Source organism: Sus scrofa, chromosome 1, assembly GCF_000003025.6.
Source record: "Sus scrofa isolate TJ Tabasco breed Duroc chromosome 1, Sscrofa11.1, whole genome shotgun sequence".
Classification (NCBI taxonomy): Eukaryota; Metazoa; Chordata; class Mammalia; order Artiodactyla; family Suidae; genus Sus; species Sus scrofa.
The window spans coordinates 255,309,975-255,382,063 of record NC_010443.5 but is presented as its reverse complement, the minus strand read 5'-3'; the positions used below and the strand labels follow the sequence as shown (position 1 = coordinate 255,382,063).

Sequence of the window (72,089 nt, the reverse complement as noted above, 5' to 3'; positions counted from 1 at the left end):
CATAGATCAAAATGATTGCACCCTTCTACCTGCCAAAAGAGTTCTATTGTCTATTTCCCAGCCAAAATACAGGCTTCAGGAAATACCCCCATTAGCAACTTGAATGTGATTACAGTAAAGCATTCTACAATGGCCTGACCTTGCCCTTGAAGAAGAAAAAAAATTCTTCCAACAACTGGCTTCGCTTCCCCTCCCCCAAAAGAGGGATGAAAATAATAGTAAATCAGATACCTCTCTAACATCGAAATCTGTCCCATGGGGTGTAGAACTGATTCGTCCATGTGATTGGCTGGTCTATAGCTGAGGTGACAGCCAAAAATAGGGATTTAAACCACAAACCCAAACAGGAAACCACAATTCAAGGAAACCATGCACACACCTCTCTCCAATCCCCTGGCCCTGGAAGAGGAAACAATCTATGAACAGTGTCCAGGGCTGCTTTTCCTCTTCCGCAGCAGTATCAAATTTGGCAAATGGTGACCAAGCTTCTTTTGAAGGGGAGAAAAAGGGAATTTTGCTAACCTCAAAAGCGGATATTGCCAGACCTGGGCAAGGCCTGCTGACTACAGAAGAGCACAAGATCGTCACCCAGTTTTCTAAACATAGAAACTTCAGAGTAAGACCTGTGTGTCACCAGATCTAAAGTCCACCCCTTGCTGGTGCATAATCTCCTCAAAAACTGGGGATCTTGTCTGACTTGTTCACTGGTGGACCCCAAGCACTCAAGATGGTGCCTGGCACACAATGGACACTCAAAAATTTGCCTGGATAAATGAGCAGATGCCTCAAATGTGGTTTCTATTTGGAATTCCTGATGAACTTTAATGAAAGACACATGACATATCATTGATTCGCAGCAACAAACAAGCTTCTGGAGGTGAGATCCGATGTACAGGGTGGTCTATAATGTGTGACTTCCCTTCCACCAGCATTTCAGAAAAGCACTGATTTGGGCGCAGGCAGACCTGGCCTCAAAGCCTGGCCCTACCGCTTTCTCTCTGGGTAAATCTGGGCAAGTTATTCCACTTCCCTGGATTCAGGTTACCATCTGTAAAATGGGAACAGTAACATATATCTCATCTGGCCTTTGTGAGAATTAAACAGAACAGGGCACGTCACATGTGTAATGCAGTACCAGCCCCAGAGCAGATGTTAAATGATATATACCATGGCTGGTGTTCTTATCCCTCCCAGGGTGGAGGAAGGAGAGGCAAACGGTGAGTGGCCTCCTAATGTCTATGACCTCCATTCTTCTCCATTCCTCTCTAGACACCATTAACCCTTCTGCCCAAGTTCCTGCTGGCAGGGAGGAAGACCAAGCTGAGCATTCAGGATTTGAAAAGCCCATTACCACAAACCTCTACCTATTTTAGCCAGTGCCAGGCTAGTAAATGTTTAATAACTGGTTCTCTAAGGGAGAAAAAGGGCCTTGATTTGTAGCTCTTGCCAGTTTCCATGGTGTAAATATTCCTTCCCCGAACCCCACCTGCCCACACCCCCATCTCTGTGGCCAATTTCAAGCTGCCAATGTGACATCACAGAGCATTGGTAAGAGATGAGTAATGCATGTCCTTATATCATATTTTCACCATTCAGCTACAATAGATGTCAATAACCTCAAGAATAAATAATTATACTAATAGTAAAATGTGGCAAAACAATTAAGAAGTGCTATCTTGACTATTCCCTTACCACTGTTTCCATTATAATTCATTTTGTTATAACTTTATATAATTTTCAATAAAGATTGTGTTTCACAACTAGCTTGCAGAATTTCTGAAAATGTTTAACCAATGGACCAGTATGAACTAGTTCTCGCCCAATGCTGATTTTAGCCTACTTCGCCCACAGTGTCAGTATCATCAGAAGGGAGTTTGGGGAGCTCCCCTCGTGGCACAGTGGTTAACGAATCCGACTAGGAACCATGAGGTTGCGGGTTCGATCCCTGCCCTTGCTCAGTGGGTTAAGGATCCAGCACTGCCATGAGCTGTGGCGTAGGTCGCAGATGTGGCTCAGATCCCACGTTGCTGTGGCTCTGGCGTAGGCTGGCGGCTACAGCTCCGATTAGACCCCTAGCCTGGGAACCTCCATATGCTGCGGGAGCGGCCCAAAAAATGGCAAAAAGACCCCCCCCCAAAAAAAGAATGGAGTTTGGACAAATGCAGCAGGCCTGGACAGAGAAAGACTACAATGACCAACGAGATGTCCCCAGAATTCAAAACAACTTTCAGGGAGACAAATTCTCCTTTGACCTTCACGAAAAATTCCTCTCAGAGAAAATGGTCATCCTTAGGGGTCCTTAAATGAGGAGATTATTTGGTTCCTGATGTTCAGGGAAAATCCCCCATGTGTCAGCACACTGGAATACCAGATTTAATCTATAAAGCTGAAGTGACAGAGTGATGTCTGGAGAAAAGCATGTGGGCCATCACCTGCCTCTGCTGCCACATGGCTATGTGTCTTTAAGCAAGTGACTTCATCTCTCTTAGCTTCATTTTCATCACCTACAGGATAGGGATAGCGCCTTCATATAAAGTGTGGTTGGGAGGCTGATGAGATTATTTATCCCTGATGACTTTGTGAACTGCAAAGCATCATAAACACGTAAGGTATTGCTTCCATGTGGGGAATGAGGCAGAAACCTGGAGTGAGAAAGCACTGGGTGTGAAACAAAGGAGGAAGAAGGTAGCCAATTTAGATAGAGGACAACAGAAGAAGTCAGGAAGAAGAGGTTCAGAGTAGGAGGAAGATAGGGAAGTGTGGGGTGAGAGAGGGCAGTAAGCAGCCCACTGCTTTCGGAATCATTGCCTCAATGTTTTCCCAACCCTCTAGTCACACTTGCTATAGCTGGTTCTTCCTTATTTTTTTAACAGTTCCTGTGATCATCCTAGGACAAGGCTTTTAGCCCATTCCTAAAACTAGGAATGGATTCTGGCTTTCTCAGCCTCCACCCTGTGGCCTTTCAGACCCACATGTACTCCTCATCATGGGTATAACCATCTTACTTACAGCTGGCATTAGAATTATCTGACACCCAGAGCTCTATTTTGACAAAGTCCTTCTTGAGCTCAACCATGTTTCTGTCTCTATTTGACAGGAAGCTTGATATACTGTGGTGCCTTAAATTAAAAAAAAAAGAAAGAAAATCAATTTCCATCAAGGCAAAATGGCTTGTTTTTGTAATGCCTTTGTTAATCAAGCATTTTTGTGCAAGGATTCTTAAGATAGTCTCTTTCTAAGACACTCCATTCTCTGGCCAAGGTGGGGCAGAACTGGGACAGACTGGTTGATGTTTAGGGCTGAGACTTTTCAGCAATGGAACAGGTAACTCAGAAGGGGAGTGTCTTCTCATTACAAAAAGGACCAAGAGACTGGATCCTTCCTGTAATGAATGTCTTCAGTGAGCATGTTGTAGAGGTGTTGAGAGCACCCAACAGGATGGCTTCTCAAGGTCCTTCCAAACCTTAGACTCTCTTATAATTTTTCAAATGTACCCAGCCTTAGCGTCCATCCTTCAAGTTTCAGAGCATAGTTTCTTCACCCTTTGGCTGGGCTGTTATGAAAATTGGAGCACTCCCTCCCCCAAATATACCTAGCCAATAAAATTACAGTGAGTTTACAAAATGGTATTCCTCCAGAAGACAATCATTTTCCAGGGTATCTCCAATCTCATCTGTAGTTACACATTATTTTAGTCTTTGAGGCCATCATAGAAACTTGAGTTCAGAAATATTTTATTTGACTGTACAGATAGGGAATCTGCAGCCCCCACCCCATCTCCCTAGCTCCTGTCTTAGTCATCTCTCACCTGGACAAGTAGCACAGGCTTCCCTCCTGCCAGCCTCACTCCAACTCGTCCTCCACACAGCACTGGAATGACGGTTTTGAAAGGCAAATTGACTATGTTCCTCTCCTACCCACAATTTTCCGTAGCTCATCACTGTCCACAGGTACAAAAGTCCCAGGGAGTCTGGTTTTGCTGGATATTTATGATCTGTGCCCTCCCTTCTTCCCTGCTTTCTTCTCCATAGAGCTTAGGCTGGAGGTGTGCCCAGTCACAGCTGATTGCCCTAAGACACCATGCTTCCTCCTTCCTCCACGCTTTGTGCAAGTTATCCTCTCCTTTGGGAACAGAGCCACCTGAACCACCATCATTCCTACTCGACCTGGTAAAGGTCGCTTCCTCTCTTAATGCCTATCTCAAACACCACCTCCTCTCTAATACCTCCCCAGAACCACTGGAGCAGGCTCAAGCCCTCCCCCTTTTGCATTCCCACAGTATCTGGACATCCTCTAGCTCTGCAGCCATCACTCATCTTTGCCCGACCTGTGTGAATCCCCCAGGCCTGGGAGGGCTGAGACTGAGTTACACTCATCTCTATCTCCCAGAAGGCCTGAAACAATACTGAGTTCTTCTAGAAATGGCTTGTCCAAGGTCACTCAACTAGAAGAGATCCAGTGAACCAGCTCTAGATAAACTCATTTCTTCATCTGCATTCTCTCAATCTCTCAGCTCTATTTTTTACCTTTCCTCATTTCTTCTTTCCACCCTTTTGTGAACACAAACCTTACCTGAACGACCCAAAGTTTTGATTTTAAGTTTTACTGAGAAGCTCTCCCAAAACAGTGCAGCAAACACCTGTGCGCTCTCTGCTTTTCCATCTACCTCAATGGTTGCCAGGGCCTAATCAGTGCATAATCTATCAGGGAGGCACACAACACTATTCCCTGTGCAAACCTCTAGAAAACACCCAAGTCTTTACCACTTACACAGAACTTGATCTGGTTATAAGCCACCAGTCATAAACTATCTGGAAATGGCTTCACTGTAAACTCTGATGTAAAGCTGGTTGTCCACAACAGTCCAGAAACAAACATATCTGGAGAATTTCCCATAGAGAAATCATAAAGAAAGGAAAGTGATGAAAGCAAAGTACTTTTCCCAAAAGACTTTCATATCCACTATTGAACTCAATCTTTACATCCATTCATCTCGCCTACTTCATTTTACAGACCAATCAGCAAACCAGAGAGGGTAAGGTGCTTGCCCAAGGTTGCACAGTTGGTTGTAAGCAAAAGTACAGATGTCCTCAGGGTCTCCAGCACCAGTTGGGGTTTTTTTTGTTGTTGTTTTTGATCTTTTGTCTTTTTAGGGCCACACCCATGGCATATGGAGGTTCCCAGGCCAGGGGTCAAATCAGAGCCATAGCTGCCAGCCTACACCACAGACACAGTAATGCAGGATCCGAGCCGTGTCTGCGATCTACACCGCAGCTCACGGCCATGCCGGATCCTTAACCCACTGAGCAAGGCTAGGGATCAAACCCGCGTCCTTCTGGACACTAGTCATGTTGGTTAACCACTGAGCCACAGTGGGAACTCCTCCAGCCAGTCTTTAAGACTCTCCATTCTCAAGGAACAGTGGGTTCATTCATTCATTTCCTTCCTTTCTCACTCCTTCCTTCCCTTCCTTTCCCTACCATACACCAGCTGCTATGCTAGGTATCAGGGACACAGTAGTAACAAAACGTTTCTGCCTTCATGAAGCTTATATTCTAGTTTCTTAATTTTTATGGACCCACATGAACCACAGGAAAGATTTATTTTTTGAAAAAGCCACAAAGAAAGTTTAAAATCAGAAAACCAAAAAGAGAATTTGACTCTATTGCATTGGGCCACACAACATACCTTGACACGTTATAAGGCAACACTCTGATCCCAAGGAGAACGCCTCCAACTAGCATAACTAGCTAGTTTGGTACAACTTGGGGCAAAACATAAAAGAGGCAGAATCTAGCTGTAGAACTCCATGCAGTAAAAGTCAAGGCACACAATGTAAAAATAAACAAGATTCTTTTTCCTTCCAAAGCACACCGTTTGATTTAGGAATGCAATGAATCTCAGCCCAAAAGAACCCCTTTGAGTGTGTGAGGCCCCTTTATCCTCTGGTTGGTTCAGCCCCTGCCAATCACTGAAGGGCAAGAGAATTGGGCTAGATTCAATTCTGACGGGCCACACTGAGTCAGTCTTTGTCAGTGGCTTGAATAGATTTGGCAAAAATGCCATGAGATCAGATCAGAGAAGAGCAACTTATGGTCCACTATGATTTAGCAAACATCTGCTCAGATCAAACTCAGCAGTGCTAACTGCTTTTATAGATGTGGCCGTTTGGATCTTCACAGTTCCACTGTGCTATCCCTACTTCACCAGTAAAAGAAAACTGAGGCACCAAGAGGTTCTGTATAACTTGTTTTAATACCAGAGAGCTAAGAAGTGCTGAACTTCACACCCAGGTCTGTCTTTCTCCATAGTCCTTGCTTGTGTGCCATATGAAGTGTCCTCTTTTATTCCCGAGCACTTCTAATTAGGGCCTAACGGTTGGGGCACCATGTTGAGCTCTTACAGATAAAGAATGAAAAGAAAATTGGCTTCCAGGATCATCATTTGGAGGAAAAAAATGTGACTCTAAGCCTACCCAAATTTTTCACCCTTGCAGGCTTAGGTTTGGAGAGAGGACAAATGAATCAGAGTAAGGCTGTATCTAGTAGAGGAACAGGGGGCTGACAGATTTAAATTTAGAGCACAGAGGAAGCTGTGATTTGCAAGGGACTCCAGGAGGAGAGTGTGTTGGGAGATGAGGCTGGCTGGGTGAGATGGATGCAGACCACGAACAGCTTTAATCAGGTCTCGCTGAAATCAGGCTGAACATTAGTCTATAAAGTCCCTGAGGCCATACTGGGCAGGATGGAAGAGGGATGGAATTAGATGAATCAGAATTAGATGTTCACCAAAGATAAGCAAGAATTGACTCCAGTACCCTCAAGGCTTAATAGAACTCAGATGGTCCTCAAGGAACCAACAGTAAGAGATTTACTAATTAAGATGAACTTTTCATTTACTTTAGTCTCCTAGGATGAAGAGCATGACAAGGGGATGGCATGGAGCATCTGAGATTTTCTAAAGCTCATTTGCGGCTCTGAGAGTTAGTGGGTGAGCACAGCCAAGGGGGCAAGAGTGCCGCTTTGGGGTTGGCCAGGCATGAATACAAAGCTTGACTCTGCCATTTCCTCCCTGTTTGACTCTGCAGTTTCCTTCATGCCTCTTTGCCTCAATTTGCTCAGTGCGGATGGGGGAAATAGTTCTGACCTTCCTCGCATAGCTTCTGCAAATGTATGAAATTACAAATGTCAACTCATTTAGCAGTTTGCCCACACCAAGTTAGCACTTAATAACTCATTACTGACACTAAACTAAAGTGAGCTCAAGAGAAGACTAACCATCTATCAAACACTCAGTGGGTACCAGGTGATGTATAGGCATTATTTTATTTAACTCTCCCAGCAATACTTCTAAGGATATATTATCATCCCAATTTAGCATATTAAAAAAGTGAAGTTCCAGGAAGTTATGTTATCCCTAATTATTATTTTTTAATCTCAGTTTGGCCATTTATACTCTGGAGCCCGAAAGCCCTGGGTTAAACTTCTCACTCCACCACTTCTGACTTTGCTAGTCAATGTAACTTTGTGTCTTAAACTCTCTGAGACACAGTTTTCTTCTCCACAACCTGTGAACCCTTCTTCGCATAGCTGTCATAAGAATTAACAAGATAATGCATGTAAAGTGACCCATGGGTACCATTCAAAAATGGTGTTATCCTTGTGGTAAATTCAGACACCTATAAAGAGGTGTAGCTGGAATCTGAACCAATGTCCAAAGCCCAGGTTCTTTCCTCTAAGTCACACGATGGGAAACAACCCCAGTGTGCAACTCTCTGTAGACAATGGTAGACTGACTACGTGACCGCCAAAGATGGGAATTCTCCAAAAAGAACTGGCTATTCCAAAATTCTTTCTAAACCTAGCCCAGTGCCTCAGAGTCCTACTATGAATTTCATTTCACTGGGTCAAACTCAATTAAAAGCCTTTTGGGAGGTAAAGTAAACACACTATTTCTTGCTAAAGAGTTATAGTTTTATGTTCACCAATCAGAAATCGAGATACAGAAGTGTAAAACCAAAGACATATTAAGATTCAGTGCAATGAAGACTTCAGCCAAGAAGTGAACACAGGGAGGCTTCCAGAGTGAGACAGCACAGAGTGGGAGAAAGAACACCAGACTACCAGACTCTGAACCAAGAAGCCTGCAACTGATAAGAAGTCCTAGAGTTCTACACAGCAACATGCCCACAGCTAACAACACTGTACTGTATACTTAAAATCTGCCAAGAGGGTGGATCTTATGTTAAGTATTCTTACCACAAAAAATTAATAATAATAATAATTAATAATAATAATAATAAACAAGCAGGAAATTTTGGGAGGTGATGAATGGGCCTATGGCCTTGATGAGGGTGATGGTTTCACATACTTGATCCCCAAACCAACAGAGTTACATACATTAAATAAGTACACATTTTCACTTGTCAATCATACCTCAACGAAGCAGTTTAAAAAAAAAAAAATGGAGTCTCCATTGTGACTCAGTAGGTTAAGAACCCAACACAGTCTCTGAGTGAGAGTGTGGGTTCAATTCCTGGCCTCGTTCAGTGGGTGAAGGATCCAGCAGTGCTCCAAGCTGTGGTGGAGCTTGCAGATGTGGCTCAGATCCATTGCTGCTGTGGCTGTGGTGTAAGCCAGATGCTGCAGCTCCAATGTGACTCCTAGCCTGGGAACATAGATATGCTGCAGGTACAGACATGAAAAGAAAAAAATAAAAGGAAAGAAAATGAAATTTAAAAATAAATTAAAAAAAGAAAGAAACCTGGTCAATCAGAGGTCTTCCTCTAACATACTGTGTGACCTCAGCTAAGTCTCTTCCCTCTTCTGAGTCTCAATTTCTCCCTCTCTAACAAAGGCCTCAGACCAAATGTTTCCAAGCACTTTCCAGCTCTGACAGTCTCAGCTGCTGGAGAGGAGAACAGCCAAAAGTGACTGAATTAGCCACTCCATCCTGGGACATCATGAGACGCTCTAAGGGAGGCAGCTGGACTGGCCTGTGGAGACATGCTGTCTTGAGCACGCAGAGGCTTGAATCTTATTGGCTGATTGCAGCTGCCCGACCATAGATCCTCAGTCCTGAGCTCCTCCACCGCCTTCATCAGTCCTAAGACCAAAACTGAACTTGGAAGGAGTCACCATATTCTGGACTTGCATTGCTCCATTACTTCAGATGAGAAGGCGTTTATCTACAGAGGTCAAACTTCCCCAAAGTCAAACATGCTAATATTGAATTCATATTGAACTTATTAAAAAACATCTTCTGGAGTTCCTGTCATGGCTCAGAGGAAACAAATCTGACTAGTATCCATGAGGACGCAGATACGATCCCTGGCCTCACTCAGTGGGTTAAGGATCCAGCATTGCTGGGAGCTGCGGTGTAGGTCACAGATGCCTCTTGGATCTGGCGTTGCTATGGCTATGGTGTAGACTGGCAGCTGTAGCTCTGATTGGACCCCTAGCCTGGGAATCTCCATTTGCCACCTGTGTGGCCTTAAAAAGACCAAAAAAAAAACAACAACAACAAAAAAAACTTCTATAAATGGCAAAGTTGGCAATGAACTTTAAACCCAACTCTCATCCTGTGTTCCCTTGGCTCCATCAGGTGGGCTCTAGTTCTAATTCTTCTGGGGCGTGATTCTCAAGCAGGGCCAATTTTGTCTCCACAGGGAACATCTGGCAATGTCTAGAGACATTTTTGGTTGTCACAATGCCACAAAGCATCACCAGCATGTAGTGAGTAGAAGCCAGGGATGCTGCAAAACATCCTACAATGCCCAGACTATCCCCGCCAACAAAGAATTAGCTGACCCGAAAAGTCAATAATGTTGAGAAATCCTCCTCTAAAGCATAGCAAAAGCTCACCTAGTTTTTCAAATTACATCATCCAAAAGACTCATTCATAAATTCTCTGAGAGCTAAGTTAAAAGTGAATCCTAGGTCATACAGCTCTTAGTTCTCTAACCTTTTCCATCTGACATTCATACCACAAAAAGGAACAGGAGGTCCTTGTCAGATAAGGAGATGGTTTTTTACCTTAATGTCAAAGTTACCTGAGTCACATTTCTGCCAAACAGGATAATCTTCCTGTTGAAATCCTGGAGATTTCAAGATGAAAAGAGGGGTCTCTGAGCCAATTTTAGGACCAGTTCCTACTTGTCGGTTTCTATTAACTCACTGCTTTGGTTTTCTCCTTCTTTCCGACAGCCACTCTCTAACTGATGCAACACTGAGTATCATTCAGTTGTCTTTCAAACAATTTTTATATTTTATTATAGCAAGGCTCATGCTGGGTACTGGGGATTAGAAAAATGGTAGGCTAGTGGGGGAGAGAGAACTGTCCACAGATAATGATGGCACAGTATAGTAACTGCCTTCGTGGGGAAGCTGATGGAGGTTCTTGGTCAAGTTTAGGGACCAGAGAAGGATCCCAAGAGGCCAGGAGATCTAAGCTGAGGCTTGATGGAGTTATCTAAGCCAGAGCAAAAGTAACACGGAAGTGAGGAGAAAATACATGCAGAAAGCTAAAGAGAAGGGAGAGCACAGCCCCTTTGAGAATTGTGTGTGGTTCCATATGGCTGAAACTGAGAAAACAGTGGGGAGAGAGGCCAAAGCTGAAGGTGAAGAGAAGATGGAGCCAGAATGAGAAGGGCTCCAGTGCTGGTTAAGGAAATGGCATTTATCCTGAGAATAATGATGAAGAGACCTGGTCAGGTGCATAGCCGAGAGGATTATTCTGACTGCACTTTCAGGATGCATTGTGAGGAAAAGTGTGGAGGCAATGAGATTGGTTTGAAAGCACTTTCAGCACCCGAATGCAAGGTATGATGACCTGGCCAGGAAAGAAAGGCGAGAGGATGGAAGATGTAGACAAACGCAGGTAGGTCTCAGCAAGTACATCAGATAGAGCCGGTTACTGCTTGGCTACAGGCAGTGAGGAGCTTGGAGACATCAAGAATGACTCCCAGAGTCCTGGCTTAGGTGACCAGGGTCACTGAAAAAGGGGACACAATGGAGAAGTAGACAACAGGCAGCATGACTACTTCAGTTCTGGCTGTATTGAGTACAGACTTTCTGATGACCTCTGTCTATGCTGGTCTGGATGGATATAAGAAAGGCCTAGCCATCCAAGAGAGGATGATCCCAGGAATGAGGTGATACACTATGGAATGATGTTTTCAAACACTCCAGAATTGCTGAAGCCACACCCAGAGCTGCAGGGAAGGAATGAAAGCAATGTCAACAGTGTTCTCCACTGTTGCTAAGCATATTCCTTAGCTGGAGAAGGACCTGGTATGCCAGGTGTGTCTCTGCCTCATTTTATCCTCCAATGACGTACAAGTTGGTATTATCTTCAATTGAGCAATAGAAGAAATAGAGCTCAGTAAGGAGATGATGACCAGCTCATCCACTTGGAAGTGATCTTTTTTTTTTTTTTTTTTTTTTGTCTTTTTGCCATTTCTTGGGCCACTCCCACGGCATATGGAGGTGCCCAGGCTAGGGGTTGAATCGGAGCTGTAGCTGCCAGCCTATGCCAGAGCCACGAGCCGCATCTGCAACCTACACCACAGCTCACAGCAACGCTGGATCTTTAACCCACTGAGCAAGGGCTGGGATCGAACCCACAACCTCATGGTTCCTAGTCAGATTCGTTAGCCACTGCACCACGACGGGAACTCCAGAAGTGATCTTCTAAATGAGGTCTGTCTGCTTCCAAATTCTGTATTCCTACTAAATAAACTATACCGCCATACTTTTCAAAAGACTTCTATATTTCTAAAAATTTTTTAAAATGAAGCAAAACCTTCTTAATAAAATTCAATATCCAACGGCCAATACCAAAAAGTCTACAAACAATAAATGTCAGAGAGAGTGTGGAGAAAAGGGAATCCTATCACCCTGTTGGTGGGAATGTAAATGGGTGCAACCACTGTGGAAAACTAAAAGTAGAATTACCATTTGATCCAGCAATCCCACTCCTGGGCATCTATCCAGAAAAAACCATGACTCAAAAAGACACATGTACTCCAATGTTCATTGCAGCACTATATACAACAGCCAAGACATAGAAACAACCTAAATGCCCATTGACAGAAAAGTGGATAAAGAAGATGTGGTACATACGCACAATGGAATATTGCTCAGCCATTAAAAGGAAAGAAATAATGGCATATGCAGCAACATGGATGGACCTAGAAATTATCATGCTAAGTGAAGTCACTTAGACAGTGAGACACCAACAGCAAATGCTATCACTTACATGTGGAATCTAAAAAAAAAAGGACACAATGAACTTCTTGGCAGAACAGATACTGACTCTCAGACTTTGAAAAACTTATGGTTTCCAAATGGGATGGGAGGATTTGGGATGGAAATGCTATAAAATTTGGTTGTGAGGATCACTGTACAACTACAAATGTAATCGAGTAATTAAAAAAAAATTCAACATCCATTTATGATAAAAATCTCCACAAAGTGGGCATAGAGAAAACATACTTCGACATAATAAAGAAAAAAAAAGCTGGAAGACTCAGGGTCCCTGACTTCAAGCTATACTACAAAGCCACAATAATCAGAATAGTATATACTGAAACAAAAATAGAAATATAGATCAATGGAACAGAACAGAAAGCCCAGAGATAAACCCATGCACCAAAGGTCAATTAATCTATGACAAAGGAGGCAAGAATACACAATGGAAAAAAGACAGTCTCTTCAATAAATGGTTCTGGGAAAACTGGACAGCTACATGTAAAAAACAAAATTAGAACATTCTCTAACACCACAAACAAAAATAAACTCAAATTAAATTAAAGACCTAAATGTAAGACCAGATTCTATAAAATTCCTAGAGCAAAACATAGGCAGAACACTCTTTGATATAAATCACAGCAATATGGAGTTCCCATCGTGGCACAGCGGAAATGAATCCAACTAGGAACCATGAGGTTGCAGGTTCGATCCCTGGCCTCACTCAGGGGGTTGAGGATCTGGCACTGCCGTGAGCTGTGGTGTAGGTCGCAGATGCAGCTTGGATCCCATGTTGCTATGGCTGTGGTGTAGGCCAGCAGCTGTAGCTCCAAATTCGACCCCTAGATTGGGAACCTCCATATGCCACAGGTGTGGCCCTAAAATGCAATAAATAAATAAATCATAGCAATTTCTTTTTGGATCCATCTCCTAAAGTAATAGCAATAAAAACAAAAATAAACAAATTGGACCTAATTAAACTTAAAAGCTCCTGAACAGGGGTTCCCATCGTGGTGCAGTGGTTAACGAATTCGACTAGGAACCATGAGGTTGCGGGTTCGGTCCCTGCCCTTGCTCAGTGGGTTAACGATCCGGCGTTGCCGTGAGCTGTGGTGTAGGTTGCAGACACGGCTCGGATCCCGCATTGCTGTGGCTCTGGCGTAGGCCAGTGGCTATAGCTCCGATTCAACCCCTAGCCTGGGAACCTCCATATGCCGCGGGAGCGGCCCAAGAAATAGCAAAAAAAAAAAAAAAAAAAGCTCCTGAACAGCAAAGGAAACCATAAATAAAATGAAAAGATAACCAACAGAATGGTAGAAAACATTTGCAAATGATGTGACCAACAAGAGATTAATTTCCATAATACACAAATAGATAATACAACTCCAAATGTATACAACTCAGTATCAAAAGAACAAAAACTCAATAAAAAAAGGGCTGAATATCTAAATAGACATTTCACCAAAGAAGACATATTTCACCAAAGAAGACATATTGGGAATATCTAAATAGACATTTCACCAAAGAAGACATATTCAGCCATAAAAAAGAATGAAATAATATCATCTACAGCAACATGGATAACCTAGAGATTATCATACTAAATGAGGTAAACCAGACAAAGACAAATATATAACATCACTTACATGTGGAATCCAAAAACTGATATAAATGAACTTACATACAAAACAGAAACAGACCCACCAACATAGAAAACAAATGTATGGCTATTGGAGTTCCCATTGCTGCTCAGTGGTTAACGAACCCAACTAGTATCTGTGAAGATGCGGGTTCAATCCCTGGCCTTGCTCAGTGGGTTAGGGATCCGGCGTTCCCATGAGCTGTGTTGCAGGTCACAGACACTGCTTGGATCCTGCATTGCTGTGGCTGTGACAAAGGCAACCCTTAGCCCGAGCACCTCCATATGCCATGGGTGCATCCCCAAAAAGACAAAAGACAAAAAAAAAAAAAAAAAAAAAGAAAAGAAAAGAAATTCATGGCTACCACAGGGGAAAGGGGGAGGATAAATTAGGAGTTTGGGGATTAATTTATGAACACTACTACATATAAAATAACCAACAAGGACCTACTGTGTAGCACAGGGAACTACAACTATACTGAGTATTTTGTAATAACCTATAAGAGCAAAGAATCTGAAAAAAATAGATATATATGTATGTATAACCGGATCACTTTGAGGGACACACCTGAAACTAAACACAACATTGTAAATCAACTACACTTCAATTTAAAAACAATTTTAATTTAAAAAAAAGATAAAGTGGTGAAGCACTACAAGCTCTGAAGTTGGGATGGGTTCAAATCCCAGCTTCATCATTTATTCGTAGCTCAACACCTTCATGTGCTACACAGAGGCTATTAATACCTATTCTGCAAGGATATTATGAGGGCTAAATATGATTCCAGCGTGGAAATCTCAACATTGGGGCTGGCATAAAGAAGTACTCAACAAAGGTGGTCAGCATTGTTTAGGTATCCCCAAGTCAATGGTCCTCAACCAAGTCCATTTTGCTCCCCCCACTCCCAGGACATTTGGCAGACTGAAGGTATACTTACTTGGGTTGTTACAACTTGGAAGAGAGACACTACTGACATATGTGGATGGAGGCCAGGGCTGCTGTTAAACATTCTACAATATACAGAACAAGAAAGAACTATCTGCCCGGTAATGTCAACAAGGCCGAGGTTGAGAAATCCTGCTATAATTTAACACAAAATATCTAAAATGGGGTGGGACAAAATACATTAGATTAGAGATGATCTAATTTAACCTATTAATTTCACAGAAGAGAAAATGCAAGTCAGAAAGGGAAAGGGACTCGTGTCCCCAGGAGGGATTCGATGGAGAGGAAGAGAATACTGCAGATTAAGAGCTGGCTATCCAGAAGCTTCCCACGAGGACAGTGGCATACCCTTCCTCACTCCACTTGGGGCGTGCAGCTGGGTGCTTCCTTTCCAGCCTCTTCCACGAAGAGAAAGGAAGGTCCAGGCGCCCTGGGTGAGGGCATCCTGGCTCAGTCCTTCTGGTGGTCACACCCCAATCCAGCAGTGTCCGGTCCAATTAAGGGAGGCAATCAGGAATACACATTGCATGATGTGCCCAGCACTTTATGAGCCATATGTCATTTGCTCTTTAGGACACATGGTTCTATTGTTGTCATCTCACTGTGGCTAATGAAGACACTGAGGCCCAAGGAGGCAGGCAGCATTGTTTATTTAACTGGGGAATGCATCGGGGACTGGAAGCCAGGCAGTAGTGCTCCTAAATTCATGCTGACCCACTTCTCTCACCAAAGAGACCCAGACTTGAGCCTCCAAAGCCAGTATTTCCTCCATGTTTATGAGGAGAAGAGCTAGCTTCTTCTGGATACATGGTTTGGCCGTCACTGAAATTCCTCTCAGCCAAAATCATCACAAAGTACATTTCTCTGGATAAGCCCACTCTTTAGGTACACAGATGAGAACTGTGGATCTAGGTGGGTGGATTCTCAGCCCAGTCGTTTTCCCAGAGATCAGAAACAGCAAGTTTGTGACTGATCTCCTGACTCCCTGACTGATGTGTATTTGGAAACAGAAAAGCAAAAGGAAAAACACGAACTTTGAATGCTGCTTTCTCAGGAGTGGGCAGAGACTTAACCTCCGGACAGTTTCTTTCTGAGACAAAGACATCTGCATGAAGTGATTCCCCAAGAGACTTTGGAGAGAGGGTTTTCTTGCCTCCCTAGGCCAGCTGAAGTAAAAGGGACTCTAGATTGTTAAAACAGCAACTTAAAAGGGGTAAGTAAAACTGCAGAATGAAAAAGAAAAGCTACTTGCAAATCCTAAGCCCAAACAAGTTTCAATTCTGTAAATGTTCAGACCAGGACCCAAAGCTCCACTTTCCTTTTTATAGAAGGAAAGAACACTTACTGTTTCACCAATTTCCCTTTAATAGCAGCCACCTTCCAGCAAGAATGCTTTTGATTCATTTATTTACTCTATAGCTCATCCCTAAAGGTACTTTTGTATTTTGAGGCAACAGACAAAAGTCCATGCAATACTGGGGGAAGGAGGGGAAGATGGAAAAAAAATATCAAAGTCCTAGGCAAAAGAGAGTCAAACAGGAAGATGAACCAGGGAACATCAGTAAACAGCAACGAACAGTTGTTATCATGAGCTTCCTAGTAGCCAAGTCAATAAGCAAAATCAATTACCAGGCTCACTGACAATACTCATAAGAAAAAACATATATATATATATATATATATTACACTAGACAAGTGTTTGTTTGGTGGCAGGCTCGGGGTGGGGGGTTGTTCTGTGCATTGCAGGATGTTCAGCAGCATCCCTGGCCTGTATTTACTAAATGCCAGTAGCACCCCTCCCCTAGTTGTGACAACCAAAAATGCCTCCAGATTAACACAACACTGTAAATTAACTGTACTTCAACTTACAAAAAAAAATGTCTCCAAGCATTGTCAAATGCTGCCCAGTAGAGAATCACTACCCTACCCATGTTATCTAAAGAACAAATTATACATCCCTCTTTCCCATCCATCCCTATCCCCACACCTCACATCCAAAATACAATGGAGGAAGAGGGGCAGGATAACCACATTAACACACCTGCTTGGAAAGAATGGGAAATAGACCAGAGTCAGAGATCTGGAGCAGTTCTGAAACCCTGCTGGGCAGACTTCAGGAAGGGTCCTGCCCTGGGTAAGGGCAACAAATGTCCTCTCAGAGAAGCAAATGCTTGTCCATTGTTCTCACGACCCCAGGTCCAGCTTTTGGGAGCCATGACCTTCCTTGGACACTTAGGAAGTGAGTATTAGGGATTATGCCCTCCTCAGACACTATCTTTCTCTTCATCTACTTTCTGTTCAGAGAAGGTTGTCATCCCAAGAGTTATTTTAAGCCTCAAAGATATTCTAGACTGGGCTCATGGTTTCTCTGGCATTGCATTTCACTCAGTAACAGGTTTCTGATCTATTTCCACTGACCACAGCCAAAGCTCTTTTTAAGACATAATTCTCAGGAGTTCCCATCGTGGTACACCAGAAACGAATCCGACTAGGAACCATGAGGTTGTGGATTCAATCGCTGCCCTTGCTCAGTAGGTTACGGATCCAGCTTTGCCATGAGCTGTGGTATAGGCTACAGATGAGGCTCAGATCTGGCGTTGCTGTGCCTCTGGCATAGGCCAGCAGCTACACCTCTGATTGGACCCCTAGCCTGGGTACCTCCACATGCCATGAGTGCGGCCCTGGAAAGACAAAGCCAAAAAAAAAAAAAAAAAAAAAAAAAGATATAGTTCTCAAATCTGTCCTTTTCCTTGTGTTCTCATTCCCTTGCTTCTCTTAAGCCAATGGCAGCTATCTTGAAACTACATGGAAAAAAAATCAATGAGAAGTCTGCTCTTTTCATATGCCCTGAGTCTTTTTTTTTTTTTTTTTTTTTTGTCTTTTGTCATTTGTTGTTTGTTGTTGTTGCTATTTCTTGGGCCGCTCCCGCGGCATATGGAGGTTCCCACGCCAGGGGTTGAATCGGAGCTGTAGCACCGGCCTACGCCAGAGCCACAGCAACGCGGGATCCGAGCCGCGTCTGCAACCTACACCACAGCTCACGGCAACGCCGGATCGTTAACCCACCGAGCAAGGGCAGGGACCGAACCCGCAACCTCATGGTTCCTAGTCGGATTCGTTAACCACTGTGCCACAACGAGAACTCCCTGAGTCATTTTTTTTCAACTAAGAGGTTTTGCTGGGCCTCTTCCACTTAGATCTTTATTGACTGTCATCTCTTATAGTTTGGTGTCTACAGCAGCATGCTATTCTAACTGCAGGGTCTCACATGACTGGACTCTCTCTCAATTTCGGTTTGCAATCCACCTAAGAACTTCCTGAGCTCATCTCACAAATGCAGCCATGCTACCATAATTCTATTTTCCTACCTCTTCTCAGGAATAGAAGTTCAGTAACCACAAGATCTGCATTTTCAAGTCATCACAAAAAACAACTTTGTAAATACCTTGTCACAAAATACTTCTACCTCCATCTTTCCAGTCTCCAATTCAGCTTCTCATTACCTTTTCCCAATCACTAATATAACATATATTTTACGGTTTTGTTTAAGAGCACTTTACCTCTCATACCAATTTCTGTATTAAAATAATTAACAGGAGCTGTCGAAATAGACAAATCTTAAAATTTTAGGGGGTTAAAACAATAAAGGTATATTTCTCATTCATTCTTAGTCCAGTGAAAATCAGATACCCTTTTCCACCTCGGAGCTACAGAAAAGCCAATTGCTTCTAGACCCTAAGCAATAACAGATACGGTTTTTAAATCACTGAATAATAAGCCCAGTAAAATCTAGGTATAAAGATCAAATTAAAGGTGTGCTTTCTCTCTCTCTTCCATGGTCTTGGTAAACTTGGCGGACCCATACTACATATGCTGTAACTATAACATGGAAGATGATCATTCATGGGTATCATCACCTAGTGCATCACCTGCAAGGTTCTTGTCCAGTGCTGATTCCAAAATATCAAGAGGACCATCAATACACTTGGCAGGGCCTTAAACAAGGGACTAGCTTAGGGAGCTGGAAACTGTAGTGTGGGAGAAGCCACTGCGGTAAACTCTACTGTTGTTTACAAATCTTCACAGCCCCTTCCTGAGCAGAGAATCTTCCTTCCCACCTCAGTGACACAAGGCTCTGGCCAATGCAGTGTGACTGCAGGTGGTATGGGTCACCTCCACTAGAAGGTTTTTCAGGACTAGAATATGGAGACTCAGGGTCTCTTCTTCAACCAACAGAACCGAAAATGTTTTATTTTTTGTTTTGTGTCGTGTTTTTAACTCTTCATGCGTTCATTTTAAAAAAACTGGGGGAGGGGCGCGGCATTTGAGTTTCCCTCTGAAGAAATGAAAACAAGTCTGAGGCGTCCTCTTCCCTCCCCCACCTCCACCGATCAAATAAGTACCTGCTGCGAGGGCATTTCTGCTGCCTCTAAAGTCCTGAAATAAATATGGAAAGAAAAGGCACCGAGTATTGATGGCGACGGATGGCGCAGAGTTGGCCCCAGAAACCTGCAGGGGAATACTGCCAGTCTGAACAGTCTCGCGAGAGGTCATGAGGTGGATGTGAAGGCGGTGGCAGACTGCAGGTCGCGGGCCAGACGCAGGTGCTGCATGATGAGTCTCTCCCCAAGGCTGCAGGAGGCGGCCTACCACCTGCCCAGGAAGTTGTCTGGGGCTGAGATGCCTTTCTTCAGGCCTTCAGGCTTGCGTGTCTCCGCCTAGGCCCCTGGCTGGGCCACCTGGGCCTGTCCAAGGGGTCTGCTGGCAAGGAGGTGCCACAGGAAACACACGCGCTGCAGGAAGGTGCAGACTGCAGGTCAGCGGTGAGGCCAAAGGACTCGTGACCGCCAGCCAGGTCTTCACGACAAACATGGCGCGCGGGGGGGGCGGGGAGCCGGCCCTCTGGGAGTCCTCCAAGACGTAGCCCGCTTACTGTACAGGACCCCGCCAGTGGCACTTTTTGTGCACAAGTAAACGGCTTCCCGGAGGCGGGGCTGGCTGGCATCCAGCACACCGCGTAGAGGCTGCGCGGAGCGTGTGGGTGGGACGATCCCACGGCGTTGGCGTGCTACGTCACATACAGACATCAAAGCGCATGCTCTGCTGGTCTCTTTTCCCAGCACTTCCCCTCTCCCCCACTCCCACTCCCCCGCCCCCGGCCCCTGCCCCTCACCTTGGTGGGAACTGCATTAGGAGGAGGCTGCTTGACCATCCTGGGTCCTGGAATGAATATGAGTTGGAGAAGTTGTTCTGACCTACAGTGAACACTGTGAGTAATTACAAAGATTGACTCCTTGGACCATTCTTTTCAGGGTCCTGTGAGCTCTCGTCTCAAGTAGACTGACTTTTGAGCTTTAGTGTTCTAATTTGCATTAGCCACTTTTAGCAAGAATACTGCCAAGTCAGTTTAGCCAGAATCCTCCATCCTCCATATCTGATGGCTGTCAATATTTGATCAGGTCTTCATCCTCCACCCCACCCCCAAGTGATATGTGATCACCCTGGCCAGCCTTCAGGAGAATCCTGTTAGATTCTGTTAGCCAGAATCCTCCTTACTCCTTACTAGAAATTTTCCATCCACTGATCCCCACTCTGATCCTTGGCGATAAAATTCCTCTTGCCCATGATGTATTTGGAGTGGAGTTCAATTTCTGCAAGGCCTTGTTACAATGGTCCTGATACCCATCAAAATACTCACCTCACTCTCGAATAAAGTCTGCCATAGCATTCTGTAACAAGTGTCATGAACAACTTTTTTTTTTAACAGATTATTATTTTTTTCTTTATACAAGAAGTAAATGTTTGTTTCCGACATCCCCTGAAATCTTAGGATTGTTTCTACAGCATAACTTAGCCTGTCCTGACTGGTCACACTAGTGAAGGAACTGCCCATGATGGTTCTGAAGGAAAGAGACCATATGGGAACATGGTCATAATTATTGATAATCTGAAAGGCCAAGTAGAAAAGCAGCAGCAGATTTGCTTATGTGATGCTCCCAAACTGGAAGTCACAGGGAAATGGCTGAGCCTAAGGAATCCTATTCTGAGAGTCGGGACTAAGTGGTTGGTCTTTGGATGTTCAATGGAGGGGTGCAAGCAGAGGTCTGAGATGGGAGGATGGGAAACAGTGCTAAGGCCTCTTCCAGGGCAGAGATGCTGTGAAAGTCTATACAGTTGATGGCCTTTTACCCTGGGGTTTCCACCTGTTGGCGAGGAAAGCACAGAGACTTAGGACTGTCCAGCACCTCAGGACAGAACCCCACCTCCTGGGGAGGCCCAAAGGGCCAGAATGCCATCCTTCTAAGGAAGTTTTTCTCCATGAAACACAACTATCGACCAGGTGTTTTTGTGTCACTGTCCCTCTCTGTCGCTGTCCCTATGTCTCTGCCTCTCTGATTCTCTTACTGCTCTGCTTTCTATATGCATCTGGATCTCCAGAGTGTTATCTCTGTATCTCTGTGTTTTCCTTTTATCTATCTCTGCCTCTATCTCAGTCTGTCTCTCTGTCCCTATCTTCTCTCCCCTCTCCCAGTCTTCACTCTCTCCCCCACACACATTGCATCCAGCAATATACCACTCAGATGTTTCTGGATGACCCCCCTGAAACCAGAACTTGGGCTCCTCTCTCAACAGAAATGGGACTAAAACCATGTACTTGTTCAGCCACATCTTCTGGCTCTGATTCTTTTTTTGTCACTTCCTTTTCATCCTAGAGTGGAGCTCCTCCCCTAAACCAGACATTACTCATCTCCAGCCCCAAAGGCCAAAAACTTGTGCTCAACCTCTCCCTTCTAAATTCCAAAATCATCTCTGGCCTTGATTCCAGGGCAGTGGCTTGCCCTCCTTCCCTACCTGAGCTCTCTGTCCAGTTCCAGAAACATTCCCCAGAAAGCCCATGACAAGGGTGTGGCCACTGTGGACTTTCTTGTATATGAAGGGTGGAGGTTTGAAGACTCTAAATAGAATGTCCCTGACCACGGACACGCACCCGCCTAAGGAGCTGCTAGCCTTCCGCTGCAGCCTCCTTCTTGCTCCTCCCACGCACAGTCCTCTGGATGTGTCTAATGGCTCCCACCTTGGGCCCCCCCCCTTGACCTCCACTGGCCACACCCTCTACACGTGGGAGTATGACAAGAGGGCAGAGGGAACAGAGCACAGGCCTAGGACCTTGGAGGTCTGGGTTCAATTTCAGCACCAGCTCTACTACTCACTTCTTGGGTAATTCTGAGGAAGTTGCATTACCCTCCAAGTAGTCTCTTTCCTATTCTTAAAAATCGAAGTCAGGGTTGTGTGAGGTTCAAGTAAGATCATGTACAGAAAATCCTGGCGCAGGGCTGAAATAAAGAGGGGGACAGACATTTATTTCCATTCTGCCTCTTTACCGCCCAAACCCCATCCCCTCTTTGTCCTCCTGGCTGACCTGCTGCTTGTAGACACTGGGACTGCAATACTGACTATCATCAGTCTACCCTGGTGGGTCAGCAGGCATGCAGTTCCAGTTGCTATTTCCTTTGAATATCCTCACCCCACCATCACAACCAAACCTTCCACATTCTGCCCCCTCCATCTCCTTCCATGAAAACCACTTCAAAGGCCAAACCAAATCACCCCTTTCTCTCCAAGCTTCCCTGGATCCTTCTAAACAACGATAATCTCTCCCCACTTTGAGGTCCCACGCTCCTGGGCACTGATGACAAGGTGAAATGCATCATGCTCCCTCAATTACGTAGCAGCCACACTCTGCTCTGAACTTTGGAGACTTGACATAGGCTCTACTGGTGAAATGTTCAGAGGCTAGTGGGTGGGAGAGCTATGTAACTGAGGTGTGGGCTGGACATACTGAGAGGAGGGAGCTCTAACTTTGCTGGAGGCTTCTGTCACTATGAATGCAATTCTATAGCTGAACCCTCTGCTTTTTTATTGCAAAATCCACTTGACACGTTTCTGCATTAAGAGCCAATACTGTGCGTGTTTAGCGAGAATAAGCCGTAGACAAGATAATTACGATCTTCCACCTCAGATCTGGGTCATGTCTGTGCATCCAGTTACTGGTTGAGTCTGGGCAACAGAGTAGGTGTCTGAGGAATCAGGGAATACCCACACCTACAGCTAGGCCTCACAACTTGTGACATTCTTGGTTGAAACTGAGTAATACTGTAAAGGCCAGAGACAGAAGAAAGAGTTCAAGGAAACAGTCTAGTTGTTTGGCCAAGACAACTCAGGTTCCATCTTGACTGCTCCAAACTGGTTCCAGCCCTCCCTTCACCCAGGCACTCTTCTCCCAGCTAGAATATGTCATCTCTCCAGAAACAGGTCTCCTTTTTCTTACCATGACCAAATGATCAACAAATACACAGTCAGAACTCTAGGTCATTTTAATGGAATGTGGATTCGTCTTAACAATGGGACCAGTTTCAACAAGAACTCATATATCTAGCAACATCAACTACTGAGCCAGAATCAGGATCTAAGAAGAAATAAAAAGATTCTTCCATGAAGCCAAAACAGACAGCCTGAAATCTATGTACTAACACTCATCCACATGATCCACTGGAAAGTCTGTCAGGAGCACATGAAGCACCTGCTGACTTATTTCTTGTCTATTTTTGAATCTCAGAAAGACAGAGTTAAAATTGTCATAATCCCTGGATCATGTCACACCATCATTATGGTCCATGCCTGGACTGCCTTTTAATTAGTCAGTTAATTAATTAGTCATAACATTGTAAATACCAATTACCCCACAGCGTCAAACAAAAGCTGGAAAATTGAGGGTATCGTGTGATACCTCTTACAACTACCTGTTAAGGGCCCCAGCTCAGTGTAGCCCTTATCCTGAGTCCTGTGTTCATCCTTGCTTTACTCTACTTTTGAATTAGTTGTATCCACAGGTATTTGTGCGTATGTGTGTGCACGCACATGCTTTATTTTTTAACTCTATGTAACTTTGCTATATATAATCTCTGGGAAGTTACCTTGCACTTTATATCATGTTGCTAAGATTCATCCTCACTAAGGCATGCTGTGCTGTTCTTTCATTTGAACAGCTGAATAATGCCCCATAGGGTGGCTTTACCACACTTTATTCACCACCTTTCCTGGTGACATCCTGGTTTTTGCTACTGTGACAAGTGCTACGACAAAGGTCTTTGTACATACCTCCTGTTGAAGTCCTGTGCAAGACTTTCTTTTGCACATGTGCCTAGGAGTGGAGTAGTTGGCTCTAACCTGCTTAAGAATTTTGATAAATCTAAAAGGTGTAAAGACCTAAAAGTAAAACTGGAAACTATAAATCTCCTAGAGGAAAATATAAGCAGAACATTCTGACATAAATTGGAGCAATATTGTTTTGGATCTGTCTCCTCAAGCAAAAAAAATAAAAAAATAAAATAAATAAATGGGACCAAATTAGACTCAAAGCTTTTGCACAGCAAAGTAAACCATCAACAAAATGGGGATGGCCTACTGAATGGGAGAAAATATTTGCAAATGATATGACTGGTCATGGGTTATTATCCAAAATATACAAACAGCTCATATAACTCAACAGCAAAAAAAAAAAAAAAAAAAAAAACCATTAAAAAATGAGCAGAAGGCCTGAATCAACATTTCTCCAAAGAAGACATGCAGATGGCCACCAGGCACATGAAAAGATGCTCAACACCACTAATTATCAGGGAACTGTAAATCAAAACTACAATGAGGTATCACTTCACACGTCAGAATGGCTGTCATTAAAAACATAAATAACAAATGTTGGTGAGGCGATGTGGAGAAAGGGAACCTCTGCACATTGTTGATGGAAATATAAATTAGTGCAACCACCGTGAAAACAGTATGGTGGTTTCTCAAAAAACTAAAAATAGGAGTTCCCATCATGGCTCAGTGGTTAGTGAATCTGACTAGGAACCATGGGGTTGCGGGTTCGATCCCTGGCCTTGCTCAGTGGGTTAAGGATCTAGCATTGCCATGAGCTGTGGTGTAGGTCACAGACACGGTTCAGATCTGGTGTTGCTGTGGCTCTATATAGGCCAGCGGCTACAGCTCTGATTAGACCCCTAGCCTGGAAACCTCCATATGTTGCAGGAGAGGCCCTAGAAAAGGCAAAAAGACCAAAAAAAAAACCCAAAAAACAAAAGAAACAAAAACTAAAAATATAACTACCATATGACCCAGCAATTCCACTCCTGGTTATATATCTCAAAAAAAAACAAAAATATTCATTCAAAAACATACATGCATCCAATGTTCATAGCATCGTTATAACTGCCAAGATGTGGAAGCAACCTAAGTGTCCATCAACAGATGAATGGATAAAGAAGATGTGGTATAGATATAAATGGAATACTACTCAGTTATAGAAAGGAGTGAAATTTTGCTGTTTTCAGCAACATGGATGGACTTGGAGGGTATTATGTTAAGTGAAATAAGTCAGGCAGAGAAAGACAAATACTGTATCACTTATATGTGGAATCTAAAAAACAGGACAAACTAATTAATGTAACAAAAAAAGAAACAGCCTCACAGATATAGGGAACAAACTAGTGGTTACCAGTGGGAAACAGGAAGTTGGGGGGGGCAATATGGAGGTGAGAAATTAAGAGGTACAAACTATTAGGCATAAAATAAACTACAAGGATATACTGTACAATGCAGGGAATATAGCCAATATTTCGTAATGACTATTAATGGCGTATAACCTTTAAAAACTGAGAATCAGGAGTTCCCGCTGTGGCTCAGTGGTTAACGAATCTGACTAGGAACCATGAGGCTGCAGGTTCAATCCCTGGCCTTGCTCCATGGGTTAAAGATCTGGCATTGCCATGAGCTGTGGTATAGGTCGCAGATGCGGCTCGGATCCCACGTGGCTATGGCTCTGGTATAGGCAGGCAGCTACAGCTCCAATGAGATCCCTAGCCTGGGAACCTCCATGTGCCACAGGTGCAGCCCTAGAAAAAACAAAGAAAAAAAATTGGGAATTACTACATTGTACACCTGTAACTTATATAATGCTGTACATCAACTATACTTCAGTAAAAATAAATTTAAAAATTTTTTCAAAAAAAGAAAAATTATTTCATCAAATAGCTCATTTCCCAAGAGAGCTGGAAAGGGGCAGCTATCAACATGCCTGGAAGATGGAGCTGTGCCCTTCATTAGCAATCTCACAGGAAGCCCGTGGATGTTGCACAAGTCAAAACAAACTTAGATGTCAAGAAATAATTACTGAAAAATGACTCTTTTCCCAATTTGGGAACAACAGGGAAAACCTCTGCCTGCCCATCCAGCTGCCCATGTTAATCCCTCATTGCACATTGTAAGGAAATTGCCATGTACAATGGGAAAAGGGTTACTCAGCAAACAAGGATGTGTAGAGGTGGATGGGGAACAACCAGGGAACAAAGAGAAGACGCAGAGAAGCCAAGAACCTTGAAAATATTAGTGCCAAAAGCACCCTCAGCCATCACAAAGTTCAACTCATTGTTCCCATTTTACAAATGCCAAGAATGAGGCCTGAAGGATATGTATCCTGTTTCAGTGAGATCGAGAGCTGTAAAAGCTCTTAAGCCCAGCATCTCCCTAATAATTGAATTTCTCCTAAAATATCCCCCAATAAGTCATTATTTAGGTCTTGTATTTAGTTGTAGAACAGAGGGCTCCCCCCTTTGGAAACAGCATGATTTATCATTGAAAAGCATTGACACAGGCTTAAAATTGAGTTGAAATGCACCTCTCAGTACCTTCCACTCATTCAACTCTCTGGATGCCACAGAGAATGGTCAAATGACAAGCAATGAGGTCCTACCATATAGCACAGGGAACTAGATCCAGTCTTTTAGGACAGAACATAATGGAAGATAATATAAAAAAGGGAACATGTATACATATACATGACTGGGTCACTTTGCTGTTGAGCAGAAATCGGCACAACGTTGTAAATCAACTATCCTTTAATTAAAAGGGGGGAATGATAATAACAACAACAATGATAATAATAGCCCACAATCCAAAATTAAAAAAAAAAAAGATACAAAGCTCTAAAAATGTGACACGCAGATGTGAGATGCCGTTATGACGAGTTTGGCAGCAAAAGCTGACCTGAAAGTGTGTATGTGTGTGTAGATAAGTCCCATTTAGCATATGTTGGGCTTATAGAAATATTTCTGTGTTTAATTACGGAGTGCTGTTCCAGACCCCACCGAGAGTGTTACATAATATAAGGCATGTGGGATGTATTATTAGGGTAATCCATGTAAAATTATTATTATTTTAGGTCAAGAATGGTCAGATATTGGCAATTTCATATGGTTCAACTCCATGCTTTTCTAAAACTGGTCCCAAGGGTTTTGCATGAAGGACTTGAGGACCTGTAATCCAAAGAGGAGGCTCCACTGCAAAGCACTGTGTGACAGGAGCTGCCCCAAGAGGGGCTAGTAAATTAAGACCTCCATCCAAGCCTCACGCCAGGACCCCAGACTCGTCATCCAACTGCCTCCTAGTCATGTCCTCTCCACTTGGTGTCTAACATCACCTGTCTGAATCCAAGAGCTCAAGCTCCCTCCCACATGCCCTTGTCTCCATGAAGGGTATCTCCATCCTTTCAATGTTCCAACCAAGAACTTGAACCTAAACTTTTCTCTTCTTTCTCACCCCACACCCAGGTTGATAAGAAATTATGTCTACTCTACTTCAAAATACATCTGACATCTCCTTCTCTGCCACTACTTTATTCAATCCACCACTGTGCCTCATCTAGGTTATCGTAGTAGTTTCAAAACTGGTCTCCCTGGTCCCACCCTTCTCTCTTCAAGATGCTCCCAACAGAGCAGTCAGGATGAACATGGCTGCTTCAAGTTCAGGTGCAATCTTCTACTCAATACTCATGGGGCTTCCTTTCATTCCAGATCTTCACTCAAACATCTACTCCCAGGAAAAATTGCCCTTTCTGACCATTCTATTTAAAATTTCAACTAAGGAAAACTCCTCGTACTCTTCTCTGCTTTTTTTTTCCCCTAAAGGCCATCTGCTATACTACATAAATTTAACTTATTTATGTTATCTACTGGCCATTCCCCCCCCCAAACTATAAGCTTCATGAAAGCAGGGGGTTTAATCTGTTTTCGTCACTGCTTTATCTCATCACCTAGAACACTATCTTGCAACCAACAGCAAGAACTCAGGTACAACAACTCTGCATTTATCTGCATTAAAATCCACTGAGAATCAACAGCGAAGAGAAAAGTCTCTTGTGGCAGCCAAAACAGATGGTGTACCACCAAAGAGGTTATACAGATGTCAAATAAGTGCATGAAAAAATGTTCAATGTTGGGAGTTCCCATCGTAGCTCAGCAGAAATGAATCCAACTAGAATCCAAGAGGACTCGGGTTCCACCCCGGCCTCGATCAGTGGGTTAAGGATCCGGCATTGCCGGGAGCTGTGGTGTAGGTAACAGACGTGGGCTGGATCCTAAGTTGCTGTGGCTCTGGCTTTGACCGGCAGCTGCAGCTCAGATTCAACCCCAAGCCTGGGAACCTCCATATGCCACAGGTGTGGCCATAAAAAGAAAAAAAAGTTCAATGTTATTATCCATTAGGGAAATGCAAATTAAAACCACAGTGATCTATCACTATATACATAGCAAAATAGCTAAAATAAAAAATAGTTATAGCACCAAATTCTGGAGAGAGGATGCAGAGAGGATGTTGGCTCTTTCGCACGTTTCTCTGTGGGAAGGAAAATGATACAACCACTCTGGAAGAGTCTGGTGGTTACCTACAAACTAAATATGTGCCAACTGTATGACCCAGCAATTTCACTCTTGGGCATTTACACAATAGAAATGAAAACATGTTCACACAAGAATCTGTAAACCAGTGTTCACCACAGCTTTATTCATAGTAACTCCAAATTGGAAATAACCCAAATACCTATCGGTGGGTAACTGGTTAAACAAACTGTGGTCCATCCATACCATGGAACACCACTCAGCAATTTAAAAAAAATGAAATATTAATCATACAATAATTTGGAAAGACCTCAAGGAAATGATGAGTGGGGGAAAAATACGCCAATCCCCAAAGGATACAAACCGCATGATTCATTTAAATAACATTTGTCAAGTAACATAATTACCAAGTTGTAGAGCAGATTAGTGGTTGCCAGGGGTTAAGGGAGGAGGAAGGGGAGGATGGCAGCTCTGACTACAAAATGCAGCATGAGGGATCTTTGTGATGGAGCTTTTCTGTATCTGGAGTGTATGTGATGGTTACACAGATCTACACATGTGATAAACATCACAGAATTAAATACATATACACAAACAGGGGCATATAAAACTGGTCCAATCTTAATAGCCATGTCAACGTCAACTTCCCAGTTGTGGTATTAGACTCATGCAAAATGTTGCCTTTGGGGAAAACTGAGTAAAGAGTATTATATAGAATCTCTCACTATTTTGTCTTACACCTACATGTAAATCTACCTTAAACAGATGTCCATAGGTCCATGCCCTAAAACTCTTATCCTCTTCCCAGAGGATGTTCCCCAGGCATAACCCGTTTGCCCTCACTTTACACAGAATTATAGGAGTTCCCATTGTGGTGCAGCAGGTTAAGAACCTGTCGTTGTCTCGGTGAGGATATGGGTTTGATCCCTGGCCTTGCTCAGTGGGTTAAGAATATGGTGTTGCCACAAGCTGTGGCATAGGTTGCAGACCCAGCTCAAATCCGGTGTTGCTGCAGCTCCAATTCACCCATTAGCCTGGGAACTTCCATATGCCGCAGATGTGTCCCTAAAAGGAAAAAAACAAAACCAAAAACCAGAATTATAGCTAGCTTAGACACCATGTTTTTCAGATGGCCAGATCAGTTAGAACGAGAAGAGTATGCCACAGTGCTCAAGGTCACACAATAGAGGGACTAAAACTCAGGTCTCCAGATCTGGTGTTTTTAGTATTAACCATCTCTTGAGGTCTTTTGTCTTGTGAATATAACACCGACCTCTTCATTTGAACTCATACATTTACCACTTTTTTTTTTTTTTTTTTGCTTTTTATGGCTATACCCATGGTATATGGAGGTTCCAGGCTAGGGATCAAATTGGAGCTGTAGCTGCTGGCCTATGCCAGAGCCACAGCAACACAGGATCCAAGCCCATCTGCAACCTACACCACAGCTCCTGGCAATGCCGGATCCTTAACCCACTGAGCAAGGCCAGGGATCAAACTCACAACCTCATGGCTTCTAGTAGGATTCGTTTCTGCTGCGCCACAACGGGAACTCCCATTTACCACTTTTAAGACTCTGGTTTGATCAAGCCCACGTTTGATCAAGCCCACTAACTTCCTAAAAAAGAAATACAAGAGTAAGAACACATTTGCAAATCCCTTCAGGATGATTCGATATTAAGTGTGATTATGTTTTCAAAAGTTACAACAGCAAAGGAGTTCCCCAGTGGCTCAGTGGGTTAGGGATCTGGCATTGTCACTGCTGTGGCTTGGGGTTGAGCCTGTGGCATGGATTTGATCCCTGACCTAGGAAGTTCCACATACCATGGACACTGCCAACAACAACAACAACAAAAAGTTACAACAGCAAAGATTTAGGTTAGACTCAAGAAAAAGTTTATTAGATTTGCTAAACCAGGATTGCGTATAACCAAGGAACATTAAAAAACAAATCATCCTTTATTGGGATTCTTTGACAATATGTTAGATGCTTATTTCAATAGATGTTGGTTAAGAGTCTATTATGTGACAGTTACTGTGTTAGAAGCTTCAGGGAAGCGATGTGACCTAGTACCTTTCCTCTTGATCTAACAGTTGAATGAGAGTGATGAAAAACAGTCAGTCACAATCTAGTATGAAGTAGTCAACAACGGAGAAAGAAAGGGAAGCTAAAATAACACGGCTGAGGAGCTCCCGTCATGGTGCTGCAGAAACAAATCCAACTAGGGACCATGAGGTTGAGTTCCATCCCTGGCATCACTCAGCGGGTTAAGGATCCAGCGTTGCCGTGAGCTGTGGTGTAGGTTGCAGACATGGCTCAGACCCTGCGTTGCTTTGGTTGTGGCACAGACTGGCAGCAGTAGCTCCAATTAGACCCCTAGCCTGGGAACCTCCATATGCCACAGGTGTGGCCCTAAAAATCAAAACAACAACAACAAAAAAAATTGCTGAGCATGAGCGGCGCATCTCACCCCATCTTGGAGAGGGAGATGCAGGAAAGCGTTCTATATGATGTTAAAAAAATAGGGGAGCTAGGTGATAATGAAAGGAAAGGAATGATGGATGCTTTCCCAGTCAAAGGGTCAGCATGTATAAGAGTACAGGTAGTCCATAGTACATATGGGGGAGATGCAGCTTGGGAAAATAATAAGAGAAGAGCTGGACACTGAGGAGGGATGATGGTGGGCAGGTCATGAAAGGCTTTTCAAAGTAGTCTGAAGGGTTTAGGCTGTGACATAAGCAGAAGGAGCAACTGAATAGAGGCTAGTCAGATTGGTTTCCACCACATGCCACAGGACATCCTTAAGCTTTCCTCTTTGTGTAACCAATCTTTTTACAAGGTCCTCTGTTCTCCAATATCAAGTTCGCTAAGATTCAAGGTCTTGTTTCCATACCATGAAGCCTCTCCAACCCCTAGCTAGAAGGGATGACCTGCTCCTGGTAGAATGGGGGTGGGCATCCCTGTACATGCACTGCACAGCATACAGACAGTGAAGCCTAAGTTAGGAAGCTCTGGAAACAGCTTGCCCCAGTCCCAAGCCTGGCTTTACCTCTAGGCTTCATTGCCCTTATCTGTCGAGTGGGAATAACAACATTACTCGTCAAAAGGTTATCTCAGGATAAAATAATTTCATTGATACATTTAACGTGCTCAGAAGAGTGACTGGCGCAAAGTCAGTGTTTATTCAGTGTCAGCCTGTTACATGTTGTGGCCCCTGTACACACCCAGCGGTAGGCTAGTCAACTTTGGACTCATCGGAGAGTAGAAGTCAACGTCCTCCCCTCCTGAACCTCTGTGACCTCATACTCTTTCCTCAGAGAATTGGTCAACACAGGCTAGAAATATAACTTCCTTTCACAGACAACCATGTAGTAGAGACAAGAACCCCAGACCATGATTTAGAAGAACTAGATCCTCTTCCTAGCTCCTCTGTCTGAATCCCTGGCTGACCTAGGGCAAGTGCCTTCTCCTGGAACGTCGGTATTCCCCTCTGTGCAATGGGAAAAAGCTCCTAGGAGGCTCAAAAAGACAGAGGGCTTGGCGGCACTTTACAAAGTGGTGATGCAAACATGCTTTCCATCTCCCAGTCTGCAAGCCCCATCTCATACCTCCCCAACCTCGCTTTCACTTCCGGAAGAAGCACACTCCCCAGACTGGCACACTGGCAGCCTCCAGTGCAGGGAGCAGGTATATTTTCATTTGCCCCACCTACTGACTTGATGAATTCTTTTTCTCCTCCTCCAGGGACTTTCCTAACTTCCTTCTGTAAACGAAGGAAGGAGCACATGAGCACACTGTATATAAATATGCTTGGGAAAGCTTTCTTCTTCTCTTTTTTTTTTTTCCTTAAGCCAAACTTGGTTTCTGTTGTAGGCGGTGCATTCCCTAGCAGGGCGGGGCGCAGTGTATTGTAGAAGGGGAGGTGGGGAGGTCAGGGGGAGGAGCAAGCAGTGATTAATTCACCCACTCCGAGAGCTGGGCTTCTATTTAATGGGGGGGTCTCTTTGCCCAGGAGAATCAGAGGCAACTCCAGAGCCAGCCAGAGCATGGCAGAGGATCTGGGGCTGGGCTTTGGGGAGACAGCCAGCGTGGAAATGCTGCCCGAGCACGGCAGCTGCAGACCCAAGGCCAGAAGTAGGCTAGCATCTGGAAGTGGCAGCGCACGCTGGGCTCTGACCTGCTGCCTGGTGTCGCTCTCCATCCTGGCAGGACTCACCACCTACCTGCTCATTGGCCAGCTCCGGGCCCAAGGAGAAGCCTGTGTGTTTCAGGTAAGCAAGACTCCGTGGTGACCTGGAGGATCAGCAGCCCCGCTGCGGCCACTTGGCCACATTTCCAGCTCTAGACAGAGCTCCGTGATCCATCACATTCCTTGATTCCATATGCAGAGGAAATACAAAACGTGAGGGATGGAGAGGTCCAATTCGATTTTTTTTCTCGGTATTTCCAGGGGATAAATTGTACCTTTTTATGTTTATATAGGGACAACCTCAAGCCACATATTTTAGATAATTATTATTACTGATAATTTGGGAACATTCTTATTTTTTTAAAAAAATCTTTAAGTACAAAACTAGTATCTGATCCTTCAAAAAAAGGTAGAAAACACCCATAAGGAAGAGAAAATGTCATTACCCATTAACATTAGGGGGCATATAATTCCATATTTTTTAATAAAATAGATTGTTTTGTATCTTCTGATATGATTTTATTTATTTTAGTAAATTCACAGCAGCATGATGTTATATAGGTGGTTGTATTACATATTTGTATATGTGTGTGCTATAATTTATTGAATCAGCCCCCTTTCTTGGGTTTAGAAATATTCTTTTTCAGGGTTCCCATTGTGGCTCAGCAGTAACAAACCCGTGTGGTGTCCCTGAGGATTGGGTTCAATCTCTGGCTTTGCTCAGTGGGTTAAGGATCCAGCATTGCCATGAGCTGTGGTGTAGATCGCAGACGCATCTTGGATCTGGTGTTGCTGTGGCTATAGTTTAGGCCGGCATCTGCAGCTTCAATTCAACCCCTAGCCTGGGAACCTCCTTATGCTGCAGGTTGGGCCCTAAAAAGCAAAAAAGGAAAGAAAGAGAGAGAGAGAGAAGGAAGAAAGGAACGAGCCTTTCTCAAAACTCAAGAAAGACCCTCTTACCCAATTTCTATCTCGCTGGTCTTGCTGGGAGCAGGGAGTTGGGAAGCTTAGTCAAAAAAGAATATAGCGTCTAGGGAAAACAATGATGCAATGGTGGGAGGGTACTTACAGGTGACAGGGAAAACATAATTCTAGGCTAGGAACTTCAAAAACCTTAAAGCCTAAAGAATGTGTCATTGAACTAATGTCCTTTGCAAAATACTATCCTGCATAATCTGTGGTAACTGATTAACTGCAGTCCAAAGTATTAAATTTGGGAAAATAAGCTTTTCAATTGGTTTAATTGGAAACTTGTTTTCTAAGCAATGCTGGAGACTTCAAAGCACAGACACTGAGAGCAAGCCATAGTTAATGCGTCACTCTCACTGCCCAGCAGGGTCAGCAAACAGACCAAGATCAGACAGCAGCAGCCATGGCCATGTGCCATCACTCAGAAAATGTGGAAATGGACAGACAACAGGAAATGCTGCTTGGAGTCAGAGGAGAGCAGGAGGGCATGGGGGCTCAGGCTCTGACCCCTAGACTACTGTAGAGTTGTTCCTACAAAGTCAAACTGCAGTGTCCAGTCAGCATTCTGGACTCTGTCTCTCTTTAGCCAGAAAGACATGGTTGTTCTTAAATGAGGCATTCGGTGGCTTCCAGGAACCTGAGCTCTCTGGGTTCTAATGGGAAACCCTCTCTCTGCCCAAAACCATGTCTGAGATTGCCCATGCTGTGTTGATCTAGAAGTCCCTCAGGTGCACTGCCACGGTCCAGCGGGGCCCCGTCAGGAAGAGAGTCTGAAGCACAAGCTGGCACTAGACAGGAAGGGCTGCACATCCTCCCTCCAGAGATGGAAAAGCTAATACCCCCTTCCTGGTATTCAACCAGTCTCCCTGAAGAGTGGATATGCAGGGACATTTGGAGTTGTGGTTTCGCCAGGTTATAGAACTTCTTCTTCTTCTTCTTCTTTTTTTTTTTGTCTTTTTAGGGCCACGACCGCTGCATATAGATGTTCCCAGGCTAAAGGTCGAATTGGAGCTGCAGCTGCCAGCCTACACCACAGCCACAGCAACACCAGATCTGAGCCCCATCTGTGACCTACACCACAGCTCATGGCAAAGCTGGATCCTTAACCCACTGAGTGAGGACAGGGATCAAATCTGAATCCTCATGGGTACTAGTCAGGTTCATTACTGCTGTGGCCCCACGGGAACTCCAAGGTTATAGAACTTCTTGGTTAGAAGAAAGAGAAAGGGAAGTTGGACTGAAGCTGGGGCACATGCGGCAACTTGAGTCCTGAAAAGAAACACCTGGCCCACTCAAAGAAGAGATTTAAAGAATAACCACACTATATTTCTTATATGTGGAATCTAAAATACGGCATAGATGAACCTATCTACAGAACAGAAACAGACTCACAGACATGGAGAGCAGACTTGCAGTTGCCAAGGGGGAGGGAGGAGAGAGTGGGATGGACATGGAGTTTGGGGATAGTAGATGAAAACTATTACATTGACAATGGATAAGCGGTAAGGTCCTACTGTATAGCACAGAGAAGTACACTCAATCACTTGTGGTAGAACAGAATAAAAGGTAATATGAGAAAAAAGTGGGTCACCTTGCTGAACAGCAGAAATTGTCAGAACATTGTAAATCAACTACAATAAAAAAAAAAAAAATGTAAGGAGTTCCCATTGTGGTGCAGTGGAAATGAATCCGACCAGTATCCATGAGGATGCGGGTTCAATCCCTGACCTCGCTCAGTGGGTCGGGGATCCTGCATTGCTATGGCTGTGGTATAGGCTGGCTGCTGCAGCTCTGATTTGATCCCTAGCCTGGGAACCTCCATATGCCACAGGTGTGGCCTTAAAAAGAAAACAACAACAACAAAAAAATTTTTAAAAAGAAGAATATTTCAAGTTAAAAGGAGTCCAAAGAAAGGTCAATGTGCTGAGTTGCAGACAGATTTATGGGAAGCACAGGGCTGGAGGCATCCTGGGTGAGCAACAGTATGAAGCTGGTCACCACCCCATGGCCTGAAGAGGCAAGTAAAGGGAAGAGTTTTAGAGGAATCCAAGGAGACCTAAAATGTAGGAGAAAGTTGCCGCAGGCTGAGTGGAGGCAAGGAAAACTCTGACCACTGTCTGCTTCCAGCATCTTACCCCACTGGCCAGACCCGAGTGGTAGCAGGGCTCCAAGGAGGCAGGGAGCGAGTGTGCCAGGTCAGTCCCGCAGGGCACAGGGTGGAGAGTGGATCTGGAGAGGCTAACAGACACTAACCAGCTCAGAGGAGACAGAAGATGATGGGCTTCGAGGAGGGAAAACCTGATCATCAGGGCAACTTAGGTGGACAAAACAATGAAATGTCAGGGCTCTTCATCACCTGAGCTTGAATCCCAGCTCAGTACCCTCCAGCCCTGAGAAAACAGGCACAAGGCTTTTTTTTTTTTTTTGAGCCTGTTTCTTTCTCAACTGCAAAAAAAGGATACTAAAGTCAGTACTCCCTCAGCATCAATAAGGCATGTGCAGGAGGAGTTTCTATGCTGAGAATGTGGGAAGAGCTACAACCATAAGCCTACTTGACAACACCTGTTCATCATACAGAGTTCATCCAAACTTCACCTTGTAACTCAAATGACCATCTGTGTTAGCTAATTGGCTTTCTCTAGGGGAAAAACCAACTTCTCTTTTCTTATTGAGATATGGTTAACATACAACACTGTGTTAGTTTCAAGTGTATATCAAAGTGAATCAGTTTATATATATATATATATATATATATATATATATATGGGGGGGAGACCATATATATATATATGTTCTTTTTCAGATTCTTTCACCATATAGGCTATTACAGAGTACTGAATAGATTTTCCTGTGCTATACAGTAGGTCCTTGTTACTTACCCATTTTGTATATAGCAGTATGTCTATGCCAATCCCAACCTCCCAATTTGTCCCTCCCCACAATATTTGGTCTCATTTCTGTATGATAAGAGGTAGTTTTGCAACTTGGAGCAAGATGACCATTTAGGAGTTCCCATAGTGGCTCAGTCGTAACGAACCCGACTAGTATCCATGAGGATTGGGTTCGATCCCCGGCCTCGCTCAGTGGGTTAAGGATCCTGTGTTGTTGTGGCTGTGGTGTAGGCCAGCAGCTGCAGCTCCAATTCAACCCCTAGCCTAGAAGCTTCCATATGCCGTGGGTATGACCTTAAAAAGACAAAAAAAAAAAAAAAAAAAAAAAAATGCCCATCTAATGCCTTCCATATCTACCTTTCCATGGAAACTGGGAGATGGGGGCACTGTATCTTCATTTCAGAAAGATGCTCCTAGGTCACAGGGGAAGAAAAAGCCCATCTGGTCTTCAAAAGGATTTATATACACTTCAAAGCAAGGAAAAAATAGTTATAAGTTTTCTAATGTAAATGCTCTAGGGAAAGAAATCTCTTCCTTTATTTTCAACAGAGAGACCTAAGCCTCTTATTTTTCATCTGCATTTGTCCTTATCACCTAGATCCCACCTATTAAGACCTAGATCCAGAACTCAAACCCAGATGATCTCCCTCAAACCTGGAATGTTCCACAAGCCATGCAAATTCAAAGCCCCACTGGGATCTGCCTGAGGAGGATCCCCTAGGGGCAAATAATCACCTACACTTCCCTACCCAATACCCTCACTTCCTCTCTGTGTCCCAGCCCATGCTCCCTCCTCCTTTTCACCTTCAGCCACCAGCCCCACAGTCCCTGCCTTCTGCCCACAGAGATCCAGAATATCTGAGACTGTTCAGGGAATGAGTTCTCCATTCCCATAGTGGCCTGGGCCCAAGGCAATTCAATTCTAACACAAGGAGAATTAAGAGAGAAGGGTCACCCGGTACATTCGCAGACCTGAAGAGCAGACTCAGCAGCAGAGGCTCAGCTAATGACAAGAAGAAGATGACAGGACCTTCCACCTCACACTTGCAGAGAATGATGCTGGGGGTAGTCACACCAGTGTAGAGATGCAGTGAGATGAAGAACTTGGAGAGAGAGAGAGGAGTTACAGCCCGAGAGGAATGAAGCTAGGGCTTGGAAGCTGGCAAACCCCATTTCTTTCGGTTTCCCTGTTGCCTCCCCTCCCACCATCAAGCTTTTGATCAACATAAGCATTTTCCATCTGCCCTTTTTATGAATGAGTGGATAAATCACTGTCCTGTATTGGGGAGGATAGGAAACAGGAGTGAGTATTCTGTAAAACAAGAAATTCTGAAAAGAGGAGACTGGCCTTGATTTTCCACACAGGAGCCAAAGTGATTCTTTGGAAGCTTTCACTGCTTTGTGTCACTGCCCGCCCGCCCGCTTCTGTAGCTTCCTCTTCTACTCTCTCAGGCCACTGGCCTCTCAGCTACCCTGGCTTCCCTAGGTTGCCCAGCACCCAACTGGTCTCCTCGCCTGGGATATTCCCCCCAGCTGGGACTCTGCTAAAGGACTTCTTCAGTCCCTCCTTCTAAGAACCATAGGAGGCCAGCTCTTCTGAGAATCTTTTCTAACCGAACTTAGAAAGAAAATGAGGCATGAGAAGAGGTGGCTCAAAAGGTGCTTAAAAGAAGAGAGTGAGTCAAGAACAGAAGTTCCTGAGTTTCAGTTTTCCCATAATACCCACAACTGAAGTGTTAGGAGCATACTGAGGACCCTCCATAAAGCCCCTGGCAGTGCCTGTCAATCTGGGCCTTGGTTGGGTGTTCTTCCCTTTCCTCCCCCTAAGTAGGAAAGCTCTTCACAGGTTTATGAAGTTCGGAGATGGAAATTCCTTTAGTCCAAGGGTCAGCAACCATGACCCTCGGGCCAAATCTCACCCACTGCCTGTTTTGTAAATAAAGGTTTATTTACAACCACACCCATTCGCTTAAGCACTGCCTAGGCTATTTTCACACTTAACGACAGAGCTAAGTATTTATGACAGAGACCATATGACCTGCAAAGTTAATATTTACTATGTGGCCCTTTATAGGAAAAATTTGCTGACCCTTGATCTAGTCTAACCTTTTTTATTTTACAGTTGAGGAAACCAAGGAGCGAGAAGAGAAAGAAAAGTTCAGGGTCACAGAGTAGGCTGGGGACAGACCTAGAACTAGATCCTGTAACTCTGGTTGCTTGGCCTCATTCTACTAAAACTGGGACCAACTCCTTTCTTGCTGGGCCCCTAGACCAGATATTGGAAAAGCAACAGCAATTTGTGAGTAATGCTCCAGGTTTTTATTAGCAGCAGCAAAAAATGGTTACCAGGATTGCTAAAAAATAGTTCAAACTGAATTCTTCCTTCAGGGATTGTATAAGGAAAGATTCAAAGTGACAAAATAATTACCCAGAAAGCTGCAAAGCAAAAATCAAAAATAGATTGGAGAAGCTTGAGTTAGCTGTCTTTAGGTGAAGTGACCATAAATATATCATGGTCCTTCCAGGCAACAGAATAATAAAATGAAGCATCTCCACATGTAAAGATGGAGAACTTCTGGAAGGTATATCATTAGTGAAAAAAGCAAAATGCATAACACAAGATATAATACGGAACACTTCATTTTCTGAAAAAAGGATGCATATTCACACATGTGAGTGTGTTTATAAATAAACTATCTCAGGAAAAGGACTAAAGAGACTGGCAACTCTGTTAGCATCCAGGTGGGGAAACTGGGTGACCTGGAGATAATGGAAAGGGGAAGACATTTTTGACCCATATCCTTTTATACCAAATATATATGTTACCTATAAATTTTTTTTTAAATTGAGACTGCGAAATATTTTAGGATCTTTAGGCTCCTAGAGAAAGTTAGATAAATTTGCACTGTGGGAGTTCCCATCGTGGCTCCGTAGAAACAAATCTTACTAGCATCCATGAGGACGCACGTTCAATCCACGGCCTTGCTCAGTGGGTTAAGGATCCAGCATTGCCGTGAGCTGTGGTATAGGTCACAGATGCGGCTCAGATCCCATGTTGCTGTGGCTGTGGTGTAGGCTGGCAGCTACATCTCCAATTCGATCCCTAGCCTGGGAACCTCCATATGCCATGGGTGAGGCCCTAAAAAACAAAACAAAACAAAAACAGACAAACAAAAAGATTTGCACTGTGGAAAATCCTTAGGTCAAAAGTTTAAATCCAGTTTGCATTGTGGCTTAGCCACTTTTTAGCCATGCTGCCTAACCTCCTGGGCCTCAGATTCTTATGTATGAAATAGGGATAATCTGAAATAAAATCCTTAAAGTACCTGGCAGTGGGTGGGGGATTAGCAGTTGTAGTAGTGATGGCCTGGGAACTTCCCTGCTCATGGAAATTCCATCACAGACAACAACTTCTGCAGTTGCCCTGGAACCTGCCATCCCCAGTCTAGAGAGCAGGTTCTGCTTTTCTTGGTCTCTGATATTTGTGAGCTATCACCATGCTTCCTTCTCCACCCTGGTCTTGCACATTTAACCCTTCAATCTACCCTTTACTGGCTGCATGTGACCATGGCCAGGGCCTTCTTTTGGGCCCTAGTGGCATCTGTTGTCTTCAGAATAGGTCCAAAGCCCCTATTCTGGCCCACAGATACCCAGAGACCAAATTTTTGTCTTCCCTGGACACTGCTCTAACACAGAGTCTGTGCTCTGGGCGTACCTGGATGCACCACACTGGCTAAGCCCTGGCCCTGCACAGCATAAGCCCTCAGTACTAAGCAATGAAGAGTCAGGAGGGAGGCACTGCTTCCCAGGGCTGCGTCATTGTGCTGTCTCTGTCCTTCCCTTCAGGTCCTACTTCTAGAATCATATGCATATACTCTCACCTCTCCTTGGTCCCCTCCATCTCACTTCCAACCCTTTCTGAAAATCCATGCAAGGCTGCTGGCCCTTGATCCCCAAACCCCCTTCTTCCTACTAAGACTCCCTGGTTTCTCCCCATACCAGGCTTTAGAGGTACACAGACCAGAGGGGAAGCCCCACCACACCGTATGTGACCGTATAAGACTTTATTATATACCAGACTCCATTCTCAACTTTTTCATATCTAGGGTTTTGAGAAGAGTACCTGAGGTCATGCCTATAGAGTTCTCAGCTTGGGGTCTGGGATGTGACATGTACACTCCATGTTTCCTGCCGATTTGTCATGTACCATCTGTTAATCCCTGAAATTGCACAATGAGGAAAGTCCTACTACTATCTCCATTTTAGAGTAGATTATTTATTTATTTATTTATTTATTTATTTATTTATTTATTTAGAGTAGATGGTTCTGAGGCTTAGAAAATCTAAGCTACCTGTCCAAAGTCACACAGAGGGTGACACTGGAATTCGAACCCACCGTGTATGTTCCTCCTAACCACTATGCCAGTCTGCCTCTGAGTATAAACCCATCAAATTATTCACATTCTGGGGGTGGTCAGGGTGGTTGAACAATGTTACCCTAGAAAATGCCTGTCACATAGTAAGTGCTCATAAATGCTCCTTCCCTGCCCCCTGGGGAGACTTAGCTGTCCTAGCATACAGAAGGCACTCACTAAATATTTGCTAGATGGACAGAAGGGTGAAGGGATGCATAAGGTATCTGATCGCCCTAAGCCTATACTCCTTGTCTGTAAAACGGGGAGGTTAACACCCCTGCTTCATAGCACTGTGCCAAAAATTCTGCAAAGAGATGTCCAGAAAGCGAAAGCCATAAGTAGATGCTCCATGGACACTATTTCTCTGCTTACTCCACAGTCTTTTACTGCACTCAAGCTGTTCCCTCTCTTAGATGAGGACAGTAAAGATAAGGCCCTTTTGGTGTCGTCTAGAGGAAAGAGAGAGTTGAGAGAAAAGTGCTTTGTGGACTGCAGAACACGGAGCTCTTGGCCACTGCCTCTGCTGTAGCCTCAGGAAGTCCTGGCACACGTGGGGGAGAAGCCCAGCTCACTCCCAAGGTCAGGCTGCGGGCAAGGGGCAGAGAATCCACAGGAAGTGAGCTTGGGCCATAGACATGAAAGGAAGGGAGGGTAAGCAAGCAGGAGGTATCCCACACCTCCGCCAAAGCACTTGGCTGGTGATTCCAAAATCCATCCATTCCCCCATTAAAGTAAGCACACACATTGCTCAATGCCCAGTGTCCTCATCTAACAGGCCACATGCAGCCCAGGAGCAGCAGCACCGTGGCTGTAAGAGGTGATGGCAGCAGGGAGGCCCAGCAGCTGTCAGCAGCACCCAGCTTGGGGTTTGGAATGGGCAGAGATATATGCCATTCCCTCAATTCCTGTGGACCCTGAAAGGGCAGAAGTCCAGACACAAACTGCAGACTGAAGCTTTTCCCATAGGGAGAAGGAGGAAGCCATCCAGAGCTCCAAAGGGGTCCACATTTGCCACTGGTCAAAAAGAGATACCAGGGCAGCTTCTGTTCACCAATATAGCAGTGAGGCCAAGGGGAAGAAACATGGTAACCAACAACACATCCCACAAGGATTGATGGAGCTCAGATAAAGGAAAACAAATTGGCTATCCCCTCTACGTGTATGGTCTTTCTTAGCCATCATAACATTCCTGAGAGGGATGGGTCAGAGTTTGCTTTTATTGATGAGGAAATCGAGTCTCACTGAGGTTAGGAGCTAATAGAGCTGGGATGGCCACATTTGCTGGGCTGCACACACCACATTCCTGGCTCTATGCCCCTTGGAGTATTGTATGTCAAGCCCCATCTGGTGCACCTCGGAGGAGAACAAAATGAAACGGCCTTGGAATCAAAACATTTCCAGGTTGCACTGATCCCTGTACAAGCACACACAAGAGGAGATGCAAAAGGAAAAGGCAAGGAGGCAAACATCTGCATATTCTCCTAGAAGAGCTGGGAGGATATTATGGGTCATAAAACATTTATGCCTTTGTAATTACGGCATTTGTGATGGCAAGAAATAGATATCACTTCCTGTTTATGAATATGCTGGAGGGTGAGTGCAGAACAAGGGAGAAAGGCTACATGGGTCATTAGTTAAAATACACTCAAGGGATTTTTTTCTGGGGAAATGCCAATAAAATAATCTCAAAGATTGTAGTGATTCAGTCTCCTCCAATATGCAGCCAACCAATGTTTATGGGGCTCCTGATGTGTGCCAGTCCGTACTTAGCCTAAAGGTTCAGATCCCAGGCCCTCTGTGCACTCTTTGTCTTTGGTTTACAAAGACTTTAAACAGGTGACAACCTCCTCTGAATGCACCAGGAGTATTAGATGAGGAGGACACTCAAACACCAATAGGACCTTGGCACTGGGGAGCCCTCAACTACACAGTAATTTCCTCCTTCTCTCCATCTTTCCTTCTTTCCTGTGGGAAACATTTTGAGAATTCTGAAAATGCCTGAAGCAATAGGTCATGGTCAGTTTGAGCTGGGGATTACCAATCAATATGCACGCCCCACCCACTCCCACCCCCAAAAAGCAAGAAGGAAAAAGGAAAGGAAAATCAGATGAAAGTGAAAATTCCCTGACCTGGTGAAAAGCACCAGCTTGCTCAGCTTGGGTTAATAAATAGCAGGGTGGCAAGCATCCCATTCTCCCAGGAATAGGCATGCCCCCGGACAGACACATGTGCCTTTTCTGGCTCTGATCCTAGCCAACTTTTACAACTTTCAACAAACATTTCCAGAGCTGTCACTACGCTCCAAGCAGAGCCTGATGAAGACCTTCAGAGGCCCCAGGACTAAAAGACTATGGCTACCACCTCCACATAATTAACTTCTTAAATTTAAACAAAAACTCAAAAGTTTGCATATATTCTCAAATTAAAAGGTCTCTTTCCTAGTTTTTGGAATTGAAAAACTCTTGGCTCAGATCAGTAAAGCTAAACCTTACTCTACCTCCGGCTCTTTCTGCCTGTTTCATTGGTTTATTTTGCCAGTTGGCCAACCCAGTGGGAGTTCCAGGCACTGTCTGAGGTGCTAGGAATATAGTGGTGAGCAAAACAGACAGACCAAGTCCTTGCCTGAATGCAGCTGAAACTGTGCTAGAGAGAGAAAAGCAACAAGCACACAAATTAAGTTCTATCCCTTGAAGGAGAGATAAATGCCCAGAAGGGGAAATAAAACTGGATCCTGATTCTCAGCCAGTGGTTTGAGAAGGTATTTAAGGGGAAACAAATCATATTCTTCTGGGGTACTCTTGGACCCCATCCATGTCTATTCAGATTTAAAAGCTAATGTTGCAGTGACCAGCATTTCTCAGGTGATCATCTCCTTCATGCCCCAGAATAGCCATAGGTGATGGAGATGAATCACAGCTAGAAGACAGTGAGCCATTTATTGACATTTTTTATAAGCAACCACCTTAAGAGGAAGGCACTGAGCCAGCTCACATGTATAAACCTTTCCTCAAATATTTCCTCTATTTTATCCTCTCAAATCTCCCTTCATTCATTCCTGATCCCATCACAAAAATCATCCTCCCATGACAGACAGTCATTATTAAGAAAAACAGCAGAGTTCCCATCTTGGCACGGTGGAAACAAATCCAATTAGGAACCATGAGGTTGCGGGTTTGATCCCTGGCCTTGCTCAGTGGGTTAAGGATCTGGCGTGGCTGTAAAGCTGTGGTGTAGGTCACAGATGCAGCTTGGATCCAGCATTGCTATGGCTGTGGTTTAGGCTGACAGCTGTAGCTCAGATCTGACCCCTAGCCTGAGAACCTCCATATGCTGCAGGTGCAGCCCTAAATAGAAAAAAGAAAGAAAGAGGGAGGGAGGGAAGGAGGAAGGAAGGGAGAAAGGAAGGAAGGAAGGAAGAGAAAGAAGGAAAGAAAGAAAGAAAGAAAGAAAGAAAGAAAGAAAGAAAGAAAGAAAGAAAGAAAGAAGAAAGGAAAGAAGGAAGGAAAGAAGGAAAGACAGACAGTGATAAAAGGCTTTAGATGCTGTTCTTGGAAAGAGTCTCAGCTGATATTTTTCTTGGGGACTCTAGTAATGTGAGCTTCAAAGCTGCCAACTGGCACCACCATGATCTCCAGATGTTTATTAGTAGTATTCTGGGTGGTCCACATACCACAGACCCATCCACATATGAAAATATAAAGTGTGTGCACAAGTTACAGAACAAATAGGGAAAATGTGTTCACTCCCCAATACTTGGTAATGATATGGGACTCTGAGGCAAAAGAAATGCTCCAAACTCTTAGCTGAGTGTCTGTGTAAACAAAAATAAGAAGAATGTTCAGTAAGATTGCTCAGCAGAGAACTAAATCAAGCAAAAGAAAGCCAACCAGGGCAGGGTCCATTTTCTATGTAAGGGGATGCAACCAAGCACTCCCCAGTTCTCTTTGAGAACTCACCTTCAGTTTTCTGCCTTGCCAAAGGACTTTATCAGCTCTGTCAATAGCAAGTAAAGAAACAGGAAAGAGAATAAGCTCACTTCTAAGCTGCTTCTCCACCTCCTAAGCCCATTAAAGTTATTGATGCTGGACAAGTGGTCAGGTCAATTGGGTTTAGGTTTTCAAAGTCCATTCTACTCATTCATGACCTTCCGCTAAAAGATTATAATGTATTCATTTGGCATCAGAAATCATTGCAATTTCCCAACTGCTCCTGTGCTCTGTTGGGCCTCCTTTACTCTTGCACAAGTACTTGGCCTTGTCTGGAATGGTCATTAGCTTTTATCACCTGGCTAATACCTGTGAGACCTGCACAAGCACTTGGCCTTGTCTGGAATGGTCATTAGCTTTTATCACCTGGCTAAAACCTGAGGAACCTGTAAGACTCAGCTTACGGGTAATTCCCCGACTCCCACGTTTTGGTTCCTGTTTTCTGGACTCTGTGTTTCCCCTGCTGTCACAGTACATGGAACTGCTGGTACTTATCCATCTACTTCAGCAGGTAAGGAGCTTGCCCAGAAATTGTAAGGAGTGATGGCTAAGAGCTTGAGATTCTGGAGTCAACTGGCCTGGGTTAAAATCCTGCTCCTCCACTTTCCAGGTGTCAGACACTGGGCAAGTTTTTTTAACATCCCTAAGCCCAATTTTCAGTATGAGGCTATAAATAGCATCCACCTTAGAGAGGCACTGCCAGGCTGGAGAAGATAATGCACACAAAGGGCTTAGGATAACACAATGTCACAACTCATTCAATAAACAGTAGTTACACATCTACTGCCATTTTCAGGTCCCTTCACTCATTCACTGTAGTTGCCTCTTATGGCTGGAGCACAGAGAACTTAAAGAGAAATAAATAGTGAGTAACAAGACTGGGGTGGCAATTCGGACTTTGAATGCCAACATTAAGTCTTTGGGACTGTGTCTTAAAGGCCATGGGGAGCTATTGAAAGTTGATGAACAGAGTTGTATCTCAATAAAGTGATGCTTTAGAAAAAGCCTTCTGAAGGTAGGCTAAGCGATGGATTTGAGAAGAAAAACCAGACCCAGGAAGACCTGTTAGGAGACTATGGGAAGAATCCAGGAGGGAAGCATGCCGAGGCCTGGAGTGGAGGCATGAAGTTTCTCAAAACTACAAAACAGAAATGCCAGTTTCTATTTGCAGAAGAAGAAAGAAGCAAATTTCAAGCTTGGTAACTGAGGAGATGCAGCAGTAGTGTCCTCCACAGAATTAGGAAGTGGGGAAATGGGTGCTGGAAAGATGATGAACTCAGTCATACAAAGACCAGGTCTCTGCCTCCCAATGGAGATCCAGTAACAGGGCTGGGCAGTCAAAAGAGCCTGGGGGTCGGAGTTCCCGTTGTGGCGCAGCGGGAACGAATCTGACTAGGAACTATGAGGTTGTGGGTTCGATCCCTGACCTCCCTCAGTGGGTTAAGGATCTGGCGAGGCCATGAGTGGCGGGGTAGGTTGCAGACATGGCTCGGATCTGGTGTTGCTGCGGCTATGGTGTAGACCCACAGCCTGGGAACATCCATACACCATGGGGTCAGCCCTAAAATCACAAAAAAAGAGCCTGGGGATCTGGGCTCTAACAAGATCACTGTTATCACAGAACTGCTCACAGACTGAGAATCAACAATGACACTGCTACATCGACAGGACCACACGTACACATGTAGATAATCCATGCATACAACACCACACCGTAGACACATGTAGGCACACAGATGCAAAAACACATTGACTTACACCCGCTCCCACTGATAAAGCTGTCTTCTCTCATACTCACACAGACACACAATTTCTCATTCACATGTGTACACACACACACACACACACACACACACACACACATATCACACACACAGATTTTAAGATTAAAATTGATCAAGCGTTCTTGGTGACATGAGGATCACTGTTTGTGGGGTCTGTGTCGCTATAAGAATCAAATCAAAGACTCAGTTAAGTCAAAATCATACCAGAGAAGGTTTTTGGTAAACACTGGGAAATGTAAAGTGGTGATTTTATATTTCAACTAAAAGCTTAGTTTTGCTTCTGGATTTGTATGCAGGTCTTGTGAGTGGTGGTTCTTCATTTCCACACATTCTTCGCTGCCTTATACATTTTCTTCTTCTCAAATCCAGGCATTATCTATTGCTGGGGATTTTATTATTCCCATTTTACAAACTGAAGATGCCAATGCTCAGAGAGGAAGTGTCTTGCTCAAGATCACACTGTTAATAAATGGTGGAACCAGGATTCAAATTCAGGTCTATCTGCTCTTAAAGCAGTTACTCTTTAACTGCCATATGATACCTGAAATGAGAGAGCCCACAAACTAGGATCGCAAGGATGAAAAAGTCTTCAGAGACTGCACAGAAACAAGGCAGAATTGTGGAAACTGATGAGAAAGAGCATAGTCATTCTTTCTTTCTCTATCATTTGTATAATAGTTCCAATTTTTAAATTGTGAAGAAAATAAAGCAAGTGTCATCATTTGTTCAAGTAACAGAAGCAACAATAAGATGTCAGAGTGACCTAGAATAGAACAGGAAAAGCACTCAGGACAGAACTTTAAAGTCAAGCTTCAGAGACAAGTGTTAGAGAAAGAAAGGTCATTGAGGTGCTGGGGGAGGAAAGGGGAGAGTTTGAGGGCTGAATTCACATCAATCAAACAAGATTCCCATCAACCAAATGGTCTCATTCCCATTTCCCTTATCTCTGAGTACCCAGGCTAGATGGCAGTAGCATCTTCATCATGCCCAGGGTATGGAAAGCTGTATGGGTAAAGGGTCAAAAGGACCACAGATTATCAGAACCATATCTTTCTTTCCCAATAGACTCCAAAAGGACAGGAACTTGGACCTTCACATCAGCGAGTCTGTAAGTGTGTTCATATTTTATGCCTTTTCTTTTGGGGAACAAGAATGTTTCTTATAGTTCTGGTATGTGGGAGGTTCAGAGTGGTGCAAACCCAGAGGAAAAGTGAGGCTCCTCCCCAGTCACTAGGAAGGCAAAATGCTGCCATGGCCAAGAGCACGGCCTGTGGAGTTGACAGCCTTTAGGCAAATAATTTCATCTTTCCCTGTCTCAGTTTACTCATCTATAACAACAGTTAAAATAGAACCTACCTCCAGGGTTAGTGTGGATTAAATTAGTTAACTTCTTTAAAAGTCTTAGAATAATACCTAGCATATCAAAATATGCAATGTCTTTTTTCCCCTTTTTATCATCCACAATGACATCTTTATCACAGCAGTGAGAATATATGCATCCAATATAATTATCTCTGAGAACCAAAAGGAAATTCTGAGGTCTTCTGGAGAATTGAAAGGGAAATAGAGGCCCAGAGAGGAAAAGAGATTTGCTGAGGTCATATAGCTACAGAGTAATTCCCACCCAGTTTTGTTAGGATATCCAGATGGCTCAAGTAGATATGCTTAAAGGGACCATGAAGAAGGCAAAAGGCCAACTAGCTGCCACAGAAGCAATAAAAGCCAAGGAAAGTCAAGGTGAGCTTTACTGAATCCTGACCATGTGGCAGGAATCATTCTGAGAGCTCATCAACCTCGGTGGGAATCAACATACCCATCTTAGTGATGAGAAAACAGCATCTCAGACAGACTGGACGCCCTGCCCAAAGCCATGGGGCCAAGGATCATTTGTGTACAAGACCATTTCTCCCCAGGCTGCTCTGTCCCTGAAAAGAAAACCTGCAAAGAGTGGACCTGGACCCACTGAAGGAGAGGAAAGTTTCTTTCTAGGGGCAGGCACGAGGTAACTCCAAAAATGGTGTCTTCAGAGTTCCCGTCGTGGCTCAGTGGTTAACGAATCCAGCTAGGAACCATGAGGTTGTGGGTTCGATCCCTGGCCTTGCTCAGTGGCTTAAGGATCCGGTGTTGCCATGAGCTGTGGTGTAGGTTGCAGATGCAGCTCGGATCCCATGTTGCTGTGGCTCTGGCATAGGCTGGCAGCTACAGCTCCAATTCAACCCCTAGCCTGGGAACCTCCATAGGCCGAGGGAGCAGCCCAAGAAATGGCAAAAAGACAAAAAAAAAAAAATGCTGTCTTCACTCTAGTCACCCTCTGAGTCATACAAAGCATTTTTTCCCTTTCGTTACAGATGCACCTCCTGGAGCTGGCAGAGATAAGCCAAGGGCACACTTGACAGGTAATTCTTCCGTGTATATGTATTTCCCAGAAGGCTGCAGGCCTGGGCCTGGGCCTGGGCCTGGGAATTATTTCAGTGTTAGTCAAAACACAGCCTTGTAGCTTCAACGCAGAAACCACGCCCCCTGGTAACAGGCTCCTCCTCTCAGCCAAGGATTTTCAGATGTCTTCCTCCCTTGAAGGTTCCAAAGCCCGGTATCTCTTGGGCATTTTCTTTCAGATTCTATCAGCTCTCTTCATTTCTCTGCTGTTTCTCTCTCTCATTCGCACACACAATCACTCAGAAATGGCTTTCTTCAGACTGAGGTTCTGTAATTCTGAATCTAGTCAAAGATGAAAGCTCCCCTAAGTTGCCAATTTACTGAATTCATCTGTGCCCTATTCAAGAAGTTATTGGATATTTATATTCAGGTAGGTATTTCTGAAGAATTTTCATTGATGTGAAGAGATTAAGAGTAATCACTTGATAGCACCAGTTGGCCAGATTCCCAAGCCTAGTGTTGAAATTCCTGCCACCTCATATGTGGAGTCACACATACCTCAAAGACTTCAGAGAAAACAGCTAGACAGTACAGAAATGTGTGTTAAAAACCCATTGAAAAACTAGAGTTAAAAAGCAAGCATTTCTTCTGACATATAAGCAAATCTGCAACCCACAAGGGGATATTCTTGTGGCCCCCAACATTTGTCTTAATGTTTGATCACGAGGAAACAACTGTAGTGAGGCCTGAGCAAGGATTAGGACCAGGGGGGTGCCAGTCGCTACCACTTACCGCTTTCCTGTAAGAAGGGGAGTGACTGAATAGGCTGGGCAGGAAAATCCTAGAAACTGAGTATGGAGATGCCAGTCCTCGTCCTACGGAATGAGGTGTGGGAATCAGGGAGGGCATCTAGGTTCTACTGAGCTTTTAATAGGTACCAAGCCCTGTGGTAGGCATGTTACATCCATGTTCTCATTTAAACTGCACATCAGCCCAATGAAATGGAGAGACTGGGGCTTGGACAACTAAATTCACTTGTCCCACATCACAGGAATAGGAAGAATTGAGATCTAAGACTGACTCCAACTGCTGCGATTACAATATACTTCCTACCCACGTTCCTCCTTGCTGCTGTGTGGGCCTAGCTAATTGCACACCAACCTAACAGAACTTGCTTTGTCTAGAAGATACATGATTTTGGCTTTTGCTTCACTTGAGAGAAATGTTTTAAATCTATTGCATCATCCACAAAGAAGGAGTAATAAAAAAAAAGGCTAATAAAAAAGGCTTTTATAGATTCTTCAAAGAATCAATAGAGCTCTCCAGGGACCACTTAGTGCAGGAGCCAGGGGAGACCACACACATTCTGAACATGTGTCATGACTGCAAAAGAGGCCATCGTTTAGACAGCAATAGGAAAGATATTTTAAAAAATCCAGGAGTTCCCGTCGTGGTGCAGTGGTTAACGAATCCGACTAGGAACCATGAGGTTGCGGGTTCGGTCCCTGCCCTTGCTCAGTGGGTTAACCATCCGGCGTTGCCGTGAGCTGTGGTGTAGGTTGCAGACGCGGCTCGGATCCCGAGTTGCTGTGGCTCTGGCGTAGGCCGGTGGCTACAGCTCCGATTCGACCCCTAGCCTGGGAACCTCCATATGCCGCGGGCGCAGCCCAAGAAATAGCAACAACAACAACAACAAAAGACAAAAGACAAAAAAAAAAAAAAAAAAAAAAAAAAAATCCAGGAACTAGGTTTTTAGTCAACCACCATGTGAGAAGTCTGTTGAATGCTTCTTTAAAGGTAACTTATCCCCAAAATGTGGCTGACAGTACATAATGGTGATCACTAGGGATTTCCAAAGCAGTTGAGAAAATTAAAATGTGCATTTTTTTCTGAAAAGTATTTGTTTTAGTGCAGATTGTCTGACTTGAAATCAATGGGTTGATTCTATTCATTTTTTTCTGTGATAGACATAACCTTATAAAAGCATTCATTCTTATGCTCTATGTAATGTACACTTAAGTGATGCAAACATAAAAACATAAAAATACATAAACTGAGACATGCTTATTTTGTAATCAGTCAAAATGAAAGCTATTAGTTTATTTGGGGAAAGAAAATAAATATGTTTTGAGTAACACTGTTTGCAGCCATCACGATAAAAATGCCAAGCTCTTCCATTCATTTGATCTTCAGGACAAGACTATAAGGGAGCTTTATCTCAAGTTCACAGACAGGAAACTGAGACTCAAAGAGAAGAACCCACATATTGTACAGTTGAGATTGGAACTGAGCCTATATGGCACAGACCCCCGCCCCAATCCCTTTCACTCCACAAAGCAGTTATATTTTGGTTTATATTTTAGCCCTGTTAATGTGGGAGAAACATTTGCAAAATCTTCTGGATCTCTGGTGTTTTGGATGCTGATGTTTCATTAATCACTGCCTGTTTTGCATTTGGCTTTGGACCACAGCTTTGGAAGGCTCTGATTCTCCCTGAAATGTCCTCACTCGGTAACAGAGCATTTCTGAAACAAAAAGGCTTATAAAAGTAAATGTAGTTTAGAAGATATTCCTAATACACAGCATCTCATTTAATCCTTTCCACGGGTATTACATCCTTCTTCTTTTTTTGTTGCTCTTTTTTGTTTTTAAGGAAAGATGTGTCAAATAAAAAAACAAATCCTCATAGTTTCTGCTGTAGCACTGTGAGTTAAGAATCCCAACTGCAGTGGCTTGATTTGCTGTGGTGGTGAGGGTTCAATCCCTAGCCCAGGAACTTCCATATGCCACGGTATAGCCATTAAAAAAAAAAAAAAAATCCTCACTTAATAAAGAAATATTTTAAGCAAAAATATTATTGCAAGGTGAAAGAACTATTGAAATCAGGAGAACCTGGATCCATGAAGTCTGCCAAGTGTCTCAGAGTCTCAGAGTTAGGCTAGAAGGGTTTTTCTTTTATAGAAAGGTGGATGCAAGGCTAGAAAGAACCAGGTGTGGGGAAGTGAGGTGAAAGGTTGGCATGATAGGCTCGGAGAATGTTCTACCCTGAGGCCAGCCTATTTGCAGGAGGGTGGCTCAGGCTGAGGGTCAGGTTGAGGGTGGGACAAAAAAAAAAAAAAAATTGGTTTTATCCAGTCGCTTTCCTCTTTGAAAATGACGTAAGACTCTTTTTAGCAAAGCCCATAGGTTCTGGCACAAGCAAATGAAACCTCCCTCTTGTCTTTTCAGTTGTGAGACAAACGTCCACAGAGCCCTTGAAAAATCAGTTCCCAGCTCTACACTGGGAACATGAACTTGGCTTGGCCTTCACCAAGAACCGGATGAACTATACCAATAAATTCCTGGTGATCCCAGAGTCAGGAGACTACTTCATTTACTCCCAGGTCACATTCCGAGGGACTACATCTGAGTGTGGTGAAATCAGCCAAGAGCGCCGACTAAACAAGCCAGACTCCATCATCGTGGTCATCACCAAGGTAACGGACAGCTACCCGGAGCCAACCCAGCTCCTCATGGGGACCAAGTCAGTGTGTGAAATAGGCAGCAACTGGTTCCAACCCATCTACCTGGGGGCCATGTTCTCCTTGCATGAAGGGGACAAGCTGATGGTGAATGTCAGTGACATCTCTTTGGTGGATTACACAAAAGAAGATAAGACCTTTTTTGGAGCCTTCTTGTTATAAGGGCAAGGCAGATGTCCTTGTCTGAAGTGCCTGCTTTTTAGCTCCTAATCTTCCTCATTTATATGTAATTACAACCAGGAGAGGTTTTTTTGGAGCATCCATAGAGGCAATGGTTTACTTATGAAATGTATGGCCCACAAAAGTTCATACTGTATGTTACTGATAAGAATGCTAATTGGAAAAAAGTAGAAGAGAGCAGACATATTATCATGGAAGAATGATGAGTTTCTAAACCTTAAAATAATGGTCATCAAACGAATGGATGATCTACTCAGAACATTTCCATGCCTTCTTTCTACACATTTGTCACCAGAAGGTGCAGGTACTGCCCAGTGTTATTATGAAGCACTTTCTGCAGTCCAGGAACCTTAAACAAAATCCAGAGCCTTGGAAAACAGTGTCAACACCTTAGAGGTGAAATCCTTCGTCAGTTCCCCCAAACACATACTTTAATGTCTTGCCTTAAAAAAAACAGAAAAGAAAAAGAAAAAGAGCTGATATTTCTCATAAATGTTCTCAAAAAAAAATGAAATTAATTTTCATGCCATGTACGGCATATGAGAAAAATTCCCTTTCTCTTTATCATGTACAATGCATCAGATCAAACAAGTAAATGTCCTACATGCATATCAAGAATACAAGAGGAGCCTCAATTCAACACAGTGTTCTTGAACACTTTTTATGTGTGCATAGAAGACACTATAAAGAATAAGGCAGACTCTACCCAAATTCGTATGAATACCATTAGATGATTCCTGGGCAAATATCACTCAACACACTCCAAGGATTAATTCTAAGTCTTGACAAATATCATCTGACTCTGTTATATAAGATCTCTGGAGCTCTCCTGACTATGTAAGATAACCAGCTGATTAGGTCACTCAAGACACTTGAAGACAGAGTTCTAGCTAACAGTCCAACTATGCAACAATCTTGATCCATGCCAAGAGACAATGGACTTATTCCCTGGGGGGTGGGGAGGGAATGTCAATCACCAAATCTGGAGACATTACCCAAGATCTGCTTTGAGGTTTGACTCTAAAACTTTATATGCAGAATGTTATATGCGTATTTTTCTCTCAAAGTACTCAAAGGGATTTAAATGTGGAATTGGCTAATCACTCCAGTCAAGGCATCTTTCCTAAAGAGGCTGGGCGTGAGAAGGTCCTCCCTGTGCTTCAAGGAGTTCATATCCTCTAATCTGTGTGATTTTCCTCCACTAATGTCAAGGGTTTGAGGGGCATTTCTGCTCTCCTAACCTCTGTTGAGTTACCTGTAAATCAGGAATCCACCAATTTGTTTCCCAAGATGAAATGAGCACATGGGGATGAAACGAGCACATGGGGATGACACCTGTTTACTTTCAGCCTTCTGTGAAATCTGAGAGCATGTGGCAGTGTGACCTGGGAAGTGACCTCCAGCACCTTGGCCTCTATCATAAATGCTCCCTATTGTGAGACACCTCACAAAAGGGTCTGAGAGCAAATTTGGCAATGAAATCACTCTTACTCTTGCTACCAAGGAACTACAGAGGCAGAGACACACATGATGGGGTTTCTGAACATGACAACTGGTATAGCGGTACTTGATCCATACTTGTTGAGTATAATTAAATAAAAAGTAATTTCTAATTTCTCAGTTGGGAGCTGAAGGCTGTGAAGCCCTCAAGTTTCTCAAAACAGCACAGGGCCAGGGTGAGCACAGAGAAGGGTGTGGTCTCCTCCACCTGGTTTAGAAGTGTCTTCACAAGGGAAGTGAAGCCTGAGGAGTCCTGAAAGAAGGTGGGCAGGCAGCCAACGCCTCCAGGAAAGGGCATCTCAGATAGAGGAATTACCCTTTACTTAAAGCAGAAAGGAAAGGTTTCTCAGTAACTACACAACCAGCTTGATAAGAGAATGTTCCCCCACCAACTCCTAGAATAATATTTATTGGTAAATCGGGAATGTTTTATCGATGACTCCCATCTGGCGCTGTGATCAGAACTAACACCCCAGGAAGAAAATAAAATGCTCAATCTGCGTCTGCACAGGAGCACCTAGCAACTTGAGATACGGGCAAGGATTTGTGTAGAGGAGTCTACAGTGACCTGCTTACCTTCCCCTCCACCAACAGGAACCCTTATACCAAGGGCCTCCAAACCTTCCGTCTGTTTCATAGGGAAATGGTGGATTTGGAAGTTTACCCAAGAAGTTTATCAATTCAACTATTCTAAAAGACTTGAGGCTTTAGAAAAATCCCTGCCACATATTTATGTTGCTCATGCCATATGCTTGTGTACTGAAGAACGTACTGTGCTCAAGTTTTCCTTTCACTGTTCAGATAGGCCCAGCCAACCATTCCTAATAAGACTTAAATCAGAACTTCAGTGTCCCAGGATGATCTCCATGGTAAAAATCTAGTGCACTGGTTATAAAAATAAGGTGGGAAAATTCTTTTTAAGAATGTGTGATGGACCCTAAAAGGAGTAAATGAGGTGCATTCAAAGATTTGAAAGGGAAGAAGGAGCGTGTTTCCATGCATTAGAAAATAGTTAATTTAGGGGGAGAATGTTTTACTGATTCCAAGTCTCTGAAAAGACTGAATTCAAATCAATTCCACAAACATTTACTAACAACCTACTCACCCTGGGGACACAAAGATAAATTGAGTCTCAGACATGTCGTTTTCTAACTGCTTTAGCACCTCTATTGTCTGTAGATCCTTTAATTTATTTTGGTTGTATTAGCTAATTAATTAGCTAACTTTAGGTACACGGATATTTTCTCATTACAAAAATGCATGCCGTTTGATGAAGGATGATCATTAACAAAATGACTTGTGTTTACACTAAGAGGTTTTTTAAAAATAGCTACTCAAGGACAGTTCTCCTTAAATAAAAGGGAAGAAAATAAAAATACTGTTTTCTATGGTAGAATCTATTCTTTAAGCCACATGTAGAGAAAGTTTTCTTATCTCCTGGACTAGAGGGTGACCATCAACAACCTTGAAAGCATTAGAACTTTATGGATAGGAGTTCCCATGCTGGCACAGTGGTTAACAAATCCGACTAAGAACCATGAGGTTGCGGGTTCGATCCCTGGCCTTGCTCAGTGGATTAAGGATCTGGCGTTGCCGTGAGCCGTGGTGTAGGTTGCAGACGAGGCTCGGATCCCACGTTGCTGTGGCTCTGGTGTAGGCCGGTGGCTACAGCTCCAATTCAACCCCTAGCCCGGGAATCGCCATATGCTGCGGAAGCGGCTCTAGAAAAGGCAAAAAGACCAAAAAAAAAAAAAAATTTTTTTTTAAAGAACTTTATGGATAACCCAGATGCTTTGAAAGCCTATGTTTCTCAGCAAATACAGGAACCACAATCCAAATGCATGGAGTCACTCGTATTTTGACCACGGCATAGTTTAGATCTATTTGGCAGAAAAAATAATTGTTTAGGCTACTAAAATTCCTAAGTCTTTCTGACTAAGGTACAGTAGAATGTGAAAAGGTACACTTTCACATCTTGAAAAGTGTCTGCTTTGACTTAACAGGGCATGCCAGAGCCCTTGGCTCCATTTCCATCTAAGCTACGTCATTCCAGAGGAAATTCCATCTCTGTGCTCGTCAGTAACCCCTCCAGACTATAAAATTTCAACTAGCTCACTGTGCACAAGGCGTGTCTGTTGCCAAGATTCTCTGGCAAGGTATTTTCCCAAGTCCTTTCCCAATCGTATTTCCATGATTATGACACTGGGGATTAATTCTTCAGACAGGACTGTTTATACACTGCACCTTGCAAAACACATGCAGAAGTTACTTGCCTCAAGATTTCTTTCTCTCCTAGGACCCAGAGTTCTGGAAGTATTGGGCCACTTTTATGATAACTTTTTTAAAAAGGATGCACCCTTATCCTGGATATTAAGAGCTATTGCACCATACTGGCATCGAGGCCTGGGGAAAAGAATTCAGTGAACAGTTAACCCCTAAAACCTTCTGCTTCAGCGGTCAGAGCAGTCACATCTAATGCCCTGCCCCACTTGACAACCATATTTACAACTTCCCAGGTTCTGAAACACATTTGCCCTGCCCGCCCCCCATCCCTTCCTTTATTCCATTTTAAGAAGTAAGTACCGTACCAACCCAGACAGACATAACTTGTTCAGGACCACATAATGAGTTAATGGCAGGTCCAGAGCTAGAATATTATCTTCTTGAATCATAATTCTAGACTTACCAATTACCCTCTGCTCTTAGCAAATAGTATTCCCCTTAATAACTGGAGGAAGACCATGAGAAATTTATCAAAAATCAATGGGGTGATACAGAAAAAGGGAAGGGAGTTCTTCCATGTCTCCCTAGAGGAAAGCGCTAGGGCTAATAAATTGACGTTGCAGGGTCACCATTTCTGTCTTGATGACCAAAGGAACTCTACCCCAAATGAGAATGTCCCCAGATAGTGATTTCTCAAGTCTCTGGAGACATTCAACCAAAGAGCTCATCCCAAAGCTTTTGTAGAAACAATTCCTACAATGAAGTAAGAGGAAGAATTGAGCCAAAGGAATTTTGAGGTATATTCCAAATCTATAATATATGGCCATTTTTAATTGACTTCTGAGTGTTTTGTTTGAGCATTAAGAACTAGGCAGACTTTGTCAAGAGTTTAGAGCTTCTAGCCTAAAAGTGGCTGCCATTTCCCACTTGTTCAGACAGTGTCTGAGATCCTGATCAACAGAGCATGTCATGGAGTTTTAGAGCTGGTGGGATCTGCAGAGTTTATCTGCTCCAAGTTACATCATTTTAAGAATGAAAGAATCCAGGCTCAGAAAGGTGACATAAATGGCCCAATGCCAGTCAGTAGCTAGTAGCAGTGCGAGGCTAGAATTCATATCACCTGACACCCAGCCCAGCAGTCTTTCCATTTCATCCATGACTCAAGTTATTTTTTTGTACATCCGTCACGTGACATCACTTAACCTAGATGCTGGAGAGCCAAGACAAGACAGAATATGACAGGCAAGTCCCACTCTCATGTTGCATGAGTTTTGGTGGAAGGAGAGGCACAATGTTGAGTAAATAAAGTAGCAGATGACTTTATTTGTAAAGTCATTAAAATATGTAACTTCCCCCTTTTGTTTCAGGGTGAACAGATTAAACAAATGTTGGTGTTTATGTGGTTTTAGTGATAAGCCCCATGTGCTTTTATTGATTTTATGTTTTATGTTAAAACATCACAAACCCAAGGTAAACTGCATATTGTATGTCACTGGATATTTACTTAGCTGATAAGCATCCCATGTCTTCCGGCACTACTGTATGAATCCCAATCACTGTGAATGAAATGTTTTGTGTGTATTAAGGTATTTAATGGATGTAATTTAATAAACTGGCATGGAAAGCTGCAGAATTTTAGTAACTACATCAATTCTTTTGTTACTCTGTTTATTTACTTTTTCTTTCTAAATTAAAGTCTAGTAAGTTCTTGGGATTTTAAAATGCATCTACTTCTTCATGTATGGGAATGCAAAATGGCAACTGATTTTCACAGGTTATTATAAATCTTATGCCAAATGGACTGTGAAACCCTACAGATTGTGCCACTATCATCGGAGGAGGGAAAGGAAAAAAAAGGAGGTATCTATGGATTTCCTTCTATGATTTTAAAGACCCTGTGGTTAAGTGGTTTAAACTTATATCAAACAACCCTAAAAAAGAGAAAGGCCAGAGAGCGTCACAGTAGTACTTGATGGAGCCAGAAATTGAACCCAGGTCTCTCTGAGTACACATGCTGCCGCTCATGAAAACAGCAATCAGCAAGAATAAAAGGGGTTCAATTCATCCATTGCTTTCCATTTTCCAGAACAATAGCTACTGTCACCATAGATGCTCAACCAGTATTAGCATGGGACCATACTGAATTACCATTTCTGGGGGCCAAGAATGGTCACAGTGAAATTTCATTTGTTTGCAGCTAATAGTTGCAGGTAAAATGAAACATGGATTAAGCAAGAGGAACTCTCCTCCAAAAGCTCAATCCAAAAATTTCCCTCCCAGTGGGAAACCTAAGTGTGTAGTGATATCCTTCTGAAATTCAGTTCTCATACTCAGCTTATACCCACTCCTGGGAGTGGTAAGAACAAAACATGTAATTTTTTTTTTTTTTTTTTTTTTGCTTTTTAGGGTCGTACCCACAGCATAAGGAAGTTTCCAGGCTAGGGGGTGAATCAGAGCTGTAGCTGCTAGCCTACACCACAGCCACAGCAACGAGAGGATCCAAGCCCAATTTGCGACCTATAGCACAGCTCACAGCAACGCCAGATCCTTAACCCATGGAACGAGGCCAGGGTTGAAACCCACATCCTCACGGATACTAGTTGGATTCGTTTCCACCTTACCACAACAGGAACTCCCGAGGACAAAACATATTTTACACTTATGGAGAGAAATTAATTATTTGCTCTATATTTATTAAAAGTCAAACGTCTACAAAGGTCCCAATGCCATTCAGTTTTCTAGATAAAAAATATTCTTCACCTCACCCAGCTCACCAAACACAACTTTTGCAACCAGTCCTCAAAAGGACTCTGTCCCTAGGAACTTCAGAGCAAGAAGACAAAACTAACCAATTGTTAGATATTTTGATGACCATCCCTATTTACATCGCTTCCACGCTCCCACACTTACACACCAAAACCATCATTATCACAATGTCCCAGGGGAGAACTGTGGAAAACACAGTGGACAGGAGTCAATAGACCTTTGCTCCAGGCTCAGGTCTGCCAACTGGCAAATTCTGAGGCCTGGGGCAAAGCACTTCATTTCTATTGAGTCTCAACGTCCTCCTGTGAGAATCATGAGTAGGGGTAGATAAAGTGAGCTAGAGCCCCTTCCTTTTGAGGCTTGACTTTCTAATAAGCTTCCCTTTTCCCAGAGTGTGAGGGACAAGAAGAGGGTTTCTCCACAAGAAAGCAAAATTCCCCATGTGTCTTACACGGTGAAGCTCTCCATATGGCACAGGGGGACTTTTCACCCCTTCAGCACAGCAAAGGGACAGGCAGCTGGAAGTGAGCTGTCAACTCCAAGGTCAGTGACAGCTGTTCCATTTTGACAGCACTTGTTCTGCTCCACTGCTCCCCCGGCCTCTCTGACTTTCAACTGGGCTTGGCAGCCCACTCACCTTTCACATAACAAGGATGGCCCCTCACAGGCTGAGGCTGGACTTGAACACTCATGCTGAAAGCAGGCATTTCCTGTGTTCTTACCTTATGGCAGACATTGAACTCAACTATTCCTCCAGTTATCAGATAAAAGGGCCCAACTCTCAGAGTTTACTGTCAGCAGTAAACAGTCGCTGACATTTATTGGGCACTTTGATGAGCACTGGATCGTCTCATTTAATCAGAGGCTGATTTCCTAGATTCAAACCAGTAAAGCACACCTGCTTGTCACAGAGATGGGCTTCCCCAGGAACAGACCTCCAAACCTTCCAAAGATGACTGGGCCTTCCGTTCCATGCGATAACCACTGTTTGAACAACCAAGCTAACCTGAGGATAGATCCAAGGATGCCCTCCCTTCATGAATGCCATGTCCCTCTTGATTCCTAATCCTGGTACCTGGAAGAGGAACACTGGTGGCACCACTGCCCTTACCCCAACTGGGGCGCCCTAAGTCTGGCCACACTCAACCCTCACACCAGCTCCAGCTCCCAACTGCAGGATCACTTGATTTTCTTCTCTACTGGCCCCAGGGTCCTTGGCAATCTCACTACCCACGAAGGGTAACCTCTAGAGCCCCATTTTACCTCTGTCTTGATCCCCCATTCTGCTTTTGCCAACCACAGAAAGATCTGACCACCTCTAAGCACGTTGCAAACACAATCTCCATTTAGCATCACAGAACACTGGAGGGGAGGTACTATTATCCTTATGGCTAGTTTGCAAATAAAGGATCTGAGGCTCAGTGAAGTATGGTGACTTCCTCAAAGCCATATGGCCAGAGTGATAAATCTGGACTTTGACCCCTCAGTCAATCTAATCCCAACCTCTCATCCACTGTCTTATTTTGCTTCTCTGGTTTCACTGTGTTTCTACTTCTTACCCATTGTGTAGTCTTGGGCAAGTCATCTAATGTCTTTGGTCTACAGTGTAGATTTCCAAGTTCATTTCCAGCCTAAGATCCTAAGATCCCAGCTAAGCAATGCCAGAATTGTCATCATCCCCATATTATGGATGGGTAAAGTCAGGTCTTGCTAGAGCTGCAGCTGTCAGCCTGCACCACAGCCACAGCAACACAGGATCTGAGCCACTTCTGCAACCTACACCACAACTCATGGCCACACCAGATCCTTAACCCACTGACTGAGGCCAGGGATCAAACCTGCATCCTCATGGATACTAGTCAGGTTCCTTACCGCTAAGCCACGACAGGAACTCCCAGGTCTTGCTTTTTAAGGGGACATCCTGCCCAGAGCCCTCTCCTCTCCAGGTTGTGCTTTCATCCCAAAGGGCCATGATGTACCATCATCCAAGACTCTCCCAGGGAACTCTGCCTAGAGCTGCCCTCAAACTGCTTAACTGGCTCTATGTTTAGCTCATGCTTTTCAGGGCAATAGTTCTCAATTTTGACTACACATTGGCAGGAGGAGAGAATGGAGCTAGATTTTAAAAACTGATGCTCAGAGCATACACCAGACAACTTAAATCAGAATCTCCAATAATGGAAGACAGGCAACCGTATTTCTTTTTAACTCCCAGGTATTTCCAGCGTGCAGCCAGACTGAACCAGAATTTTCAAAACACTGGCATACACAAAGCAACAAGCAAGGCCTTAAAGCTAGAGAGATACGCATTATGTTCTCACCTCCACCACACTCCAGCTTGAGACCTCAGATAAGCTGAGGTTGTCTAACTGAGCCTGACTTTCCTCATCTGCAAAACAGGAACAATCGCAGTGCCTGCCTTGGGGGTCCCCGAGAGGATAAAATGAGGCAATGCCCATGAAGGTACATGGCCTATTCAGGGATTAGTAAATGACAGTTATTATTCTATGAGAAAATGACCTGGAGACTCTGGTTCACTGTATTTCTTCTCTTCCACACTTATAGAAGCAACGCCAAATTATGGAAATTACAAAGGCATAATGAAGTGAAGGACGATAAATGATGAGATACAGACTTGGTTATTCTTTCAGCTGCTTCTTAAGGAGCACCCTCACTTGCTAGGCTCCTGCTGGGAGTTGTGAATGAAATCGGCCTAGCTATGGAGCTCACCAAGCTACCAAGCTGTTGAGTTGAAATTAGAAGGGGAGTAAAATAAAAAAATTAAAATATAATAACTCATTCTGATAAGCCATCTAAAGGAAACAAACAGGGTGTAAAGACAGAGAACAATAAGAGGGACACACACAGGAAATTCAAACTAAATATTTGATTTAGTTCACATTGGCACTGGTGACTCCACAACACAATTACTGAGTGATAGCAAGCGTGAGTCATTCTGCAGTCACTGCTAATTACTAGGACCTTCAGAGAACAAGATAACTGAGCACTGGCCAGCTGCCAACTGTCCCTGAGCCAAAAGCCAATGAGGTGCACCATGGACTCTTCTGGCATGGCTGGTAACCACCACCTGACCAATCCCTAGAACTCCATTCCACACTCTCAGATAGGAAACAATTCTCCTGCACCACTGCCTGGGAATCCAGAACATTTCTTGGCACCCTCTACAATTTTTTGGGAAAAACCACCCAAATGGACTTTGCTTCCTACGCTAGGAAACTCTTCCAGTTATCACCCTGGCACTAGGAAATAAAATCTGACACCATAAAAAAACGTACTAGCAGGTATCCCTTCTCCCAAGAGTTCCATTAGGAGGGGAATAGGGTCTGGATGACAATAACCATTTTACAGAGAAGAAAACTGAGGCTACGGAGGAAACCATCAGGCCCAAAGATTCACAGGAGTAAGGGAGCCACATCTGATCATCCTCAATACAGTGTTCCCAGCCTCATAGGGCCTTCCTAGAGGGTGCAGTCCCCAGGCAAAAGGGTCAGAAATGTCCCAACTCTGGGCAGCTACACAGCAAAACGAATCTCTGTACATGCTTGGGGATATGATAGCAGCAGGAACAGAGGTGTAAGACCCCAATTCATTGGGACATTCTCATGCCTCGAGTCTTTTCATCTTAAGCTTCTTTGCCATAGCTGTCTTTGCTGCAAGCATTTTTGCCACAAAAGAGGTGGTAAGGCTATTATGCCATCAAAAGAAAGGAGGGACATTTAAAAGGACACAATGAAACATGAAGAATGAGTAACAAAATTAAAGACAACTGCAAAATACAAAATATTTGAATACATTTAAAACGTGTGAAGATTCATGGCAATACTGCACAAAAAAACTGATTTTATTTTGTGGGTTGTACCTAAAAACTTGTCTTGCAAGTCTTCCATTCACAGTATTATACATTTTTTGGTTTGGTGATTCATCTCCTCGTTTGGTATCATTTTTTTTTTCTTTTTTGCTAAAATTTCTTCCTTCATTAAGAGAGATTTCCAAGTACCATGATACATATTTGTAACTGAGCTCTGTATTGCATTGTGAAACCTGTTCTTGGCATACTGTCATCTGTTCATTGATAGATGTTCCAAGGGAAACATGGGTTCAATTCTGTGCCTTCAAAGCCCTTGGCCTCTTTCCCCTCCAGTGTAGTGTATTTCAAAATAAGAAACCAACTCTTGCGGCAAACCATGGTCCTCTGTTAGCTTGATACAGCCATCAATAGCGTCACTAACATTTGGAACAAACTGGCGATTCTCCCAGTTATTCTCCAAGGATCGCTAGTTTGTTCCAAATATTTGAAACTGGACCATCAAACCAACGAGTTATTTTCTCTTTCCCAGCAAAAGTGCCTTGCAATCAATAAATTATGCAGCAAAAATGTCTTTGGCAAAAATGCTTGTGGCAAAGATGTTTACGGCAAAGAAGCTCACAGTGAAAACACCTAGAGCCCTCCAGGATATTCTCCCTGTATTTATGGGTACTAGCACGTCAGAGACACTGCCATCTTCCACCAAGTGTCCTAAGGAAGAAAGAAGGAAGGAGAGAGGAGGGGGCAGAGGAGGGGAGGGAAGGAGAGGAAAGGGAAGAGAAGAGATATCTACCATCTTTGAGAACCTCCCCTGAGGCAAGCATGACACGAGGTGCTCTACCTTTGTTAACTCATTTCACCTCACTGAGAAGATAGGTATTCATATTCCCATTTTACACATGAACAAACTGAGGCTTAGAGAGCTTAAGAAAATTGACCGTTGCTACATATCTCATAAGCAAGAGAACTCAGATTTCAGAAGACTTCTTCCTCCTTCCCACAGTTTACATTTCTGACTTGACAAAATTTTCTAACCCACCTTGCCCCAGTCACTCCCAGGATATGGCTTAATAGAATAGAAACTGATGGTTCAGCATCACCTTGAAAGAGTGAAATTCAATTGATAGTTGCTACAGAAGGACCAGGCTAATCATTAAGAATATTTAGGAAGACAGAAAAGTAGCCCATGATTGCATGAGACAGATGCTCAAAGCAATGTTCCGTGGCTTTGGTAAATGAAGAAGGAAACCTAGAAGAGAGTACTGAAAAACACCAGACATTTCCCTGTGCTTCCCCCATGGTACTCTAAAGTGAATCCCAAAAGGTTAAAGTGATTACATCACATCACAAGCGTGGGTGTCAATTTCGTAAAGCGGGGAAGAAAAAGTCACTTGTGAGGAACTTAAGTCTTCTTTCCACAAAGGTGAACTCTGGGTCCCAACTCATAACCACAGAGAGAAGAAAATGAAGCCCCACAACACAGCATAGAAAAGCCAAGAGCAAAAAGCCAGCGACACGGGACCCATGCAGTGTTCTGGCCCATGCCCTTAGTTAGGTCACATAACAAAATTATTCTGCCTCGGAGTTCCCATTGTGGTGCAGTGGAAATGAATCCGACTAGGAACCATGAGGTTGTGGGTTTGATCTGGGGCCTTGCTCAGTGGGTTAAGGATCTGGCGTTGCTGTGGCTGTGGTATAGGCCAGCAGTTGTGGCTCTGATTCGACCCCTAGCCTGGGAACTTCCACATGCTGCGGGTGTGGCCTTAAAAAAGGGTGGGGCGCCAAAAAAATTAAAAAAAAAATATTCTGCCTTCATTCAACTAACCTCAGCACCTAGTTCTATAAGCACTACTCTAAGCTCTGAGAAAACAAGGATAAAGAAGACATTGGGAAGTTCCCCTCATGGCTCAATGGAAACCAATCCAACTAGTATCCATGAGGACTCAGGTTCAATCCCTGGCCTCACTCAGTGGGTCAAGGATCCGGTGTTGCCATGAGCTGTGGTGTAGGTCACAGACATGGATCAGATCCTGCACTGCTGTGGCTGTGACATAGGCTGGCAGCTGCAGCTCCAATTCCACCCCCAGCCTGGGAACTTCCATATGCTGCAGGTACAACTATAAAAAAAGCAATTAAAAAAGAGAAGACATTGGGACTTCCACTTCTAGCCATGCATCATAATGACTAAAGGACATAACTTCCTGTCATAACAGCTGTAAAACTGGACAAACCCTATGAAGCAACTGCTTTGGGACACTGGACAACGGACAACATAGGGCTGTGATCTTGAGAGAAGGGAAATATGTGAGATGTGCTCCACATTCACCTCAGCTTCCTGCCTGTGCAGCTTCCAAACAGTGACCCCAAAAAGTGGTGCCCAAGGAGAAAGCAGGTAGAGCAAACAGATATCAGGTTTGGGGACTGCTGAGGGAGCTAGAATTTGTGGGGACAGATAAGGAAAGAAGGATGTGGTGCAGAGAAGCTGCAGAAATCTTCATACAGGTCCCCTCGGTCGAATATCAAACTATGCAAATGCAGAAGCATCAGAGAAAACAGCTACCAGGAGCTTAAGAGCTGATCGGAGATTCCAGAAGTCACTCACTAATGAGATAGACAGAATTTTGACCCACCAGAGTGAAGAAAGATGACTGTAAGCCCAGGCATTCAGTCGAGACCCAAGAAAGACCACATTTAGGAATAGGATAAATGTTAGTAGACATTAGTCTCATCCTAACAAGCCCTTAGAACCTTGACAGGATCAAGCCTCCAAGAAAAAACAAACAAACAAAAACAACATTTTTAAAATAAAGACAACAAAATTCTAGGCTCTTAACAACATGGTATCCACAATAACCAGCATACAATAAAAATTACCAGACATGGAAAAAAGTCAGGGAAAATGTGACACACAAACAGAAAGAACAAGAAACTGGAGTTTCTTGGCACATGGCACAGTGGATTAGGAATCTGGCTGCAGTGGATCAGGTCACTTCGGAGATGCAGGTTCACCCTGTGGGATTTGGCATTGCCGCAGCTGTGGAATGGGTTGCAGCTGTGACTTGGATTCAATCCCTGGCCCAGGAACTTCCATGTGCCATGGGTATGGCTATAAAATTTTTTAAAAAAATCATAACATAACCAAAGATGGCAGAGCTGTTGGAATTAGAGGACAAGAACATTTAAACAGATATTGCATATGGTAACAGATTTAAATGAAAAATGAACATAAAAAGTGAACATCTGGGGACTCTCAGTAAATATCTAGAAACTATAAACACAATCTAAAGAAAATTCTAGCACTGAAAAACACCGCATCATAAATTTTCAAGTTTGCTAGATAGGTTTAACAGCTCAATGGATATTGCAGGAAAAAATTATTGGCAAACTCAAAGACAGGTCAATAGAAAATTTCCAAATTAAGACATAAGGAGAAAAAAATACTGAAAATATTAGCAGAATCCCAGTGGCCTGAGGGACAAAATCAGGTCCAATATATATTTAATTACAGTTCCCAGAAGAGAGAAGAAAATAAACTGAATCAGAAAACATACACAAAGAAATAATAGCAAAAATTTTCCAAACTTGATGAGAAACAACCACCCATAGAAACTTAGAGACACAGACATTTTTTTTAAATAAAGGAAGAATACCAAACAAAGTTTATCATATTCAAATGAATGGAGAAGAGGAAAATCTTAAAGCAGCCAGAGAAAAATACACATTACATTCAGGGAAACAATGACAGGACTGACGTCCAATTTCTCAACGGAAACAAGACAACAGGATAACATCTTTAAATTGCTAAAGGAAAAAATACATCAACACACAATTCTGTACTCAGTGAAACTCTCCTTCAAAAATGAAGGCAAAATACAGATTAGATTGCAGCATGGAAGACAGGAGAGAATTACAGTAGTCTAGGGTTGGCTGTGGCTGAAATGAATCATGACTCTCAAGCCCTTACATTAAAGTCTCAAGGAATGAGAGATGATGAGAAATTTACTGACCCACCATTGGAAGGGCAATTTCTTCTAGTTGTTCACCCAGAAATGGCTTTTGACTACCAAAACCTTTTGAAAATTTTTCTATGGAAGAAGTTTCTCTGGGAACCTTAACAAAAACAAAAAAGGTATATATCTTGGGGACAATGACTGAAAAGAGACTGCATGGAAAACTTCTCATTATGCAGTGTTCTGGCTTCAAGTACAGAGAAAATCTGAAGGGAGTTTTCACAGAAACAATGTAGCAAATATGATACTGCCTCTGGGATCAGAATGGAGAGAGTAATGGGGTTGAAGATGGAGATCGTAAGCAAGGAGATGATGATGATTCTAAGATAAATTTTTAAAATGTATCATGTAGAATAACTGTTGATTGCAAAAATATGAGGTGTATTCCTAGAAGTCATCAAGTTTCCCAAATGAAGTAGTTGAGCATTTGGGGGACCAGTTATTAATCCTCCAGATGAACTGGGGCCTCTTTCTAATGCTGCTGGGAATGACAATTCCCAGCCACAGCTCTTTGTATGATGTTCTAATGTATATATGAACATTCTAACTAATGTATGAATCTTTCAGGAGTTGAGGCAGCTCGACTGCTGCAATACGCAATAACTGCAGTTCAGCAGTCACATACAGGAACTCTTCTAAGATTCAACGAAAGAAAACTAGACCCTGTACGGCCACGAGCAACCTGAAATAAATCTACTGTTGTCTCAGCCCATTGAGACCACCTCTCCCATTCATGTTTTTACCAATATTGATTCAAAGGCATCCAATTCTTTGATTACCTCCTTAGTATACAGCCCTACATCTCTTTTACTTCCTCCATAGCACCTTGAATAACGTATTTTTGGGTGTTTATAATGTAGAACATCTGCCTTTTCCTGCAAAGTCCCACCACCTACAACACTGCCCTAATTAGTGGGTATGTAATGAAAATGTATTGAATAAAGGAATACTACACTGGAAAATAGCTTACTGAAGGGAAGAAATTCAGATATTACACACCTTTAAATATTTACGTAAAGTAGTTTTATAGTTTTTAATTACAGTGAGTCTGTAGGACAAAAGTTTAAGCTGAAATTGAAGAATAAAAAGTATAGGAGTTCCCGTCGTGGCGCAGTGGTTGGCAAATCCGACTAGGAACCATGAGGTTGCGGGTTCAATCCCTGGTCTTGTTCAGTGGGTTAAAGATCTGGCATTGCCATGAGCTGTGGTGTAGGTCGCAGACGCGGCTTGGATCTCGCGTTGCTGTGGCTCTGGTGTAGGCCAGCAGCTACAGCTCTGATTCGACCCCTAGCCTGGGAACCTCCATATGCCGCGGGAGCGGCCCAAAGAAATAGAAAAAAAAAAAGAATAAAAAGTATAAACATTCTACAAATCCTATTCCTGAGATAAATGAAAGCTATGCAACACATAAAAAATTGCAGCTTAAAGTTCATCACCAAAACAAGTCTTTAAAACCAGAATATACCTGCCCTTTCTCCTCCTTAAAGGAGAATTCTGTATGCTGAATTTTAAGCACACATAAATTTCATTTTGGTAACCTTAATTATTTCAATTTCCATCTAACTGAATAACTCCAGTTGAGTGATATTTATAATAAAGAGTTAGGAATTCCTGTTATGGCACAGCAGAAACGAATCTGACTAGGAACCATGAGGTTTTAGGTTTGATCCCTGGCCTCGCTCAGTGGGTTAAGGATCCGGCGTTGCCATGAGCTCTGGTGTAGGTCACAGATGCGGCTTGGATCTGGCACTGTTGCACCTGTAGTGTAGACTGGCAGCTGTAGCTCAGATTAGACCCCTAGTCTGGGAACCTCTATATGCCTCGGGTACAGCCCAAAAAAAACAAAAAAAAAAAAAAAAGAGAGAGTTAAATTGAGAGCAGAGGGTATAATGTTTTGGAATTAAAAGCAAACCTTAGCTTTAGCAAAGCTTTGGTTGGAAAAGTTGGAAACAATGGAGAGAGTGTAACACAGAAAGAGATCCAGAAAATAGGAACTCAAGATTTTCTTGAAATGTGTAAACTTTTAGGTAGAAGACCAAAACATGCACACATGTACTATACACATACACCTATTTACACACACCTCTTGAGATGTGCATTGTCACATAAACAAATGTACAGGCATCATGCTGGAACTAAAGAAGGGAGAACAGATGTATCTAAAAGTAGTATGAATGCTAACTGGAAATTAATAGTACTGGATATTTTGATGGGCAAGACTGAATATAAACAAATATTAACATAACAGAACTAAGAACTGCTTCTAATTTCCTGAAAATGTTACTGATATTGTCATTATCTAGTGTGCTGCTTTTTTCTTTTGTCTTTACAAACATAAAAGTACCTAAAAGGAAATAATGAAGGCAAAATAGACCATTTAAAATATCCAAAAACATGGGAGTTCCCATCATGGCTCAGGGGTAACAAACCCAACTAGTATCCATGAAGACTTGGGTTTGACTCCTGACCTCACTCAGTGGGTTAAGGTTCCGGCATTGCCATGAGCTGTGGTATATAGCTCACACATGTGGCTATGACCCTACGTTGCTGTGGCTGTGTTGTAGGCTAGCAGCTATAGCTCCGATTCAACTCCTAGCCCGAGGACTTACATATGCTATGTGTGTGGCCCTAAAAAAAAAGACCCCCCCCCAAAAAATCCAAAAACTAAAATAATTTATCACTAGTAGATCTGCACTGAAAGAAACGTCAGAGGAATTTCTTTAGGGTTGGGGGAGATGAAACCATAGGAAATAACAATCTACACAAAGGAATGAAAATACTAGAAAAGGTAAGTATAAGAAATATAAAAGAAATTTTCCCTTTTGTGTTAATCTTTTAAAAGACAATTGACTTTTGAAAGTAGGTGTCATGGAGCTACAATCAGCAGGCCAAATCTGGCTTGCCACCTCTTTTCGTACAGCCCCCAAGATAGAGTGGCTTTTACCTTTTTTTAATGTTGCATGGTTGAAAATTAACCAACAGAGTAATAATATTTCACAACATGTGGGAAATTATATGAAATTTAAATTTCAGTGTCCATAAAAACACTGCATAGGACATAGCTATGCTCATTTGTTTAGGCAGCATCTATGACCGTTTTGCACAATGATGGCAGAGTGGACCAAACAAACTGGTATTTGCTGCTGAATAGGTATTTACCTCTCACCGTGGTGTGGTAAACTAAAAACCACAGTGATGCACTTAGAACAGCATTCGAGTCTTACGCCTATAATACAGCTTTTCTTAATATTACTAACACAAATCTGTAATGTTAAAAAAAATAAAAAGACAAGAAAAGTGGACTTCCAATGTCTGTCTCCCTTTAAAGTACAGTGGCATATGGATGATTTTTTGTCATATAGATGGCAACAGATTGTGTTCGTTATGCAATGCCATCATAACTATGCTAAAAGAATACAGTTTATGTCAACATTATCAAAAGCAAGCATTTGTCACAATAGTCCCAATTCATGAGCTGAGCAGTGGTTAGAAAAACTAGAAAATTTAAAATAACCAATCTCCTCTCAGTGTAGTTTATTCACAAAAATAAAAAATGGAAATGAAGCAGCAAAGTCAGTTTCCAAGTAGCTCATTTGTTAGCAAAGCAAGAAACATCCTTCACTAACAGTAAGTTATTTAAATCATGTTTGCAACAGCTAAGGAAACGTGTCAAGAAAAAATAAACTTGTTTAGGACAACTTTTGGCAAGAGTTGCTCGAAGTGTGGAGGACTTCGATAATAACCTCACTAGTCAATTAAAAAATAAGAAAAATGATTTTATTTTATTTATTTATTTATTCCTTTTTATCTTTTCTAGGGCCGCACCCATGACATATGGAGGCTCCCAGGCTAGGGGTCTAATCAAAGCTGTAGCCCCCAGCCTATGCCAGAGCCACAGCAGCTCAGGATCCGAGCAGCATCTGCAACCTACACCACAGCTCATGGCAACGCCAGATCCTTAACCCACTGAGCAAGGCCAGGGATCGAACCCTCAATCTCATGGTTCCTAATCGGATTTGTTAACCACTGCGCCACGACGGGAACTCCAAGACAAATGATTTTAATCATTTTCCTTGGCTATTTTTTTTTAATTTTCTTTTTTTATTTCTTAAATAAATTTATCACATCTGTAGTTGTATAATGATCATAACAACCTAATTTCACAGGATTTCCATCCCACAACCCAAGCACATCTCCCCCACCCCCCTCATTTTCCTTGGCTATTGATGAGCTGACAGATATTACCAATACTGCTCAGTTTTTTATTCAAGAAGTCACTGTCAGGAGTTCCCGCTGTGGCACGGCAGGTTAAGACTCTGGCATTGTCTCTGCACTGGCTCCAGTCACTACTGAGGCATGGGTTGGATCCCTGTCCCAGTGCAGTGGGTTAAAGATCCAGCATTGCTGCAGCTGTGGCAAACGTTGGCAGCTGTGGCCCAGGTATTTCTATATGCCACAAGGGGGTGCAAAAAAAAAAGTCACTGCCAAATTTGAAATGACTTAAGAGTCAACCTGTATGAACAGTCTTTATGACTATGAAACAACTACAGGTAAGAATATATATTTTCGGAGTTCCCGTCGTGGCACAGTGGTTAACGAATCCGACTAGGAACCATGAGGTTGCGGGTTCGATCCCTGGCCTTGCTTAGTGGGTTAAGGATCCAGGGATGCCATGAGCTGTGGTGTAGGTTGCAGACACAGCTCGGATCCCGTGTTGCTGTGGCTCTGGCATAGGCTGGCGGCTACAGCTCTGATTCGACCCCTAGCCTGGGAACCTCCATATGCCTCAGGAGCGGCCCAAGAAAATGGCAAACAGACAAAAAAAAAAAAAAAAAAAAAAAAAAAAGAATATATATATTTCAGAACTACTTGAAGTGGGATCTGCTAAGATG

The 72,089-nt window shown here is 43.3% G+C and overlaps 1 protein-coding gene across 1 annotated transcript; it reads left to right on the top strand.

Annotated features, from left to right (window-relative positions):
• TNFSF15 (TNF superfamily member 15) lies at window positions 32,556-53,333 on the top strand. Its single transcript, NM_001244555.1, is given in 4 exon segments — window positions 32,556-32,832; window positions 47,861-47,903; window positions 49,144-49,191; window positions 52,400-53,333. Coding segments are annotated over 4 exon segments (771 nt in total). The 5' UTR covers window positions 32,556-32,607; the 3' UTR covers window positions 52,855-53,333.